The sequence below is a fragment of the Cucumis melo genome, chromosome 11, assembly GCF_025177605.1.
Source record: "Cucumis melo cultivar AY chromosome 11, USDA_Cmelo_AY_1.0, whole genome shotgun sequence".
In the NCBI taxonomy this organism is placed as follows: domain Eukaryota; kingdom Viridiplantae; phylum Streptophyta; class Magnoliopsida; order Cucurbitales; family Cucurbitaceae; genus Cucumis; species Cucumis melo.
This window is the reverse complement of record NC_066867.1, coordinates 1,791,694-1,861,615: the sequence shown is the minus strand read 5'-3', so window position 1 is coordinate 1,861,615 and position 69,922 is coordinate 1,791,694. Positions and strand designations below refer to the sequence as shown.

The window sequence follows — 69,922 nt, the reverse complement described above, 5'->3', positions numbered from 1 at the left end:
GAAATTATATGTTAAAAATGTATTCCTTTTCTTTTCTTTTCTTTTCTTTTCTTTTACTTTACAAATATAGGTATTAAATTTAAAAATAATTTAAATATAAAAGAGATGCTAGAAATATTTGGTTTGATTTGTTTAAATATAAAAATGGAGAGAGAAAAAGGAAAAAAAAAAAAAGATATGTTTGAATAAAGTGAAGTGCATGAATGGGAAATGAAATATGTCTGGAACAAAGTAACAAGTGATATAATTAATATCATTATATATATATATATATATATATATATATATATTATATTATTATTTTTGGGTTTGGATGTTTTTGCCTAGAAAATTTGGATCTCTCATGAGGAGAGAATTCCAAATGGGGAAACCCCACAATCACATGTAAAATGTCAGAATGAAAATTAAACTCTTCATTTTAAAAGGGAAGAAAAAGAAGAAAAAGAAGAAGAAGAAGAAGAAGAAGAAGAGGATGGGAATAATGCAAAGTTAAGCCATCCCCAACTACTAAGTCCCTCCACAGTGTCCTCACCATTTGTCTATTCAATGAATTTCAATTCTAAATTATAATAATTGTCCACCTCTCAAATTACGCGCTTCTCTCTTATCGTCAACCCTATTACTTTCTATCTCGGGTTAGTTATTACGAAGCATGTCGACTCTTGTTATTAAATGACTTGATGATCATTATTTAGGTTTCTTGGTTAATTATCGTTTGTTTTGTTGATGTATGCTTATTTTTTCTCTGTTTGTTAGCGTTATCTTATCTGTTGTTGCAAATCAATCGTTGTTTTATGTTTTAGTACACTCGTCAAAGTTACTAGGATTTTGTTGGTTTTCTCGTTGACTTGGATGTTCTTCAATAGTCTACTATTATATTTCATGTAATAATTATAGTATCATCCAGATTGCTCACAGTGATATATTTCACAAACGTACCAAATGCATAAAAAGTGATTATCAATTTGTGTATCGTCATCTTATGGGTGATGATGTTAACATATCTGTTAGTAATCAAAATCTTTTTTTGTATACAATAGTTTAAAATTCCAATGCGTAGAAGGCATCGCTTAAAATAATTAACATGGATTGTTATTTTTTAATTGGAAATGTAAACTTTTATATCTCATATTAAACTTATAAAAATATCGTAATAAAAAGCTAGCTTGATTTAATTAATGTATATTACCAATCAAGGGGTCGAGTTTGTAATATCTGGATCAGCCACCACTTCGTGAATTGTTGGAATGCAAAAAGAAGGTAGAAATATCTTTTTTATATATCTAAAATTTGGGTCTAATTTTTATATCGTCTTTTAAGTTTTAAAATGTTACCCTTCTTGTTTTTCGTAAGTTTTTTGAGTTTTGTTTCAATTTAGCCTATAGTTTTCACAAATGATACACTAACTAATCACTTTCGATCTTTAACATTATTTTTTTATTAATTGATTTAAAATAATCATGAAATGGATTTTAAAATTTTAAATATTTATGAAAAATAGTAACAAAACTTAATTAAGTATAATTCTTTTAAATTAATTAATAGAAATCTTAAAATTTAGAGATAGAGATTAAAACAAAACTCAATTATTTTATAAGTAAAATCGTAATTAACACTTTTGAAATACTGTGAAACCTAAAAATGTAATATTGTGAAACCTACGTATCAAATAAAAACTATTCTAAACCGACTAAAAGATATGTAAATCTATTTTTCGAACCATTTTTAAATATATCAAAATATTTATAGAATACAACAAAAATTAAAAAAAAAATCTATCAATAATTCTATCATGGACACAAACAATCGTCTATCTTATTTCATCTAATATTTCATAAATAGGTTTGTGATATTTTGTTTTTTTAGTTATAAGAAGTTGGTTTAAAATAAAAAGGAAATTAAGAAGAAAAAAGAAATAGAATAAAAATGGTGGAAAGTAAAAAAGGGTTTGAGAAAGATGTCGGCTTGGCTTGCTTTTTCTCCGGTAAAGCCGACGTCCGACCGACCATATATACAAAACACAATAAATAACAAAATAATAGAAGAGAACTATCAAAATCGACGGTTATTATTCATTCAATTTTTTCCCCCAAATTATGGGCAATACCCCCCCTTTTGGATGCTTCCTATTAATATCATTTTCAACATATAAATTCTCCAACAACATTTATTTCTACTTTTACTCGTTAAATATTTAGTGTCTAAGTGATAATAAGTATTATCAATATAGAATGCGTTCTCTAATCTTCTAGAAGCAAACGACTCCTTATATTTCTAATCAAATACAAAAGGTTATTTACCTTAGTGTTGTATTCACATTCAATTATGTTGATTTATTGGAACCAATTAGGTCAATTTTTTTTCTTCTTAAATTGCTCATTAGTTAATTTAATTGTTTTTATAATATATTTAGACATACATACAAATATCTATGGGTTAGTAATTGTTACTATCAACAGATTTACTCTCTTCAACTTTATCGTCGTTAACTTAGTGGTTATTCTGATTGTCAGCTCTTCTATAGTTTATTTTCCATATTTTTCTTTTAGCTCATTGTCAATATATTTTCTAGATCTGTCACTGATTGTTACACACAAGAATCAAACTAGTTCATTTAAATGAAATCTAAACCCTATTAAACGTGACATTTATTTGGTTTTCATATTTATACGGTTAACTTTAAAATGGTTTTAGCTCTAAGGTTTAGAAGAACGCCTAAACCTCAAGTACATAATAACTAATAACTAAGTTTTGAGTGACTTGTAGGAAGGTAAATGCAAACTCGAGATAACTGAATAAACAATTTTGAACTAGAGAGAGGAATGGCACACTATTTGAGAAGGATAGAGAGAGAGAGAGAGAGAGAGAGAGAGAGAGAGGTCTGACAAACTCTGAAGCAGAGAGTGAAGGTGATGATAAGTGGGCAAGTGGGGGTTTAATTTCTTTTCTGATGGATGGATTCTTCTTGTAAATTGCTAAACCGTTACTCTAATGCTCTAATGCCCCATTCTTTTTTAAATTCCATTTTCACTCTCACTACTCTCTTCCTTGCTTCCAACTCTCTATTATGTTTAATTGTTTCCCACAATCTTTATATATATATATATATATATATATATATATAGCTAATAGGAAGAATATGTCATTTTTGGTTTTGACAATCCCTTTAAAAGTGTATAGCTAACCTTATTTCGTGTAATGATATACTGTACTGTTCTGATATCTGATCTATATATCTCTTTCTTTTCATTTTGGCCTTTCTCTTTCAAACCCTATTTTCTTAGCATTTATTGCCACACTCATGCAACCTCTCTCTCTATTCAATGTCCCATATTGCACTAGAAGAAATCTGGTCTTTAATGTCGGGTGGAAAAAATGAAAAATAAGCTTTAATGTCGGTTTTCAAAAAGCGGATGTTTAATGTCGGTTTTAAACCGACATTAAAGCTTTATCTTTAATGTCGGTTTAAAACCGACATTAAACATCATGTTTTTTAGAACCGACATTAAAGGTTTTTTTTATTTTTTTAATTTTGTAAAAAGTTGAATTTTTCTCTCTCTTACTTTACTCTTTTCTCCTTTCTTCTCTACCAAACCCTAAACTTTACTCTTTTCTCCTTTCTTCTCTACCAAACCCTACGAAAGAAGGTTTTCTCTCAACATTTCTTCCCTTTCTTCCTTTCTCAATCTCATCACTTTCTAATCTCCCCTTGGCTTCCAGTCAAAACCTTCATATTCCCCACCTTCACCATCGCCGCCGTGAAATCCGCCTTCCAGAGGCTCCGACTACTCCGATACTGTCTCACCGTCGCTGCCGTCAATGGCTCCGACTACTCCGATACTGTCTCATCGTCAATGGGTCATCTTCCATCTCCATCACCGTCGCTGCCGATACTGTCTCGCCGATACTGTCTCACCGTCTCATAAAACTGGACATCAAGCACTAGTGTACGAGAGTTTAAAAGCTACAGAGTTTGATGACGGGGGGATTCTCTGCCAACAGAAAAACTCTCCAACGAAGAAGATAAGACTTTATTCCAAAACTCGTAGCTTCTTCATTCACTCTCTCTCACACGCTCCAATACATCTTCTGCGTGCCTTACACGCTCCTTCCAATACAATTTTCAGTACAATCACCAACCAAATTGATTCCAAAAACCAAAAAATGTCGGCTTAATTTTCTGGTTTCAGCTCAGCCCCCCCTTCCCCGGCCCCCTTCTTCTCTTCTTTCTTCTCTCTCAGCTTTCAATCAGGTACGCCTTGACAAAACTTCCTATTAATTTTTTGAACTTTTATTTTATTTTTCATGTCTTTCGTGTCGATTTCTATGTTTCTATCCCTTCGTTTGATTGTTTTGGATAATGGGTTGGCTTTAGATTTCCCTTTCAAGATCTGGGTTGTGGATCAATTTTGGGAATTTCTATAAATTTTTCATCTTTTGTGTGTGTTTGTGTGAATGACTTGCTCTTGCTTTGAACTTCCTCCTTTTCTATGTACCCTTTTGCTCAAATATTCTGGGAATCTCTCATTCTTTACTTTTTCTTCACTTTTCCCCAGTGTTCATATTCTATCCTTTTAACCACCTGCATTGTTCTTACTATAGAGACTTAGTTTTATAATGAATATATAACAGTTTACAATTGTATAAATTTATCTTATCCTAGAAGCAACACTTTTGGGATAAGCCTGCTAGTGATAAATTATAACTTTGGACCATTAATTATAATTATGGATGTCAGAGTCATCATATACCAAGTTGGAACATTTTGTTTGGGGGTAAAAGGTGTTAAAAAAAGTTTTATGAATATGAAGTGTAGAGGTAGTTGATATTTCAGTTTTCTCTAAACAAACTGGTGGAACTCCCCAGGTATTTTGCTCTAATTCAAGTTTTCAATATAGAAAGCTGTGTGAAACATGTACAATGGGGGCTATACTGCTGAAGTTACAAGTTTGTCACCTAAAGCCACAGAGAATGATGTTTATGACTTTTTCTCTCATTGTGGCACGGTCGAGCATGTAGAAATCCTCAGGTGAATTAAACATGAATCCCCTGGCTTAATCGTTTATTACAGTTTGTAAGCATATGTGTACCTATTACCATTATCTTGTTATACATAAATCAAAAGCTTTGAAACAATTTGACAAGGTATGCTAAAAACCTGTTTCAGTTTTATCAACTTCAACGAGATCTTACATAGGAACTTACTGGAGCTTCAATAATCAATTAATAAACTTGGAAAATATGAATTTCATATTTGTTATTGCTGTTGCTGTTGTGTCACACCGTGATTGTAAGTCAACTCGACAGCTGTTGTCTTTAACTCATCTGCATATACCATCAAGGCTATGGCGTACTGCAGAGTCAATTGGTTGTGCATTGAAATTTATAGCATTTTGTTAACCTTCAGTTTGCTAAGATGGATGGAAGTAGAAGTTTAAAGTTCACCTTCTGTTCAAGATTCTCAACCTTGGTAAGTATCCTCATTCCCAACGCTTGTATATGGAAACAAATTCTAAGTTAGGATCGAAAATTTCTTAGGTCTTATTCAATAATCATTTAGTTTCTTTTACAATTATAATTGTTGGTTTTTACCTAATGACTTTTTTTCACATGATTTCTAGATTTGAATTCTCAACCAAATTCGAATAACAAAAACAAGTTTGTAAAGACTATCAAAATATGTATGATTACGTTCTTGAATTATTTTTCTGGGCAGATGCAAGCATTGCAAAATATGTATGATTACGTTCTTGACGCGGAAGGTCAAATGGGAACAGATGAAGCTGGTGATGGAGCTGGCCCTGACACTGTGGAGAGTGGCCAAAGTGTACCTGTTGCTGCTGGTGCCGGAGATACCAACATTTGTGGTGGTATTGTTCAGTTGTATTGGGAAAGGATTCTGGGACGAAGCTTAGATTTAAATGGCCAAGTTCGTCAAGTTGCCCTCAAGGTAAAAAGTTCTGGATTATGATTCTACTAGAAAGCTGTCTGTGACAACCATCTTAACCTGGACGACTTTTTTGTGGATACTTTAATGTGTATGTATTTCCAGGCCATAGTAAGCTTGTGGGTTGGTGCTGTGATTAGTAGCTGGTGCAATTTCATAACTGTCTTGTATGTTGGTAAGTGTTTATAGATTTTGCTTCTCAAAACATTTACATCTTTAATTTCTTTGATGATATATATCATTTACCTATAACCACTAAAGAGATTTAGAGTGTTTTTGGTTGATTTAGATATTTGATATCATTTAGATATTTGTACAATAGTGTTCTTTGAGCGTTCCGATATTATATGTAGATAACAATTGTTTTTGTCGTGCTTGATTGAATGTAGATAACTGTATATTTTTCCAGGTCATTTTCTACTAGAGGACGATGATAAGTTTCTAGATAAGGTTTGAGCTACAGTTCAGGAAGAGGAATGTCAAGCCCTTGCTGCATTTGGTGCCTGTTTCCAATATTAATAATTGTTTGAAGAAGCATTTTCGAGACCTTTAAAATGTCGTGATTTTTGAATTTATATATAATTTTGTTTGGTTGCAGTTAATTTTACAAGCGTGTTTTCATTGTTGGTGGAATCAGACTTGAATAATATGAGATTTATGTGCTTTAAGATATGAATGGGATTTATTGTTGCTTTAAGATATGAATGGGATTTATGTGCAAGTGCTAATAGCATTTTCATTGTTGGTGGAATCAGACTTGAATAATATGGTTTCCTACGGAATGTGACTTGTAGTTTCAAGTTTGTAGTTAATTTCACTTGTTGGATTCAATGTTGGTTTATAAAAAATGGACAATAATACAACAATTAAATAAATATAAATTTCTAAAAATGGACAAAAAACAAGCCTTTGATGTCGGTTTTAAACTGACATTATTGGCCTCTTTAATGTCGGTTTTAAAACGACATCATAGCCCAATCGACATTAAAGGGCTTCAATAACACTATCAAAGATGTCGGTTTAAAACCGACATTAAAGCCAAACCGACATTAAAGGGCTTCAATAACACTATCAAAGATGTCGGTTGAAAACCGACATTAAAGGCCTTTAATGTCGTTTTTAAACCGACATTAAAGAGGCCTTTAATGTCGTTTTTAAACCGACATTAAAGTCCAACCGACATTAAAGGCCTTTAATAACGCTCGCAAAGATGTCGGTTGTCAAGTGACATTAAAGCCCTTTAATGTCGGTTTTAAACCGACATTAAAGGTCAAATTTCTTGTAGTGTTGTCTACCCTTTTTCACCTTTTTCTTTCTTTCTTTTTGCTGGATTGTTTTGAGTACTGTGATTTTAGATACTCTCTCGAATCTTACAAGAGGGGTTAGGAATTATCATTTCAAACTACATGGTTAGTATGTTTTAAAAATAAAATTTCGATTTTTATTTTATTTTTGTTTAGCGGAGAGATGAGAACACATTTTAAATATTTAGGTACAATATCACGGAAATCTCAACATGTTCCCTCAAAATGATCCGTTTCAATTTTATATTTTTTGACCGAATGTTCATTTATGTTTCATGGAATCTAACACTGTTGAATGACCAAATCTAGGGTCTTGTTGCCTTGTCAATGAGCCAAGATTTAGGAACAGTGCGCCTAACGGAGGTTCAAAGAAGTATATGTTATATAAACTCTTCAATCCTAAATGAACTGTCACAATTTTGTATTGTGTAACAATTTTTTTAATAAAATTATTCTTCATCTGCTCAATGAACATAGTTAATAGACTATTTGTGCCTCAATTCTCTTATTTTTACGTTTTCTGTATTTTTATTTGTGGAGAATTGGTAACTGTGGAGAGTTAAAAAGAAACAATATTTAGATGTAATGGTGATATTGGTTGAAGAAATGGGGAAGGGTGTCATCAGCTTTTGAAAATGCTCTTTGATATGCTTTATTGATAAGACAAGGAAGGTATGAAAGTATCTGTCCTTGTTAAATTGGTAAATGTTAATAGAAAAGGGCATCTTTTTCCATTTCCAAACATGTGGGCTGCAGTGTTAGGGCTTTGAGAAAAAGCTAAAGAAATGGTATTTTTGGTGATGACAAAAAGACAGAAAGTGCATTAATTCAATCCCACTTTCCTTTTAAACACAACTGAGATCTTGTTTGTAATGATTCCCTATTTTTACTTCCTTCTTCTTGGAAACCCATATATAGGCTACCTAGTGATGTTGCATTTAATTAGGATTGTCATACATCCCCCTATATTTATATATACATATTGGTAAATTTATTGTCCTTTTGCCTTCTCTATTCCCATTCTTTTTTTATTGAATGAAAGTACTTGTGTGTGTTACAATGATCACAAAAATGTTAAGATTCATTCATTAATGAGTTGATGCTCACCTATACGTAAGGCAATAATAGATATGACTTAATTGGTCCTCTAATTTTAAACAGGTTAAATTATAATACATCTTTGATCTTTTGATTAATTTTAATTACCGTTGTGTTTTATTTTGATATCGTTAAATACAATTGTTTAAGTTGAATGACACAAGTTGTGTGATCGCGCAACTTTAGATCGATTGGTTTTAAATGTAACAGGAGGGACATCCGTTCATGGCAAGGAGGAGAAAGTGTGAAGAGGGAGGGGGCGACGGTGTTATGTTGGAGAGGGAGAAAGGGGATTGAGGAAAAAAAGAGATTAGGGCTTTTTATTTTCAAAGAACTGGCGACGATCAATTAAAAGTCATCGACGTTGGTCCACTTAACCTGATGGTAATAATAAACCATCACGACATATGTCACCTTTGCCGACGGTACAAAAATAAGTCGCCGGCAAAGATCCATCTACTCCAATACTCTAATTCAAAATTTCTTGTAGTGAATATTAAAAAGTAAATTCAAAATTTAAAGAATAAAATTGTACTCCCAAAACCAAATGTGAAAAGTACATTAAAAATATGAGGGTAAAAATGTAGTTATTTAGGACCACCTCGAATTGTTGAGTTACGTTTAAGTTGAATTTTGGTTTAAATTCACCTCTGCCAACAACCACCACTAGCAACTATCATCGCCTTTCTTACTCGGAGACAAATCATCATCGACAAGATGCTAAAACGACCACCTTTTATAGCAAACACACCTATAGTGATCAACTAATCTAGCAACCACCTCTTCCCAAAACTCTTGCCCCTTCGGCCATTAACCTATCAATTTTAAGTCACATTTCATATCTCATAATTAGATAAATGCATTTCAATTTTGGACATAATATTTGTTAAATTTCCCCATGTCATCCTTAAATCTTGAATTGTTTTCGATTTTAGTTCCTTTACTTTCGACAATTCTTAATTTTAGTAAGGTAATTTTTATTGCAATTGATCAAATAATAATAATAATCCTAAGAATTATTTTCAAATATAACAAAATAAACCAAAATATTTATAAAATATAGCTAAGTATAACAGTTTATCTACGATAGATCATAATAGACTATTATATATGTGTCTATCTATATATATATTGATCAAATAGTAGTCTATAGTCATTGCCTCTATTATAAATAGATTGTGCAACATGTTAATATATCTTTTAATAGTTAAAAAAACTTGCAAAAAAACTAACAAATCTAGTCTCTTTAAAATAACATAAACTAAAAACCAACCTCTACTTAATTAAAGTTGACGAACTAGAACAAAGATGAAGCTTCTATATAAGCTTCTATATATACTTCGGTGTGCCTCCTTATCTTTCCTATTCCTTTGTATATTTGTTAAAAGAAAAACAACGAACATGTGAGTCCCAAAATCTCTATATACCAAATCGATGAACAGAAGAAATGGATAAGATGAAATTGCCCAAAGCAAAAAAGCACAAAAAGTTGATGGAAATAACATACAAAATCATCACTCACAAACAACAATAGAATTATTCCATTTCACATTATTTTATACCCAAAAAGAATCCATTATTGCCAAACCATCAAGCAAACCCTAATAATTCACCTTCTTAAACACACCAAAAAAAACACAACAGATATATATATAAACCTAATTAACTTTCTAGGTTGACAAAAAAAAGAAAAAAAAAGAAAAAGAAAAAAAAGAAAAATGAGTACATCCCATGATTTTTCAAACAATTATGTTGTGCTAGTTCCTCAAGAGATGAGTTTCTATAATCTCTTTAAAATGCTATGGAGCAATGGGATTGATAAAATGGGGTTTGTTCATAGCCAAAAGGATAGAGAAGACGATTATCTTCAAAACAGATTGATGGTTGTGTTTTTCTCTCTTCTCTTTCAAAAACTTCTTCTATTGTTTAGCAAACTACTTGCCAAACTTGGCTCAATTGTTGAGTTTTGCCTCAACTTGGTCTCTTCTAATGGTGGTCTTCTTATGCTTCAAGGTTTGACCTACTTTCTTTCTAATTTTCCTTTCCTATAATTACTTATACAGTTACGCTTTTTTTTTTTTTTTTTTTCGTTCGACAATTATTGTGTGAAAATTGACGTATCATCGACTTTTGAGATGAAAACGGGTGTGTTATGCATGTTTTTCTTTTAACCTAAATAATCTAACATAGAGAGGTTATTTGTGGAATTAGGGAGTTTAATTTGAAGACGTGCAATGACTTGCCTTTGTCAAGCTTTCACATATGCTTCATCTTGAATATAAATATTATATGCTCATTTAACTCTATCTCTCCATTGTGGTTTTGCAAAGAAAATGTGTGACAAATTAAGAATATTGTTAACAGTTTGGTAATTAATGAACTATTAGCTATATATAGAGTGCTTGAGATCAAACTTAATCAAACCAAATTCATATGAATTATTATTGTGTAAAGGGTGTTTTAAAATCACATGGGTTCAAGTAGTTTCACACAAAATTCAAACCATAGGAAAAACAAAAACCATGAGAGATTAAAAAAGGTGTGAGATAAGCCAGGATACAATTTAAAAAATAAAAATAAAAACAATAATCAAACCATCATATATTTTTCTACTAGAAAAAAGCTTACGAATTCAAATGTCTGAACTTTATAGTGTGTTGATTTTGTTTTTTGAATTATTGTGTTTGAATTAAGGGAAGATGGAAATCCCAAAAGCAGAATCAGAGAAGTTCATGTCATTCATTGGACAAATTGACAGAAGAGTGGAACTTGACAGCAGCATTAAGGCTGGAGATTATAGATATTTTTCTTCACTTACTGTTATGGCCTCAAAGCTTTCCTATGAGAATCATGCCTTTGTTAAAATCACTGTCCAAGATCATTGGAAGGTAAATTTCTAATAATTAACTTTTTAACACCAATCCCTAACCTCCCTTCCTTCCTCATTATCATTATCAAACAAGACTTTGGTAGAATGCTTAGCCAGAGTTTAAATAAGTTTTATAAAATATACTTGTAAAGTTATAAGTTAAGACAAAGGAAAAAGAAAGTTATTGGTCGTTTAAACAAAGCTTAAAGACCTTAAGACGAAGTGTTTTGGCGTTTTGACGTGCGTCAAGATACTCAAAGTCACACCGCTTCTTGCATGACAACAAGCACATCTACGGAGCAGGGTGTGTTAACTTAGATCCCTTTTTGTAACCATTATATTTCTTCTATCGGAAAATATATAGTGGCATTCCTTCCTTGCAATTTGTAAACTACCGATGGTCATGTTTCTTTTTTTTTTTTTATTATGCAGATGGAATTGATCGGATTCTATCATTTTTGGAATGGTAAGAATTAAATAATAAGCTATATATTTGAGTAATATCATTTCATAATTTGTCTTAAGCTCGAAAATATCTTAAAGCAAAATAATAAAGTTTATAATTGACGTGAAATTTCATTTCAAAATCAATTTATAATAAAACGAATATAGCTCATTCATACAGATTTTCAAGAAAAACACACGACAACTGCCTTTATTCTCCAAGATAAAACATCAAATCCAAACATTATCCTCGTTGTCTTTAGAGGAACAGAATTCTTTGATGCAAATGCATGGTGTACGGACGTTGACCTATCCTGGTACGAATTTGAGGAGATGGGTGCAATCCATGGTGGTTTTATCAAATCCCTTGGCTTGCAAAGGAAAACCGGTTGGCCCAAGGATGTAAAACTCGACCCGGACCGACGGGTGGCTTATTACTTCATAAGGCAGAAACTAAAGGAGTTGCTACAACTGAACCGGGGGGCCAAGTTCATCATCACCGGCCATAGCTTAGGCGGTGCTCTTGCTGCTCTGTTTCCTGCTGTTCTTGCTTTACATGAAGAAACATGGCTTTTAAACAGGTTCTACTTTTTTTCTTTTTAATTGCATTATTGTCTTGTTTTCCTTTTTTCTACTTTTTTTTAAGCTAAATTGCATTATCTTGATTAGTGTTTGAGATTTTTGTTAGTACGAGAATTACACGTGGGGTTCAACTTCCAACTTCTAACTAGGAATTGAAGTTATACTAATATTATACGTGATTACTTGAGAGATTGAATCTTCGACTTCTATATATTCAATCTTCATGTCAATATTAGTGAGTCGAATTTACTTCTAGGCTATTTTATTATAGTTTTTATTTCGGGATTTTGGATTAAGTTTATCACGTATGTTTTTTGAGATGAGTGGTTTTAAAATTGTAAAAAATGATCATTTGAAAAACCCTTACAATTATTTAAAATTATTTTTGTTCAAAATTTATAAATGTTTGAAAATTTAAAATATCGAAAAAAGAATGTTTGAGAATTAAAGATTTTTGTTTTATTGTGCATAGGAATGTTATCAAATTTTTGACATAAATAGATAATGCTTTTTCTTTACATTGTGTGATCTCTTTTTAACAATTTTATGTAATAATAAAGTATTAAAACTCAATCAAATTTAGTTTACGTAATTAATTTACTTTATTTAATCTTTAAAAAGAACTAGTTGTTAGTCAATTTGTTATTTTAAATAAATATTATAAAATAATTTTAGATAATATAATTTAATTTTCATTGGGAGAAAGAGAAATAACAAATGAAAAATATAATTTAATTTAATAACGTTCTCGTTCGTTTCTTGTTTATAATATTTCTCATTTTTAAGAAATAAAAATGTTTGATAACCATTCTTGTTTTCAAAATTTAAGGAACGTTTTTAAAAATTGGACAAAAATAGAGAAACTATGGAAAATAATTTCTTCTGGTTCTAGTCCCATTTTATTTGAAAGTATTTTTTTATGTTTTAAAATCTCTAATTGGCTCGTTGGTCGGGAAACATGCCTATATCCATTAAGTTTTACTATTATGGCATGAGCTAAGTTGTGCATGTGCATAAACTAAATATATATATACAACCCTAAAAAATTTGAATTTTAAAAGAACTTTTTACGGTAATTAAATCTAGAATCAACTTACTAATAAACAAGATCCACATAACTCGATTTCAAAACTCATATAAATTAGTTTGAAATCAACTAAATAACGTAAAAACTAAATTAATTTTGACGATCAAATTTCTAAAAGTAAAAAAGACGTGAGATCTACATAATTCACAAACAAGAAAAAAATAAGTTAAACTTGAATAGTTCTAAGCATACAACCTAGCTAGACTATATAAAATTGTAACAAAAAACTTAGTTATAGGCTAAAAGCTGAAACCTCAAACGTCATTGTCGTTGCATTTCCAAGAATATCAAAGATGTGTTTGGTCCCTTCTAAAGCATGAAGTCATCAATTCCACTCTTTATTTGGTTCAAAAAGTTAGTGGCTCTCACCACTAAAAAGTATCAATTTTATATCTTATAAACTTCTTACAATTATGGATCTAAACTTGATAACTCCTCCTTATACATCCAAATACCCCAAAATCTTAATTCTACCGAACAAATTAGACTATGCTATCTAGTTGCTACTCCAAAAGGTACATAAAATGTCATAACAACCACTAACTTCAAAGTATTCAAAATGAGATTCAAGTCCATAAGCTCCACCTAAACTATATTTTAAAGAGTGGCTGCTTCCTTGATTGATGCTTCACTTTATGTTTATTTAATGCAATTTAACTTTGAGTTTGTCATGTGATTATATATGCATCTTAAACAAAATGAAAAATCATCAATAAAATTAATATTTAATTAATTACATCTTATACCATTTGGTAACTACTAATGAAGGCTTCATGGGATCTACACTTATGGGCAACCTAGAGTTGGGAATGACAAGTTCAAAGAGTTCATGGAAAAGGTGCTACATAAACATGGTTGTAGATACTTCAGATTTGTTTATAGTAATGACATAGTCACAAGATTGCCCACAAATAATCCAAATTTCATGTTCCAACACTTTGGTACTTGCCTCTACTTTAATAGTTGCTACAAAGGAAAGGTAATAAAAACAATCTCCATTTTCAAATTATATCTTTTCTCCTTTCAAACTTTTTGTAGAGATGCTCACGGCTTCCATTATAATAATTTGGTATTTCCAACTATAAATATTATAATCTATAATTAACTATAATATCTATGGGTGTAAGAGTAACCCGATAACTCAAATAACCCAAACTACCCAATCCATATTATTATAAAAATTGAGTTGGGTTAGTTTAAAATTTGGGTTTGGTTGGGTCTCTAGTTGAAAATTTTGGTTTAACCGAACCCAACCTGAGTTAATGATATATATATTTATTTATATTATTAATTTATTATTATTATTAATTCAGTAAATGAAAAAAGAAGTAAGGTGACAGACTCATGCCTCATTCATCACTTCATTCAACTTCAATATTCACATCGTGCCTCATCTTTGACTCACACACTCTCCCTCTCGTCTCGGCGTTCACCATCTTTGACTCACACCGTTAAAATATGGGTTGGGTTGGAAATATTATTTGGGTTATTCAGATTGCCAACCCAACCAATCCAAAAATATGTATTGGGTTGAGAATGTCCTCCAACCGAATTCAACCCATTTACACCCCTAACAATTAATATTAGAGTATGTTTGGGGTGGAGTTTTAGGGGGGAAAATGATTAGGAAATTGGGCCAAACATGATAAATGAGGATTAGGGTTATCCTAATCTCTAAATAATCCTATCTTATCATCTCTTTTACTTTTTTACAACCCTACATTACCCTACCCAAATAATCCAATCCAAATTCTATTATTATCTTTTAAATTACTACAATCATAATCCTTCTCCCAAACACATATTATTTAACACCACTATTATAATCCCTTCCTCAAACACTATCTTTCATATTCTTTCCCCCAAATACATATTAGCATAACACTACCAATAATAACCTTTTCTCCGAACACATATTATCATAACACTAGTATTATCATAATTCTAGGATTATTATAATCTTTTTTTTGCATAACTCTTTTCCTCCCCCAAACGCACTCTGGTGTTTATTATTTTCTACTTATCTTGTTTTTCACACTTCATCGACCTCTACATCTAAAAGTGTATTGTCTTAATTTATAGTAATCAAGCCACAATCAAAGTTATAGTATCAATTTTCATAAAGTTTTCCAGAATTTCAGTGATATTTCTATAAAATTTGAACTTTGATATTTTCTATCAAATTCGAATCATCGAACCTCAAAGCTACTCACTTTTTTTTTTTAATCTATATACACATACAATGACAGGAAGTTGAAGAAGAGGCAGTTAAAAACTACTTTTCATTTAGTGGACTGATACAACATTCTTTTGTTGCATTATGGGAGCTAATAAGAAGCTTTTTGATTCCTTACATTGAAGGACCTGAGTACACAGAAACTTGGTTGTTGAAAGCAATTAGACTTATGAGTGTTGTATTCCCATTTATATTCCCAGGTTTAGTAGCTCACAATATGCAAGATTATGTCAATCTAACTAGGTTGGGATCTCAATCTCTCTTTATCAATCTTCAAGATAATGTTATTGTAGAAAGTTATTATTTGTCGGATGAAGATTCGTGTTACGATATCGAACTCGAACACGAAGAGGCAATCTTTTAAAGTTTTATTTATAACTTTGATGATGCATTCTTATAAGTTGTGTAAGATGTGTGTTTGACTACTTGTTGAAAAAGTAATCAAATATGTTTGAAACTATGTTAATTACAAGAAAAATTGTTTTAAATGACTAAATCGTTGAAAATGTTTATAAATATAGAAAAAAATTTACTTTTTATCAGCAGAAAAATGTGATAGACTAATCAGATAGACATCTTAGAATATCAACTAATATCATTCATCGAATCTCTAAATCAATATATGTCGAAAGAATTAGAGTTGGATTACCTTTTGATTAAGAACCAAGCCAGGAGATCATACGAAAACCTAGTTCCTTACCCTTGGACAAACTTAAGACTTGGAAGGTGGCGAATGGGTTCTATCATCCATCATTTCCCCCTTCCTAAAAGCCTACAATACCAATGGTTTTGAGGAGTGGACAAGTTTCCAATTTGGGCCTCCAAAATGTGGGTTAGGTGTGCAATTTTCTCATTCTGGAACACTACAACATACGATTATAGACAGACAGACACGTGGCAGAAATCGAATGCAGCACTACTATTGTTGGTGTAGTAGGGGATCGCATTGAACAACTTTTTCATTGCGCTGCCAAAGTCAAAACTGGAGGACCTTAAACATGGGCGAAGCCCGACGGCTTTAAAGCCCTTTCTGGCGCGAGAGATAGAGACGAGGAGAGAGAGAGAGAGATAGCGAGAGAGAGAGAGAGAGAGAGAGAGAGAGAGAGAGAGAGAGAGAGAGAGAGAGGAGATCTGCGTTTAGGGTTTTCTTGAAATCTCAGAAATTTTGATAAAAAGGTCAGTTGAGCGCGTTATCCACGAATATCTACTGTTTTTGTCTGTTTGATTTGTTATTTTGAGCTCTTTATTCGCAAAGAAGAATTTGAAACAGGGAAAAAAAAATGATGAATTTGGTGAGATTGCTCTGGTATTTAGCTATTGTGTGTGAGAAAGAGGTGTGCCTCTTCTTGTTATCATGTGCAGGGAGCGAGTGCGAGAGATTTGGGGAGAGTGAGCGTGGGTCTTTGAGCGAGCGAGCGAGCGAGGAAGAAGAGGAGGAGAGAGTGATATACTTTTTCACTTTTAGGGTTCAATTTCTCTGTCTTACCTGCGCCCATTCATCATGGATCGGAAGCTGGTGGTTAGTATTTTCTTCTCTTTTTCCCTATTTAGCTACGTCTTTGTGATTTTTCAGCTGTATAAGCTATTAAGTAATCTGGTTTACCCATTGGGTTTTTTTTATTACCGATTTGATTTGCTCTGTTTATTTCTTTAATGAAATTTAGGTTCTTGGTATTCCATGGGACGTCGATACAGAAGGGCTGAGAGAATACATGAGCAAATTTGGGGAGTTGGAGGATTGTATTGTTATGAAGGTTTGCCTTTTGCTATTCTTATTGTGGTACTACATTCATTTTTCCGTTCTTTCTATGGTTTTTAAAAAGCACGCTTTTGTCTTGAACCTAGTGTTATTAGAACTGTGACTGCTCACTCTACCGCAATGGTCCTCTGGGTTGAAGCCCGCCCAAGCCACAGAATTATAAATTACTTTAAATAATATTTTCTATACACGAAAATGAATAGTATTATGGCTATTAAGATAGTGAAATGTTGGCGAATGTATATGGTGTGCCTAAGAAATGAGTAAGCTAAGGAGTGAGTTCTTGAAGAATCAAATCACGAAACTTTATTTTCATTGAAAGTGTATTTAAACTCATGCGAGGAACCCTTTTCTATAGGGGACTAAACATAAATGAGGGTAAAAAGGATAAACCTTTGGATTTGCCAAAATTACCCTAATCCTACCTCCATCATTCTATCCCTCCCCAAAGAAACTTGTCTTCTGAGTTTTAAAAAGATGATATGACTCATGTAATGAAGCGCTATGAAACCAACTATCTACATCTGGTACAAAAAATTTTTGATCAAAGAAACACAGCCTAGGTACAAAAAGGCTTAGCATTGCAAGAATGAATTCATCCAATGCAACAAACCAAAAACCACCTGCAGAAGAATCGTTTGGTGAAGAAAACTCAGAAATTTTTTTAAGAAAATTTAATGTGTTTTGGGATGATGGATTGAGTCATTTGGGTATGGGTTGGGTCATAGGCTAGGAATTGGGACTGGCTGTGTGGGCCTAGGGTTTAAAAACCCAAAAAATTGTTCGAAGACGTGGATTGCAATATTTGACGCAAATCACATGGGTTTAGACTATCAGTGTTACAATTCTCAATTTGCTTGGGAATGGGTTCGGGTTAGGTTGATTGGTTATGAGGGTGTTGCGGAGAAACTCTTTGCAACCAAAATTTACTTCGTCACCTCCTCATTTTAATTTTTTGTTCTCAACAATCACGCTTGATTTCTCCATTGGATTGGGTCGTCCAAGCTCCGATTTGGAAAAAAATCTTGCCGACCTCATCATCTTTGCGCACGACAATGTCTAGGTTTCTCACCATATTTTGAATTGAGTCGCTCATGGTTGCTATCTTCTTCCTCTGCTTCAAGATCTTCAAATTCTCTTTCTTCTTCTTCTTTGTTTGATTACTTTACTTAAGTTCTTGTCTACTATTTCAAAACCTCCTCCCATGCTTGCGACTTGGTTTTTCGTGTTGATATTTGCAACTTCGGTGTTCATTCCTCGATTTGGCTTTGACTTTGGTTGCTCAAATTTCATTTTGACTTCGTGTGGCTTCTACAAGATCAAATCTTCATCCACACATTTGCTTTTTTCTTTCTTCTCTGAAAATTCCATATGGGTTTTTGCCCAAATTCATTCTCTTGATTGAATTCTTGATTTTGTTGAATTACTTCTGCATCATTCAAACAACACTGTTCCTTTATTTAATTCTTCTCGTTCTCTGAAATGTAATTCAAATTTTAAATCATTTTTCTCAAGTTATGCTGTATTTTGAACTCTTCTTCCATCATCTCCTCCATTGCTGTAGCCTGTAGGGTTGATGTGGGAATTGGGTGTTCTTGAATTGGCTTGTCTTTCATTACCAAGATAGTAATCTTTGTCCCTAAACATATTTGTTGTCTTGCAAAGGACGATTCTATGAAGCTCTTCTACCTTAAAAGGTTTCTCCTTGTAATTACACATTGCTGTTTACAACGAACATAGCTCATGATGATTATTGGCAAAAGTTTTTCGGTCTTCCACCAGTGGTAGTCAACATTGGCTCAAGTGATTTCTCTGATACCTAATTGATGTAACCTAGGAATGACTAAGGACGAAGGAGTGAATTCTCCAAGAATCCAACAACAATAACCTCATTATCGATCAAAGTGTATTCAATATTGGAGAGGGGCCCCTAATTATAAGGAAATAAACGCAAGTGAGGATAAAAAGGATTAACCTAGGGATTTACCAAAATTACTCTAATCTGTCCTCCATCAACCGAGCTTTTTATTAGAGATTGCGGAGATAAATGATTCCTCTTTATGAATACATTTTAGTTTCTTCATAAAACATTACTTAAAAGAAAAATTTGGCTTCAATCATCAAAGTGTGCATCCCTAGCTTTGTGAGTTTGCGACGCTTCGACTTCAAGCAAAGCCCTATGAAGGGCGCCTCACTTTTTCTGAAGCCACATGGCCATTGACCTAAGGCGTCTACTTCTAAGAAATTTTCCAAACCATTCATTTGGCCTTGTTCTCTAGAAATTTGAACTCTTTTAGAGTTTTCTCCTGGTGGCTCTTGTTGGGCTATGGATTTTGTGCGTGTTTTGTAACTTTTGCAGTTTCATTTATTTATTGTTAACGTTTACGTAATGGAAGTTGCTCTCTTGATGAAATAAGATTTTTATTGGCTTTGTTTTACTGGTGGATTCTACACATGAAGATAGTGAATGCTTTTTGAGACCAATTTTGTGTTGTTACGACCTTTTATTTTCTAGTTCTTTTATCTTTATAGCCATATGTTTTTTTTTTTTAAATTTCAGGAGAGGTCAACTGGTCGGTCTCGTGGTTTTGGATACGTGACATTTGCAACCGATGAAGATGCTAAGGTAGGAATATGTTAATCATTTTCTCTTTCAATGGACTTGATGTCTGTTTACTCCTAACATCTCTCTGTTGCAGAATGCACTGTCAAGTGAGCACTTTCTTGGCAACAGAATGATGGAAGTTAAAGTTGCCACACCTAAAGTTAGTCTGTCTCTCTCGCTCTCTCTTCTTTACTTGTCTGCACTCGCTTGCGCACATTTTCCTTATGCAGAGTGGTCTTTGTTTTATCTTCCTGTTTGTTTCTTTTTTCTTTTTAATAAATAAATCATAAGAAGTGTGAGTACTTTGTTTTGATGTGTATGCATTCAACTTAATTGGGCGTGGACTTCATATTTTTCTGTTGACAGGAGGAGATGAGAGCACCTCCTAAGAGAGTCACAAGGATTTTTGTAGCAAGAATCTCACAAACTGTGACCGAGGCTGCCTTTCGCAGGTAGTTTGTTGTGATTTTCTGCTATTCCTTCTTTTTCTTTTTATTTTTGACCTTTCGAAAATGAAAGATGAGGTTGTCACATTTGAAGTTGAAACATATGTTTTGACTTGAAATGCAACCCCTGGTAATGATCTTGATAGCTGTCTAAATGTTAAATCAACTAACTTGTTCATTTCTGGAACTGAAATGGAAGAATCTTATAGATTAGGGATGAATGGTTAATTTTAAGGAGGATTTATGATAAAAATCTGGCCCTTTCTTAAGCATATTTCCTTTTTTTTCGGGTCGCTCCATACTTGAAGTCTACAGAACGTGGACATTTTAGCTAGGATAATATTATTCTATCCTTCATGTGTTGAACAGTGTATCTAAAAAAAATAGTGATATTGGACAAAATAATATATTTTTCGGAGTAAAATTCAGCAGTATTTTCTATAGCATACAGATCCACAGGCTTACCAACTTCAGATTTCCTTACGTATAAAAACTATATATTTAGGACAATTTATATTCTAATTACTGTGTTCTTCGTATTGTTGTCTGTGTTTGGGCTCTTTTAGAAGAGAAACACATTTCATTTATGGTTTTTTAATATTTTCTTGCAGTCATTTTGAGAAATATGGAGAGATAACAGATCTTTACATGCCAAAGGTACGGATTCTTTTTTACTAAAGTGGGAAATTAGTTCTGTGGTTCTACTACCAAGTTACCAACTGTCTTGTGCTAGAGTAAATTAGGAAGGGATATTTTATTTTCACTTTCACTTATCAGGAGTTCATGTACTAAGCAAATTAGGAAATATTATTTTATATGATGATTTGATGACAACATATGGTTCACCCATGCTTATGTGCACAATCTATAGTGTATTACTGACATGATTTAATGTTTACTTGATTAATTATTCAGGACCAGGGATCAAAAACCCATCGTGGAATAGGTTTCATCACTTTTGCAAGTTCAGGTTGGATTATGTTTGTATATTGATATATGATTGTAGAGTTCAAGTTGCCAATTTTAGTCTCACTGGTAAGACAAGTCAACCTTTTTGTAGTGTGTCTTGCCTTGTTTCTTGAATTTAAAGTTTATAAAAAAAGAAAAAAAAATGATAACCATCATGGGTTAGCCTAATGGTGAATAAGGGAGCATCCCTTTGATAAAGGGCTAAGAGGTAATAGGTTCAATCCATGGTGGCCACCTACCTAGGATTTAATATTCTAAGAGGTTTTTTGACACTCAAATGTTGTAGGGTCAAGCGAGTTGTCCCATGAAATTAGTTGAGGTATGGGTAAGCTGACCCAGATACTCACAGACGGAGGAAGTTCGTTTTATCAATGATTTTGTCCTACTCCTATTAAGCTCAGTACACTTAAGTTTGAATAATGTGTGCACTGCTGGTGTCCAAGAGGCGTTGGACACTCCAATGCTTAGATATTTGTTAGCTTAATACACATGTATGGGACACTAGTTGCCCTTGGTACAAATGGACTACGAGTTGAGGAAATTTGATTGACATGCATTGAACATTTGTTAATCATAATAAATAGATAAGCAGTAACTTATGTCATAAACAATAAAGTTTGAGGTGAAATTGCACAAAAAATGCTTGATGTAAATTTTAATAACTTTAATATATACTTTTAAGACTGTAAATTGAAATAAGTGTATTATTAGATTTTAAAAATAAAATGTGACATCATATTTGTTTTTAGGATGGATTTTTCTTTTCTTTTCCTTTTTCTGGGGATTTTCTATGAAACATTTAGTTGAAGAGTATAAGCAGCTGAGTTTTAGTGAATTGAGAGTGCGTGGGATAGGATGTACCCACGTTAATGTTTCATAATCATTGCTTCATTGCTAAAACTGTTGCTCATAATGTTTTGTCAGCTGGTAGCTACTCTAAATAGTTCTCATTTGTGTCTTTGTGACTAACTTAAACTTTTTGTTTTTTATTTTTCTCTCTTTGGTTGTACTTCATCGTGCTTCATGAGAAAGCTCTCTAGGGTTTTTGCCCCTTTTTAGCATACCTTTTGCTTGATATTTCTATCTTCTAATTTTTTTCTTGAAAATCTGCATTGTTTTCACATTGACAAAAAGTTTCCTTTTCATGGTTGCCAATGGTTTCCACTTCAAGACACTGAAGGTTTTCTATCTTATCTTGCAGATTCTGTGGAAAATTTGATGGCTGATACTCATGAATTAGGAGGTTCTACTGTGGTTGTTGATAGAGCGACCCCCAAGGCAAGAATTTAACACCATGTTTACCTTCTGGATAATTTTCAGTCAGCATTAAATATGTACGTCTAATTAAAGGTTCCTATATTATGTTTCCAGGATGATGATTTCAGGCCCATAGGGAAAATGCCGCAGGGGGGTGGTGGGGGTGGATATGGTGCATACAATGCTTATATTTCTGCCGCAACTAGATATGCAGCACTTGGTGCTCCTACCTTATATGACCATCCAGGCTCAGTTTATGGGAGTACGTATCCCTGACAGGACCCTTGTTCATGTGATGTACCCTTGTTCATGTGATGCTTGGTCTAGGTAAACATTGTTATGATGATTTACCTTGTAATTGGATCAGGAAGGGAATTTCGAGGGATGGGAAAAAAGATTTTTGTTGGTAGGCTCCCACAAGAAGCATCTGCTGATGATCTTCGCCAGTACTTTGGTAGATTTGGCCGTATACTGGATGTCTATGTTCCAAAGGTAAAAACTAGATTTAGTTAATACTGACTTTGTGAGACCGGCTGATTAGAGATATAAGCCTAAAGATCCAGTTGTTAATGATTTATATAGGATCCTAAAAGATCTGGCCATCGAGGTTTTGGTTTTGTAACTTTTGCTGAAGATGGTGTAGCAGATCGTGTATCTCGAAGATCTCATGAGATTTGTGGACAACAGGTATATGTGTGTCACTTTGCTTACTAGAAGGAAGCATAATTGTCTGTTTGAACGTTGCTAGAACATTTAGAATAGAGTTTTTATTATTATAACCTAATTGATATATACATGCTTGTAGACATGGACATGAAACACTGGAATTCCATATATACACTACAAACATCCACACACTTTCTAAAGTGCAATTACATGCTCATTTTAAGTTCGAACTTTCTTGGGTGCGGATCCCTTTCTGTAATTTTCTTTTTTGTTTCCTCTGTTGAGGCTCTCTCAGTGGTGGGCTCGTTGATTCTTTTTACTTCAATCATGTATATAATCTTACCGTTGGATTCTGTAGGTTGCTATTGATTCAGCCACTCCTCTTGATGATGCTGGAGCTGGAGCTGGAGCATCTGGAGCCAGTGGAACTTTTATGATGAATAGCGCTGCTGACTCTTTTGGCGGCTATGTGGGGCCTATGAGGACTTATGGAAGGATGTACGGAAGCCTGGACTTCGATGATGTAAGTGCTTCTGTTTTGCTTCCTATTTGAATTATATTCAAGTTGCCTAAAGTTTAGGTGGTGGTTGGCTGGTTGTCCACCACATTTAGGTGATCTTTACATTTACTGGTAAATCCATTTTTCTAAAAAGTCCAAAAGACTCGCCATGTTGAGATTAATTTGGTACATTATCAATAAGTTACCTTAATTATATATCATGAGATGGACTATTCAGTTTAGAATCTTTAGAAGAAACTCCATAATAATAAAAGATAGTTCACCAATCTAGGATTTAATGTCTTACAAGCTTTCTTGACACTCAAATGTTGTACAGTTAAATGAGTTGCCACACGACACAAACGCTCACATATTTTTTTAAAAATAACAATAATAAAATAAAATAATTTTAATCTTTAACGGGCATTGATGTCGTGACATTGTTTGAAGATACCACTAGCAAGTATATATTAGAAAAAATACTTGAGAGTTCATTTAAATGTTTAGTTTAAAATTTTAGAAAGTGCCTTTTGGAGTAAACAATACAACACAAGTAAGAGTTTATGATAGTTACCTTTTGAGTGGTTTTGTTTGTTTGTTTTTAAGATTAGTTCGTTATTCTTGATACAGTGGGGCTATGGAATTGGTGGTGGAAGACCATCTAGAGCGGACTGGAGGTATCGGCCATACTAGAGAGAGCCACCACACCTTCATTCTTATAAATAAATCAACAGAAATGAATTCCTCGGCCCTATTTATGAGCAACATATTCTGAGTTTTGGCCTTTGTAGAGTAATCTTTGGATGTATGTTTATTGCATTCTTTCCTAACTGAAACATAACGTGTCGGATTCTAGGTCAGGGTTTGGAGGGTAGGTTGGCTGTTTGTACCCTTGGTTAGAAGTTATTAGTTAGTTGTATTCTTCTCTAACTCTTGCTTCAAGAAAACTCATTTTACGAATTTTTCTTTTTAGAATGGTTTGGTTTTCCACGGGCAATTAATTATATTCACGAGGCATCTAATGCCACAGAACAGTGACTACTAATTAATCACTTCTGCTTGTTCTACCCTTTATAATAAAAATTTCAAGCAATTAAAATTAAGCTATTTTGTAGGGCTCTGTTTTAAATAAAAACTGAAGTGCGATAAAAGATGTTATGTGTATTGCTAGAATACGACTATGGTCATTTGTTTTTTCACGTGAAGAAGTTTTGAGGAGAATGAAATGAATTAGTAGCCAAATATGATCATGGATCTTGAAGTTTGTCCTATGTCGATGTGTTAAATGGCAAGTAAATATGTCAATTATCACCAATTTGAAATTTAATCGTGATTTAAGGAGAATCTGAGAAGTAGTTTTGAAGAACTTTCCTTGGACTTTTTAATTCCTACATGAAGATCTAGATTATTACACTTAATTGATTACCTAATATAGTAGTGCCGCCTCTTAACATAACTTCTGCGAGTTGCAATAGCTCAATAAAACTAAAACTACTTTTGTAGACTGGTAACTCTTTTTTTTTTTAAAAAAAATGGTTATAACTCAATTTCGTTTCAACTCACATAGACAAAAAGGTTTCCTATGGCGTTCTCTTAGATGAAAATCTCTGATTTTCTTTGCTCTCTTTCCTTACAAGAATTAAGTTCTAATTAAGCACAGCAAACCTTACTTGAGAAAAAGCATTCTCCAATATCTCTCTTCATTCTAAATTTCTCGATTCCTTCCCTTTTATTGCCTCCAGCAGAACCATCACCAGGAAAAATAACAGATCAAGGCAATCCTTGTCTGACGAGACAATACCAAGTTGAAGCAAACCTACTTTGCTACATAATACATTGTACAACTATCTGTCCCATGATAAAACTTAAAAGAATTTTCTTAATGGGGTAGGGGCACTGATCATCACTGGCCCTACAACGAATAACTTATTTTCTATAAAAAGATAGTGATGGCAAAATTAATGGTGCCTCCAAGGCTTTTGATACGTACATTTGGAAGTGATAAATCATTGAAGGCTTGAGGGAAATTTTTTTTTACCACTCATTGGAATATCAAAGTATTACCATCAGATTCACTGTTGTTTAACACCGCGTTAATATCTCAGCTCCATCATTGGTTATTAAGATAGTGTGTTCAAACTGTGCTGACAGGCTCCCATCTTCAGTTACGACGGTCCAGTTATCATCCCACATGACAGGATTTTTGCTACCAATGGTTAGCATCGGCTCTGCACGAGAATTAAATAATGCGCACAAAAGAAATCAGCAATGGCGCAAGATGATGAAGGTATGAATTTTAATATGAATAAAATATTGTACAATGTAAATGCGAAAAGAATATTTTCCAATTTCCTACGAATTAATTTTCTTAGAGTTTTCTTGACATCCAAATGTTGTAGGGTCAGATGGGTTGTCCCATGAGATTAACCGAGGTGAACGTAAATTGGTCCGGATACTATGGGATATTGAAAAGAAAATGTACATGCAAAAGAGGTTTGAACTGTGTTAAACAAAAAGAAGTCTAATTTTGTAGTTGAAGAATATTGTAGGACCTTGCAAGTTTGAGTCTTGGAAATGGAAAATATTACACAGTCCCTAAATGAGAAACATCTTTTGCATGCTCAATCCTAGTTAAACCATGGACGATCAGTTTTCTAGAGCAAGGAGAGCATTGATCTGGTGAATCTAGAAGAAGAATAAGAAAAGTAGAAGAGCTGAATTTGTAGAATTAAAAGCTCAAATCGATCACACAATTGAAGTTACCATCGAGTTACTCAACAAAAGTTAGTGTTCTCATCATTAAAAGTCCAGTATTGAAAAGTTTATGGTGATTAGTTTTTCTCGCCTACATCCATAAGTTTTGAATGCCTAAAAACTAGACTTTATACCAAAATAAATGTAGACCATCATAATGCTACCAATTTAGTGCTGTGAGTTGATAAACCTAACCCCGCATTCCAACCTACCAAATTTAAGTAAAGTTTGACCTAGGCGTTCTCTATTTCATATAAAGAGCTCTCTTTTATCTAAAATCTTGACCACTGAGAGTTCTGACAGGTGATGAACATCAATGAGATGACAGCTGCCATATAAGAATTAGCATTAGTTCCCCCCTCAACAAAGCTTTTGAAGTTGCCAAAAAGTGACCCAAGTGGTAAGCCCATGATCCGCAGGGGCACGCCCTCTTATACAAGATTGTTCAAAGGTTGAGTTTAAAGCTGGAAGAATAAAGATGAATTGACTATGATTTTGCTGGGATGAAAAATATTTACGAAGTGCCAAGGAGCTCAAGGTGATGATAGCATGGCAAGGAACAGGTTGGCAGTTCCAAATTCAGAAATATTATCCAGCAGCATTCACTTCTTACTGGTCACGAGAACATGGTTGGCTTGAAGATTCCTGGTTAGCGCCTCTTTTCATAGCGTGACAGCGCCTTTAGCTTAAAGATGATGGAGACGTGCATTAATGTTTTGTGTATTAAAAAGTCGGCTAATGGAATTTAAGATTAGGATTCAGCTGAATCTTTAATGATTTGCTGAACCTAGACGGAGGGGACAAAGTAGGACTACCAGAGAGCTCTTTTTGCTTCTCTTGAAAGTCCTTACTATAAGCTTGTTATGGGTAGATCGTAGATGTAGCCTTAAATACCCCTTTTTGTGAGGTCCTTTAAAATGGTCATGATCCTAATTTTTCAATGATAGCGGTTCCCAGGGATATAACACTAGGCAAGGTCTTCCAGTTTTGAAAAGACAAATAATGTCTTGAGATTGGTAGAGTCAGAGATTCCTCTTGATGCTTCCTTTCCAAGTTATTTTCAAATTATTCGGTTCAAGATATTTGTCTTAATTGGAATGCTTTCATTCAAGTTATGTAATTTATTAGTGATATATAATTAAATTTGCCTTCAACCACTAACTTAAACTTTTGGATGAATTGGTGGTTTAATATGGTATTAGAGAAGGTGGTCCAAGGAGGTCCTGTGTTTTGACTCTACCAATCTCAAAACAGTAGAATAAGGTACCAAGTTGGTACCTTATGCTCCTTAAGGACCTTACAAAAATATGTCAATAACATTAGAGTAAGTTACCAAGTTGGGGAGATTATTATGGCATTAGTAAGGGGCATAAGGGTAATTAGATAGAGAATAAGTTAATATATCTTGATATAAAGAGGTAGTTGTTGAATGATCTAGGGCTTAGGTAGACATACTCTCAAGTGGGGTTGAAGAGGGGAGGTTCCAAGTGCCTTAGTACTCGATTATCTCGTGGTTCATCTTCTATATTTCAATATATTCCAATCTTATTCTAGTTAGGAGGTATACCAACAGCTTTCTTTGGTTGAACTAAAATATGGATGGAAATAAAATTTATCATAATGCTATCACTATGATTCAAATCATACTAGAAATATAATTGCAAATGCAATTTCATCCAACCACTTTATATATGAACTTTCCATCAATGACTTAATTTACTTATAGCGGACTTCATCTGCATGTTCCAAGTGCCATCCGAGAAAAATTATATATAAATACAATAAATAGGAAGGTTAAAACCAATAGAAATATAATACCAATTGTAAAGGTTTGATTCAACACCATGCGCCCACCATCATTGTTCCCTGAAAAGAATAAGAAATCTTGCTTGGTTAAAAAATTTCACAAAAATCCAAGCATCACACACTTCACAGTACAACAAAAAAGCATATAAACTGAAGCAGGAAATCTTTTCTTGAGCAAATTATAAAGAGAAAAATGCACCAAATAGATGGATGAGGTTCCACCATACCGTCCATACAAGTCATTTATTCACAATGTAAATAATTTTTCAACTTTTAGCATAAGCGATATAAAACATCTCTTTACAGAATATTCTTCACAGCTAAATAGTTTTCATTACGATCGAAAGAGAAGCTAACCATGCTTCATATGGATCTTATGACTTCATTACACTTCCATTGTGAAATTATTTGTTATTTTATAACCACGAGCATAAAGAACTTGTAAAGATCAAAACCATGTTCGATAAACCAGCATGACAATAAAAGCACACTGTGAATGCAAGCATCTTCAGTAATTGGCAAACACCTTTCCCTTGTTCTAGTTTATCCTTCTTAGTCAGTAATTGGCGATCCATACATCAGTATTTCTTTTGCTTGGGATCTTCCCCTTGTTCATATCAATGAATTGTTTCTTTTACCAAAAAAAGAAAAGCAAGCATCTAAAGAAGGGAGTAATTACTGAAGTGGAGAATAACAGGATCAGCATGAAACACACGTCCAACACCATGGCCAACAAACTGTCGAACGACACCATATCGATGCTTATCTGCATGGTCACTTGATTAAGGAAACAGAGAATTATGAGAAAGGAGATTTTCATAACTCTAATTTATGACAAGGTTTGAGAGATAGATATACAAGTGTGCAAAGATATTCTAAGTAAGGGAAAGTAAAAATACAATAAGGAAACATTACTAAAATTAACAATAATATAACCGTCAGGGAAAACAATCATCTTGGAGGCGATAATTGGAAAAAGGATTTGAAATGTAAAGAAGCCCACAAAAATGATGTGATATGTAAAAGAATACAAAAAGAATCGAAATAAAGAAAACTTATCTTGAAAAGATTTATCATTTCTTTTCAGCCAAATCTGCCACAAAAGAGCTCCCAAAGCACAATTACCTAAAATCCTAGTTTTTCCCGATGAATTCTAAGCACTTAGCGCTTCCACAGCCACCTGCCCCTCAAAGTTTTCTTCTTATCCGAGCAGAAGATAATCGTATCATCAATGTACTATAGATGCAACACATAGACCATAGGTTCCCTTACTTGAAAACCTTTTAAGATTCTATTCTCTTGACAAAATTATGTTCGGCTGAAAGCATCACTGATAATGAAAAGAGAAGGGGGATGGGATCGCCATGCCTCAAACTTCTTTCAGCTGAAATATTTTTCCTAGGCTTACTATTAATCAAAACAGAGAAGTTTTCTGTAAAAACGCACCCTCTTATCCATTATCTCTGCCAGATACCATAGCCTTTTAACTCCAGAACAAGATCAAGGAAAGTGCCAATTCACTTTATACTGGGGCTTTCAACGTCCAACTTCAAAACATACCCCAATTCTTACTTAACTTCCAAACCTTCAACTACTACAAAAGCTACAAAAAGAATCCTCTTTGAATTAAATCTCAGCTAATTCTTTAACCCTTCCCCTTCCCATTAGTTCTTAAAAAAGAGATTTTACTTCCCTATCTCTATCACATAACACGTTTCCAAATAAAAGCAGAGACAAAAACTGTCTTTTTTAAATTAGAACATGTTCATATTTGTGGTATTTTAACACAATCATGTCACACCTAAGGAACCAGAGTAGAAAATAAATCTAATCCTTTACCTTCTCTTTTGATAGGTAACAGAAAATATCATTGATATCTAAACCTTGAAACTACAATCATCAATGGTGTCATATGGTTCAGCAGTACAAAGTGGGTTTCCTTACTGAATTATTTTGCCAATTTTCTTGAACTCCACTCCTGGTGCGCATATGGATATTGCTTTATCCAAGCACTCTTTAGTAACCTAAAGCGAATTGAGGAAAAGAACAACAAAAGAAAGAAATATTACTAAAAATATAGACAAGTAGTTACGTGTTAAAAGACATGAACAACAACATGGCTATATCTAATTGTATAGCTACTCATTAACAAAAGAAGACAGAAAAAGCTACCTGGACAAGTTTTCTGGCTTCATCACCAACATCTCCACAGAAGAAAGTTGCTGAAGTATCACCATGGTATCCCTACGGATTACAATTTCAGATAACTAAAATAGTTTTAATAGCCACAAAATTTTATTTTATTAAACAACAGAAGAAAGAAAAAAGATTAATGCTTTGATTGCTTTCCCACCTTTCTAGATGAGATTTACATATCAACATCCATCTAATGAGTGATAACAAAGTGTATGAATATCAGCTTAAGAGACACTTTACAACAGCCACCCATTAAAAAAAACAATAATCATCATAAGGTATTGAACATCAAGATTGCTTTGAAATCCCAGCAGTAAGGTTACTTATTTAGATGCCCAAGCCCTACATATGACCTAGAATCTTAAAGAGTGCAAAAATGAAAGACAAGAGACAAGTTCATGGGCATGAATATGTTGGAGTGACTAGCTTAATGCGTTTCTAAACAATTGAATTCTTAAGGGTTTGTATCAGGACCTTTTTGTTAGGCTCATATGCATAGATAGTTCCTTCTACATCTCTATTCCTTTTAAGACTTCTTTCCTCTTTTTTTCCTTTTTTTTTTCTTTATTTGCTTTTCTTCTCCTTTTTCTCACTCCAATTACAATTAGTGTACAAGCTAGCCTACAAATACCTCACCCAATCTCATAAATAAGTGTCTAATCCTACAATTGTCAAACAACTTAGAGTTTTAATAGCCTACATATATAGGCACCATCAAGTTTGAAATCACTTTTTTATGGTCACTTTAGAGTGTATAAATTGGGTTGTAGTCCTTTTACTTTGTCAGAAAAAAAAAATTCACACCACAGGTACAGACTACATGGTAATGTATGGAAACTAATGAAATCTCACAAAAATTTCATCATTTGCATGTATGGAAACTAAGGAGTAGCTGTCACTCTCCTTGGCCCATTTAAACTAAGCCTTTTGCTTTCACCTAATAGTCTCACTTTTAATCACCTCTTCAAACTCAAGTTTCAGAAACAACATTTCCTCCCTCAGGCCTCAGGGAACCAACCTCTTCCAGTCTATCCAAGCAAAGCATGTTAATGCCAGTTAAAAAACTGTTTCTTGCAAAAACTTCACAATTCGAAATTTTAAGTGATTCCTTCAAACAACAAAGTTTATGCATAAAATGATAACCTTCCAATGTTCCTAGGACCCTCAGCACCCTGAGACAGATAAAGAGCTAAAAGACGGATGAGACAGCTACATATTTTCTAATCTAAAGAGGTTGAGCCACTTGTCTTTAAAAATATTATTGTTCTTCAACATATAATTTGCTCAATTTTCTATAATACCACGTTCTAAAAGGAGAGAACCTTCAAATTCACCCCAAGAGACATGCTGGGGTAAACAAAATAACAACAATAATAATAAATCAACACAAAATGTTTACCAGCATGAACATATCCTATATAGAGTCTTCAACAACTATAGACTTTGGAAGGTTAATTTTGAAGGTAGCTTTTAAAGGTTAATCTTAAGACCCATGGACATACGCATATGCATGTATGCAGCGTTCACCAATAGATTTTGAAACGTTAATTTTGAGATCCAAGGTAGCTTTTAAGGTTTCAATGAGAAATATTAGAATGGGGTTCCAATGAGAAAGATTAGGTTTCTGATCTTCAAGCCATCAAAAGAGGAGAATAAAAGGCTGTCATATGCACGAATTGAAGATGAGTTATGTGAATATTGTTGCTTCCACCCACGATGTTTTCAATAGTTGAAAGAAGTTTTAGAAAAAAAACAGAAAGATAAACTTATATGACTTCAGATTCTCATGCATAGTGCATAAAACGAAAGAAATAGGTACACAAGGTCAAATAAAGGCCAGTAATAAATATTTAAATCTTCAAATATGCATCTGTTGAAACAAATTAGGCTCAGAGTTGCAAATCCTTACATTTAGATAGACGGTAACATCTATATTGATAATATCACCATCCTGGAGAAAAAAAGATCTGGATGTCTCAATTCATTATCATAAAAACAAGCAATTGACTTGTAAATAAACTTTGTAGATGTTACAAAGTATCATAGAGAAGACCTCAAGAGCTCGGGAATCTGGTATTCCATGGCAAATGCATTCATTCACTGAAGTGCATACACTCTTTGGAAAGCCACCATAGCCCAGAGGTGAGGGATAGGCTCCGTTATCAATTATCATTTGATGAACAGCCTTGTCAATATCATCAGTCATAATACCTGGCTGCCAATAGATGCAAGAATCAAAATTTTGCAAAAAAATATAATGGTGATTCCCAAAGGGTGCCGCATAAACTGATAAACTATAAGTAGTTTAAACATAATAATAAAATGAATTGTTACATCTAAATTGTTTTTCCTTGGATAAGAACCATGTAAATGAAAAAAAAAAATGTAATCGAAATAGGCAGTACAGATAAATAATCAAACTTGATCAAAAGTTGAGAGATCATAAAAATAATCCCAATTTACCAATATAAACAGAGACATGAGTAAACGACAAGATTTCTTCATGGTTAGAAGCCCAATGAGAAGAATTAAGACATCTCACTTTAAAGCTCATCATTTCACCCATGGCATGTTCACAAACAATTCCATTCCCCGTTCTCAAAAGATCCCAGCAAAATAGCTTGTGTAGCATTCAACCTTATGTTCTTAGCCTCACTAACTGAAGGAAATCAAAGATATTTAAGCAAGGAGCTCCACCAACAGAGAATGCAGGAAGGAACTGGCAACACATGCACATTCAGTATATTATCAAAGTGTCAATGAACAAACAGATGATCTAAGTGCTCTCCTCCTTTTTGAGAAAGGGCACACCTAAAATGATTGAGATACATGGTGCATGGAGGATACCACTTCTGAAAATTTTCATCAGTATTGACTTCAAGTATCCAATTAATATATATATATATATATATATATATATATATATATATATATATATATATATATATATATATATATATATATATATATACATTCCACGTCAAAATTCAATAAAGCTAGAAGGAAGCACGCAGCTTCACTCCACTGTTCTATAGGGACATTTTTCTGGAGAAAAGTAAAAGATTGAGGATTGTTTGGGAATGATGTAATGTCAACTCTTTGTTAGGCCACTTGGCTGGAAAGGAGCAAGCATATTTCAAAATAATAAGTACAAAAACCAGAGGTTGGAATCTATTTGGGACAGATTTCACTATTTTACGCCAAAATATGTTCATTTGTCAGATTTCAACCCCCAATGTCAATGACTCATAGAGAGTCGAAGTATCAATTGAAAGTAGAATTGTAGAAGAAAGTAGAGCACATAGACACATGTAATTTACTCTGCAACCAGCCATAATAGGCAGAAAAATACCTTGACTAATGTCCCTGCATATTCTAGAACTTGGGCTGCAAGCCTCCCAGAAGCTCTCATACACTCTATACCCTTCTCATCATGCACCTCAGGTCCACTAGCAATTCCAGGTGGTTGTTTAGATTTCACATAAGGAGGCCTTGGTATATTGTCTGGAACAGGTAGACGAGGAGAAATTTTTCCAGGTCTTAGACGTTTACGTTTCGTATTTTGCATCTCGTCCAAATTTCTATCAATTTCAATGAAAATAGTTAACTTGACACCTTCTGAAAATCAACATATCCCAGTGTTTAAAATATGCTAAATAAAAGAAACAATAATGGATATAATTCTTAAGCATGCTCATTCAAAAGTTCCAACTCCATGTCAAATATCTAAATGTATCATAACCCCTTCCGAAACTGTATCACAAAGCAATCTAAATAGGATGTCTAACGAAACGGCTCTGTATTTACAAATATCATACGTAACTGCGTGAGGGTAGATGCTTGCGATTCACATTGTGTAAGTGTAAATGTGCAAAGCACATACAAAGACATCTAAAATGTTAATGAGAATCATCCTACTATCCTGTCAACTATATGATCGTCAACTGAGTTGGGGAACATAACTTATATAACTATCAAGAATCAACTACGATGAGCACCGCCACATTGTGAAATGTAACTTGAAATTTTCATCACAATATGTCATTCGAAGTCCACAAATCAGGAATGAATAAAATTTAATGTCATGTGAGTATCCATAAGAATTAAGGAACAATTTACATCCTGGGTAGTCTAAGTGCAAATTAACAATTCAAATAACCGTAAATTTCAAAAGGTGAGAGCGAAAAACTATTGAGCTTCGAACCTTCTACTGAAGAAGAGGTTGGTCAAACCAGAAAGCGCCTTGGGTAATTGCATGGAGACATGTTTGCCTCCTACAAAAGAATATAAGAAATACCTCCATGTTACCCAGATTTTGCATTCAAGAGAAAAACAGAAGCAACAAAAAAAAAAAAGCAAGTGATTTTATAACAACACATCAAACTAGAACGAATTAGCACAAGAAACCACTGTAATTAATGAGTAATTGGATGCTGAATTCAGATTGCAATGGCATAACAACAAATCATCACTAGAGAAGAACAGGAAACAGGGGATTTTAAAGAGTTGCTAAGTTGCTAACTAATTAAGCGAGAAGACAAGTTTTCAGAAAGAACAAAAGGAGCAATATAGAATGGAAATGGAGGAGGAAGGTTAAAAGAATACCTGGATTATTGGCAAAGAGTTGATGAACAGGCAGCCGAGAGCGAAGTAAATGGTTAGCACCAACTCCCAGAAAGGACGAGAAGAGTTTTGATTCTCCGTACACCAAAGCTCCGACCATTTTCGCTTTCTTTCACAATCCAAGCTCAGCCTGAAACACTACAGCATAATTTATCTTTTTGAATCATATATGTCAGGTGAGGAATTTAGGGAAATTTGTACGGATGCCTCCAAATGGAGGCCATTTGTCCCACAATTCAACTTCTGACCATGATGACGTCAACCACCTAATTTATCAAGATAATTCCATCTGTTCTCGTTCGTATTTCTCGCTTTAATTTCCGTGCCAGAATGAGAATACTATTTTTTAGTAACTTCTAGTTCTAGCTTCTCGTTCCTTTTTTTAATTCCTAATCAGAACAACTACAATAATTTCTTTTCTTTATTCAGATTCTTCTTTTTCTTTCTAGCATTTGCAAATCAAGAATATAGAGGGAGAAAAAAAGACACATGAGAGAAAAAGAAAATGGAAGAACAAGATGATGGCAAAGGAAAATGAAAAAAAAAAAAGAAAAACACCGCTGCAAAATGAGAATGGAAACAAGAATAAGAGTTAAAAGTGTAATTTCATGGAATCATGACACCAATGGAAGGTCAAATCTCAATTGTTTTTTAACTCAGGCTATTTTTCATTTTGATTCTTTAAAAAGGACCCTCCATACAATCATTCTAGAAATTTAACCTTCACTTCAACATCCACAAAGTTATCTTTTATCATATGTGTCTTACGAAACAATACTTTTTTAATTTAACAAATGGGATTGGGTAATTTAGACACAATAGTGGACCCATTTTTAGAACCAATCAAATGTAAAGAGTTTAGAAGGATCTAATTTAGCTATTTTCATTAATAAGATTTAGTAAATTGTTATGACGAACGTGATCTTATCATTAAATTAAAATAAAAGATTTATATAAAAACCATTATATTTATTTACCATAAATATTTTAGAGAGCATTTACTATGGATATTAAAATGAACATATATGAACTATTAACTATTTAGTATATTTTTTATATTTAATTTGTTTGATTGTATTTATGATTTAGTTAGGGTATATATGTTGTTATTAATTGAATTTAATTAACAAATATTTATTTACAATCCTTTTCAACAAACACTCCCACCATTCATTTCTTGTTTTCATTTCATTTTCTTTTTTTTTTTTTTCTTCTTCCCATCAAAACTTGCTTATTTTAAATGATTATTAATATGTATCTTTAGATTTTTCAATTGATTTTCTCTTACATTAGTTTATATTAATATGTATAAAGATTCTTCATTCCTTCATGTATTTCGGCAAGTTTATATTTTTTTCATGTTCTATATTCTACCCGATTACCCTCCTATGTATGTATTTTTTAAATGATTATTAATACGTATTTTTAGATTTTTCAATTGATTTTCTCTTATATGAGTAAAAATTAATTTTTGTTGAGGTTGAGAGGAATATATTTTCAAATTATAACGATTATGTTACATCCAATTTTCGACGTTGTTCATCTATTTAAAGATCATTTCATGATTTTTATATAAAGTTGGGATTCGTTTACATGTTTGTTCGTTATATACCAAGGATATTATGGATTAGTTTACATGTTTTTTTTTGTAATATACAAGGGGATATTATTGGATCAGATTAATTGGGTCTTAAGGATATACCTAGTTTTATATAGAACATTGTTACATGTGTTTGTTATATAATATGGGATATATATATGCAAAATAATTAAATATACATGAGAAAGTACATAAAATATATTTTACTATTACGTAACTTGCTAAAAATCTATAATTGTTATAATTATATTTGATATAAACATGATATTTATTTAAAATTAATAACTAAACCAAATAAGTGCACCGATATACAATTTTACAGTATATCATCTTATATATTTTTCAATATGTTTGTCCACACAAAAAATAAATGGGGTATTTTAAAAAACATAAAAAAAAATGGCAAAGTATTTACATTGTATAGAACAATTCCGAAAACGGAAAAAACTCATAGGCCCATCGTGTAAAATACAAAGGTATTCCCCGTCAACCATGCGCATAATATATTTGGTACACGATCGTTTAGATTTGACTATTGTTTGGTACACGATCGTTTAGATTTTTGTTTTTTCAATTCTATCGTTTAATTTGGTTACACGATCGTTTAACTAATTGGGCTAAATTTGACTAAACTAGTTTTTTTAAGATTCTTTATACACAATCTATTAGTTTTTGTTACCCTAATCTAAATGGTTAAACGATTTTAACACGTAAAAAAGAATCTAAACAAGCTAAAAAACAAAAGAAGAAAGACCATGTACACAGTGAATAAAAAAAAAAAAGAAAAAAAAAGCTAAAAAAAGAAAAACAAGAAAGATGATAGAAAGAATCAAATTTTGGGTACCAAATCTAAACGACGTACAAATAAGATTTAATAAATCGCTATAAAAAAAATGGAAGGACAAACATGAAATATTTAAAAAATGGCTAACTCTATGAACAGTAAATAGTTTGTTATATTTTAGGGTATATTTTTGAAAAACTATAGAGTTTGTAGAATAAAAAAAATAAAAATGGAAAAAAAACGTATATCTTTATACAAAACTCGAGTAACATAAAAACGAATGAATAAATAAAGAAAAAAATATCATGTAAAAAAACATATAATAATAACAATAAAAAATGAAAATAAATAGAATTTATATCGAAAATAAATAAAATATTTACAATTAAAAATAAAAAACATGTATTATCTTACATTAAATAAATTGAATTTAATCATACAATGAAAAAAAATATATGAAATATATACATATTATCTCACCTTAAATGCTATAAACCAGAAAGAATAATAAATACACGAACTTAAATTTGAAATTCAATGAGAAAACTATTTTTTATATTTTTCCATATATGTCATTACAAATTTCTTCCTAGTGTTGGTTATTTCAACCTTACTTTTGTATAAATTTGATGTTCAATGTGCGTTAATTTTAAGCTTCTTATATAATTAAGCCTATATATTTGGGTTAAAACCCATTTTTATAAACAACGGATTAAAACCGATGTTCGTTGAAGAATAAAACTGAACTATTGATCTTATTTGGTTACCATTTTTCTACCTTCTTTTCCTTCTAAATTTTTATTTGAGAAAATAAATTATGGAGTCTTACCATAGTACTTTCTAACTTATCAATTATCCCAAAAACTTTTTTAATTGTTGCAATTAACCCCTTTGCTTAAATTAGGGTTTTACTTGGACATCAATTGTGAAAAAGGGAGGGGCAAACTTGTCATATATGTAAAAAAAACTCGTCTCTTCCTTGTTCAACAATGGAGATGAAGGGAAGATGAAGGGCCAAATAATGGAAGACGATACAGAAGGGGCTCTAACAAATTGATGGAAAGCTTCATGTGAAGCCACCATAGAAGTAAGCATGGGCAAATTAAAAATCAAAATCAAAAATCAAAACTTAAAAACAATAGGAAAAAAGAAAAGTATCTACGTAAAAGCAAATCGATTGAAACCAAAACTGAACCAGCGTAAGTGAAATCCCAAAGCAAACAAGTACATGAGAACAGATTTAGATGGTACCTGGAGCTGGTATTGTCGTGGTTGTTGTGCACGAACGGGGCAGTGCGGCGGTGCAAACAGAGGAGGAGAAGAGCGCCGCGAGGAATTCTGCAGCAATTAAAGATGAATTGATGTGTATTTATGTATTGGAGGACAAGGATTCTAATTCTTTTTCATAGGTTTTTGGCAGCAAAGAACAGAAGAAATCTGATTTGAGAGCTGCAAAATAGTGAAGGTGCTTCTCTTACTTCTTAACGAGAAATTCAAAATGAAGTGTTATAGGTTTGTAGTTAAGCCTCTTTTCAAGAAGTTAACGGCAGCTGAAAGTATGGATAAGGAGTTTTCTAATGGCTTATGGAAGTCGGATTGTCCGAAAGGAACTAACATTCTTCTTAGTTGGCTAATGGTTTTTCGATACTTAAATTGATCTTCACTTCTTTAAAGAAGATTGTTATCTCATTGTCATTCCTCTATCTAATGAGGCTCTCTCAACTAATGTGTTCGATTGAGAGTCTAAATCTACGAGATATGTACAAATAATCTAAAGAAAATGGAAAGATGTGTAATGGATATGTAGATTCTTAATTTATTGTAATTGTATATCACTTTTTATGTTTTGTACGTGTACATATAATTATCATTTTCATTGTTTTGGTTATTAACATTATGTAGATTCCTAGCTAGAGTTTTAGTTCAAATGGAAGTTTGTTGGGTTTATGTCCGAAAACTCATAAATAGTAAATATAAATAATTGGTTGTAACATATAAAAAGTTATCATTGTTATTTCAATAATATATTAGTCTTGTCTTAATAATCATAAATTTAATAAACTAACATTTTAGGATGACTTATGACTTGTGAACAAAAGTCAATGTTCAATTACTCATAAGATACAACTTAAAGGGTTTATGGATATGAATGAGATTGATTACCTTATTCTTGTGACATTATGGATACAACTCACTTTGTACTTGATACAAACGCATTGATCCAATGCGTTTGAGAAGACATGCAAGTGGGGTATTCTATGTAATGTGTTTGCATATATAAGACGGACCACGAAATAGTAACCACTATATGCAACTCCGTTGACTAGTTAGGATACTTTTATTCAATAGGATGACCTAAGCAACTAATTAGCCTTTATTCTCTTTAATTATATTATGAACTCCTGTTCACGAGAGATTATCCTTTGATTTGTATGGATGATAGTGGCTAGTACATCGATTCAATATGCCTATAATTTTTTAGACAAGATCGAGTAGGGAGCTAAGAACATAATAATACAAGATGGGTTTTCACTCATTTCCAACATTAGGGTAAGTAACGAGTGTTCCCTTAAGTGATATCTCCTAGACTTAAACAAAGGGTTCTACCTTCTCACTAGTCTGCTACTTAATGGTTGGATCATAAACATGTTGTTCATTAAAATGAGCATTAATACTTAAGGATTTAGAGGTAACTCGAGGGTAAAACTGTAATTTGACCAACGGGTATTATGTACACTCGTGAAGAACTAACTTGTTGTTATTGGTCGATATCCATAGCCACAAATTTTTGCAGTGTGTGGTTAATAAGTTTAGCGAATTAATCTCATATATTTTTGGAATTTTTAATCTGTATGTTCATTAGATTCCCTTCTTATAGCTCATAAATGCTATAGCTAAATACTGGTGTCTCTTATTTCTAAGGCGAATGACCCTCTTATTTTTCTAAGCTCGTATATGGTCCCATATTTCTTTGTGACATTTAGTTTATATCTTAAACTTCTCAACATTAAGACTCCACAAGATGCTAAATCAAGTGATTAGTTAACTTATGAATATTTATCCATAAACTCAATAAAGGAAATGCAAAAGTCAAAGAGATATAAAAGACAAGCATTGTTCAAGCCATAAAACCTAAGGTATTTAGATAAATGAACCCCTCAGAGAATTTAGCTCATGATTAACAATAGTGACTAGATTTCATTAAATCAAAAATCATGATACAAGGTAAATGTTGATGAAAAGAAATTGAGATGGAAAATTGCAAACATAAACTATAAGATTTGTTAGAAATATAATAAGAATGACCTTGTGACGATCTTGTAAATGTCTTGAGTTTACAAAGTGCACCTTCTTTTTTGGTGACTAAATTATATAAACTCCAAAGTTAAACGTGCTTAGCTTGAAACAATCCTATGTTGGATGACCTAGGAATTTTCTTAGGACGAGGACAAAACATGCTGAAAGGACTCGTGTTGGTTTGTGAACTTTCTCTCTAATAAACTTTTAAGACAAGTAAACCTTTAAAACAAGTAAGGATGATATTGCATAGATGATGCAGGGGAATGTTAGAGATCTAAATTTCGAGGCCTGAGGCATTACAGATCTCATACTCGACCAATGTTTTCCTAGGATGATTTATCTCTTTCAAGGACGAACATCACTTCTTCACATGTTTCAACGGGGTAGAAGGTAACCTAGAACGTTCAAAGCCTCATAGAGACTTTCATTCTTGAAGCTTGTTGTTTGGAAGAATGAGATTTAACGATCAAGAGATGGTTCAACGATTCTTGAAATGTGAGACTTCTCCTAATTTTATAGGCAAAAAGTGATTGAATAATGACCTAAAATCGTGCTCTAGACATTTACCCATCATTTCAATTGTTGAATATAACAACTTTGACAGAGAAAATAACAACGAGAAGTGATTAAGCTCGTATCTTGATAATTAGGGCTTGATGTGGTTGCATTGAAATCCAAATCGATAAAATAGTAAAAAAATGTATGTAAAATCTCATATAATCAACTGATCAAATCACTAAAAACACACTTTAGACAATTCAAAGATGAGTGATTGTTCATTTTATCTAATTTGGAACATCCGAGGGGTTCTTCTTTTACTAAAGAAAAGTATTAAAAAACATAGTAAAAATATGCACTTGTTGACATGTATTAGCCACCCAAGTTTTATTGTTTTCTTTTTATTTGTTTTAGTTTGATTATATTTCTCTTTTTATCAAAGCAACTCTTAAGAAATTTCAATGTCAAATATTTTCAGCCCCATGTGTGTGCAAGTCGCATTCAATTCAAAGTTCATAAACTAATGCTTTCAACTTAGTTATATTGCTTTTCGGGTATTTACCTCCTCTCGCTCGTGCACTAACAATTGAGCATAAAAAAATTTAGTTTTTTTAGAACAAAAATATTTGAAATTTACAAAATAATATTTCAGGGAGACAAAATAATTTTCCTTTTTTTTTTTTCTAATAGGAAAATGATTTCCCTTTTAAACGAAGGATATAACAACAAAAATAACAAACATCTTGAATGGATAACAACCGCAACTCGGCAGACACCATATTTTCTTAGCTCACTTACATTTAAGAAAGATATGCTCGATTTGTTCTTCGTCTTTTCCACGACACACACCATTTAAAATCAATGATGTGTTTTTGGAAAAGATTGTAATTAAAAGGCAGTATATTGTTGAGCACTTTCCACCACTAGAACTAGGCAACATTTTGTCAATGAACAAATGATAGGCACTCTTAGTAGTAAAAATACCTTTGTCATAATAATGAGACCAAGATCCAATATATTGTGGTAAATTATTTCTCATCTCTTCCCTTTATCAAATTAATTCTTACATCAATATAATTTTCTAAAAATAAATCATACATAGTATAAAATTCACCGCAAAATTTCAAAATCAAAACTTCTTCTTAAAACTCAACAAAATAATGTTACATTAAATACAAAAAAGATTGACAAATGAATATCATCGAAACTAAATTTGAAGTAAAAAAAATCAACAGTCTTTTTCATTATAAATTTAGCGATACACATATTTTCTTTCTGTTTTCTCTTAATGAATTGTTCTTAAAATCAAGATTAAAATTCTCAACGTGTCTATCTTTTTGTATAGTAAGTTTAAATGATATATTAATGGAAGCGTACAACTACATTAAATCATAAGATTCGTTAGTTGGTTCTATTATTATCTCTTTTCTTGCTAGTTAGTACAATTTTTGTCTTTCAATTTTTCTACGATATAATAAAATTATCAATTCTCGTCCGGACGATATTAAACTTATTTAAATAGGAAAATATGTAGATGTGGATGAAATATAAGGAATAGATAGTGAAGAATATAAACTTGAAAGATGAATCCAACGCCAATAACTTACAACGACTTACCTAACAATAAGAAACAAGCTCCGTCAATCCAGCTCTTCCAACATGAGAATACACATTTCCGATTAACACATCAATGAAAATATATCAACAACAAAAGATTCATTTACTATTTTAAAGGTGGTGCGAGTTGATTTTCGTTAACCCAAATGGAGCATCAACCCAGGGGTCGAAATGCCATTTTATTGAAATCTTCAGCGGCGGCGACGGTGGCGGACGACGACGGAGATATGGCGCTTACCCTGTTGGCCAGAAGTCCGAGGCATAGGCTTGCTTCTTCCTCGGTCTGTATCTCTCTCTCTCTCTCTCTCGGAATGGATTCTAATCGCTGTTCTGAGATTTATATTTTTGGTTATGATTCTCTTTGTGTTCGCGATTAACAATAGGTCATGATCCGCATTGGTACTAGGGTAAAGCGCGGAATAAAATGGACGACAATCCGATGCTTCAGAAGGTTAAGAAGAGACTTGCGGATTGGAAAACTAGCCATGTGAGACTCGTTCTTTTGTTTTTTTTTTTTTCTTTTTCCTTCGTCTTTCATTTTTCTTCTTTATATGTATTAGGAGAGAGAAATTCCCTGTAAGATTCTTGTATGTATTAGTGGTGTGGTTGTCTTTTATTTGAAGAAACAGATTCCATATGCACTTTCTATGGATATGTTTGTTGTTATTTTCGAAGAAAAATGCTTTTAATAATTCAAAGTCAATTGTAATAGTATTATACTTTCCCTAAGAAATATAAAATTTTGAATTGATTTTGAGTGATTTTAAGCATTACAAAAAGTGGTTTAACCATTTCAAAATCACTTCATAACATGCACTAAATAGACAAGTTGAATTGATATTCTAAGACATGAATAGAGTTCTCAAGTAAAATACAATGATGATGATTACCATTTCACCTCCATATTTCAGAGTTGGGATTTGGTTTATTTCCAAGGGCAGGGTATTCTTGTAAAGAACTTTTAATATATAATGGAGCTACATTTTCTTTTTCACCAATTGTTAATCTTGATTATTACTGGTTTGTAAAATGGAATGTCCCATATCATATCATTCACTTGCATTTTTGACCATTTTCATTTGAACTTGTTTTCAAACCATTTTAACATCTTGGTTTTATTTCTTGCCATAGTGGATGAAATCCGGACTCCATTCATACCCTTTCCCCTTTACAGTGCCAAGATTTATTATAGGTAGTGTTGGACTTTTGGGAATTCTCTGATTCAAAATTCTTGTTGATTCTTTTGCAGGCTGTAACGGGTCCTGGAGGGAAGTTTATGAGGTAAGTGCATTATGGCCTGTGGTTTGTGTCAGTTGATGTGCAAAATTGTGCAGACGTATAACAGAACGTTTGTTTAACTATAAGCTAATCACAAAAATGTTTTTGCTTTTGAAGCTTTGAGCAAAATAAGGCAGCATTTGATGAGCAATGCTCTCCCGGGGAATTTAAATCATCTGCTGTGATGCGGGCACTTGAGGTTCGATCAAATTTGGAACAAGAATTTCCTAGCTTTGTGAAATCATTGGTCAGATCACATGTTGCAAGCTTATTTTGGATGGTAGGCCTTGCAAGAATACGTGATTTAAAGTTGAATTTATAATTGATTAACTGTTAGTATTTCCAATATATATATTTATCTTAATAAAATAACAGGGGCTTCCTGGGGCATTCTGTAAGTCATACTTGCCAGCAAGAGATAGTACAATGACTTTAGAAGATGAAGCTGGGAGACATTTTCAAGTAAAATATATTGCACATAAGACAGGGTTGAGTGCTGGATGGAGACAATTTTCTGCTGCACACAAGTTACTTGAGGGTGATGTTTTGGTCTTTCAACTAGTAGGGCCCACAAAATTTAAGGTAATATATTGAGTTGTTACAATTTATGTGTGTTTGATGATGTACATCTACTTTTTGAACTCTGAATATGATCATGACTGAGATGATATAACTGTAGCCCACATATCATCCGTTTTAATGCAAGATTTTTAAATCAGAGAGACAATATGACAAGTTGGGCTACAAAGTGAAGTCCATAATATAGAAAATTTTTAGGAACATATGAGATGGAGTGAACTGATGGTAGTTTCTTCGAGAATTTAGTTTAATCATTTTAATATGTCAGTTCACGTGTGTACTACATTTTGTTGGACAGTAAGCTATGTCAACGTTTTGAGCCTTTAGAATAAAAATTGAGATGATTAAACTAACAGTACAATATTTAATTTTAAAATCAATCATCTTCACCAGAAAAAACTTTTGGATGAAGTTTTAGCATTTCTTTTATTTACTTTTCTTGAAAGAAATGCTAAACATCCAATATCGTTTATGTGTACAAGGAAAAAGTGGGTAAGGGCCGTGGGGAAACTAAGGTGATAAATCCTATTATGAAGAAATGAGTGGCAGATGTACAAGTTACAGGAGGCTAGGGAGGATCTTCTTTAATGCAGACAGAAATGAAGTTCGTTAGAGTTGAAGCAGTTCAAGGCGTGAAGAATTCAGTTTATTTTCATTTGTATTGAAAGAGGGAAAAGAGCCAATAAATACGAATGAGTACATTAACAATTGACTAAAAGTAGGGAAAGTAAATAGAAATAGGTTATGACAGTAAATAAAAAACTAATGTGCTAGTGATATATAATTAAATTTGTCTTCAACGACTGGTTTAAGCTGGTGGGTAAATTGGTGATTTAAGATGGTCCCAGAGGAGGGGGTCCTGTGTTCTCAAGCCCCTGCACTGTTGTTTCCTCTCCAATTAAAATTGATTTCCACCTGTTGGGGCTTTCAAATATTTCAAACTCACAAGGAAGTGGGAGAGTGTTAGCGATATATAATTAAATTTGTCTTCAACCGCTGGATTGGTAATTTAAGATAATGTTCTCCCAAAAGCACATAAGAGTGGAGAAGTCATGAATTTTCCACGATGAAGTAAGGTCTTGGAAGAGAAGCTTTAGTGAACAAATCAACCACTTGATCTTTGAAGGAGACAAAACAAACAATAATATATTTGTGAACAACCTTCTTGAACAAAGTGAGTCAATTTCAATGTGCTTTGTTCAAGCATGGAATCTGGGATTGCTTGCCAAACATGTAGCATGTGCATTGCCACATCACAAAATAAAGGTGCCTTTTCGGTAAACATTTTTATCATAGAGTAATTGGCAAAGCCAGTGGAAATTGGTTTTAGTGGTAGCAAGTGACTGATTCGACTCCAGTAGAACAAGAGGCAATTTGCTACTTCTTGGCAAACTGAAACAAGAGTGGCCCCAAAGGAGACAAGTCAGATGTGAATCAACAATCAAAGGAATCACCAACCAATTAGCATCATAAAAATCGGTGAGAGATAAATCACTAGGTCAAAGAAGAATTCCAAGATCTTTTTGTACAGCACTAATAGCGAAGAATATGTTTGACTATTGTGAATGAACAACAATGGGAGGTTGCATGAGCTTACTCATATGATTCACGACAAAGATAATATCAGATCGGGTGGATATGAAATATTGAAGAGAGCTGACAAGCTACAAGTTAACAATGAAGGTTGCATCATGGTAGGCAGGAGCAGTACCATGAAGATCAGTGGTAGTAGACATGGGAGTGAGGCACAATTTGGCTGAACCCATTCCGGAAGAAGGAGATTAATCAAGTATTTTGATTGATTGAATAAAAGACCACTGGTCAAAGGTTGAATCTCCAAATGTAAAAATATTGTAGTGGCCAAGATCAGAAATTTGAAACTCACATGCTAGTAGCTGTTTTAATGTGGAGATACATGTAGAAGATAATTTAAGGAAGAACCAATGTAGTGTACAAAAAAAAAAAAAAAAAGGAAGAGGAATTAGCATTGGAGGCAGCAAAACCAATGGTCAATATTTAGAAGGTAAAATGCTCCATTCAGGCATGTGGGGCTGCTTGAGACCATAGAGACTTTTGTCCAAGAAGCACACATGAACTGGATATGATGTATCAATTAAACCATCCAGATGAGTTATGAGTCGTAAATACTATTTCTTTTAATGTGTAATGTCATGGAGAAAGGCATTTTTGACACCCCACTAATGTAGAGTTCACCGGATAACCAACGAGAGCCAAAATAACATGAACAGTAGCCTTCTTGATAGTGGTGCTAAAGGTTTTATTGAAATCAATACCTTCAATTTAATGGTAACATTTTGCAACAAGATGGGCCTCAAGAATTATACATGGTTTGAATTAGCCATCAATAGCCAACCAAATTCGTGGCAGAGTCACAAGGAACCAATAACCATGTGCCTTATTCTTGGAGGGGAATGAACTCTTCAGCCATGGCTTATCACCATGCTGGATGATCAAGATAAGAGCAGAGGATATAGCAAGATGTAGAACATACACGATCCCAGATTTGGCTTGTGTTTAAATAGGATGGACATTATGTGGGATGTCCACTGAAGTGGAGCTTGCACAAGGTATAACAGCTGAAGGTAAATCAGCAGGCAAATTTATTAAGACAGACGTAGAAGAAAAAAGTAATAGAGTTCGGATATTTTCGTAGTACCTATAATGGTTATGATACAACCCACTCCTTGAGGACAAGGTTTGTTTTGAATGGCCATGTAATGTGAGAGTACTGTTTGGGGGGGTTACATGGTAGGAATTAAAATTACTATAATATTAGTAAGGGAATTGTGGTAATTAGCTAGAGGTGTCTTGGTTATAAATAGAGGGTATTAGAATCTTAGAGGTAGTGGATCTTTTTGGTGAGAGTTTCCATTGTGGCCACTTTATATTACTATCTATGTATTTCTGGTGGTAGGTTCTATTATAAAGGTAGGGAGAATATTTTGTAATGGAGTCTGCTAGAGTGGAAAGTAGAAAGGAGAAGGCATTCAGTTACTTAGCAGTAAAGACTAAAGAGTTTTAACGTACCACCTTTTTCATTTTTAATCAATGAGCCGTAATTTATTTGGTCCTTCCCAATAATTTACTTTCTACTGTAGGTTTATGTCACAAGGGCAAGCGATCTGACCGAAGTGGATGGTGCCCTTGGCCTTCTAAATTTGGAGTCTCGTACAAGGCACAGCGATGCAGGCAATTCTATTCACTGATACTCTGTTAATAATATCTATCTATTTGCTAACTTTTGTGTGTTAATGAATCCAAGTCCTCTTGAATGTTGACGTACAGGAAAAGATACAGACTACAAGGGTGACATGGCTAACGACATTTCAAACAAGAGACGTGTAAGGTCTGCTCTGCTCGATACGGCTGAAAAACAGAAAAAGCCAATCCCGTTGAAGTCGGTTTCAAGGAACCAGGTAGCAGAACAATATGTAAATACTAGTGAAGAGGTTGTTTCAGCAATAGTGGAGGCTTACGACATCTATCCAGCAGTTCCATTTAAGCAAATCAAGAGCTTTGAGGACTTCAACATTGTAATTGATGGACTATCAATAAATTCTGAACTGCCAAGAGACCTAAGGAAAAGATATTATAAACTTTGCTGTAGTCAGAATATGTTTCTCCATGAAAATCTCATCCAAGGCATGAATCGCAAGTTAGTTATCGGTGTTATTTCCGAAACAATTACTATAGCCGATGCAATTAAAGCCAGCGATCTATCTACTTCACGAGACGAGTTTTCTGCATGGGACAAAACTCTCCGAGCCTTTCAGCTCTTCGGTATGAATGTTGGATTTTTACGTAATCGTCTCCATAGGCTTGCAAACCTTGCATATGAATCAGAAATTGCCTTGGATCTCAGAGCATTGGTAGATGCCAATAATGACCAAGTGCATGTGCGTGATGAAATCAGAAATATCGAGACAAAGCTTGTTGAATTGAAGGAAGCTTGTGATAGATTTGGAGCTGCCATTGATGGCTTAGATTCTAAAGCTGAAATTTATAAGTCCAAATTCCAGGAAGAAGTTTCTGCTCCATGGTAATCATATGTACTCTATTGTTTTTGTATATTCATTTTTTTATTCTTCATTTTTTTTAGTACAATGCTTTGTACTCCTTTTTATCTAATCTTGCAAAATGAATATTTACAAATAAAAGAATACGTAACTAAACAAAACACTTGTAAGATGAGGATTGGATCGGTGGAAATGACTTGCTCAACTATGTGAAGTAGGCCAAATATGTTCATTGGTGAACTTATTAGTTGATTAAAAATTCACTTTTTCCCTTGTACACATTTGTTCAACCTTGTGAAAATAATAAAAAGTTTTGTAAGAAAACAAATGTATGATTGCTCTCGATTAATTCTTGGGTATGTAAAGTAATAAATAATCCTAATCCAAATGACTCAAAACTATTCTAACGATAATGTGAATTTGGTTTAATGGTATTAATATGATCTCCATTGTGTCTCTAAAACTCTATCTTTTATAAATAAGTTTCTTGAAGTTAAAATTGTTCTTACATAGTTTAATCATATTTCTCAAAGGAATATTTTCAAAGTTTTACGTAAGATCCTCATGCATCGATAAAAAAATATGTGTTTTGACTACACTTAAATTTGTTTTTTAATATATTTTATATTATTTATGTCTTTTGCATATCTTATAGTTTGAACACAAATATATATAAATATACATACATGTACCTAGGGCTGGATCCTGCCACAATTTTTATTGACCTTTATAATTCATAAAAATAATCTGAAAAAGATAAAAAAGAGTGGGACGTAAACATAGGTCTAGAAGAGACTAAAAGACTAATTTGCCACTAAACCAAACAATAATGTTGATATAATGTTAGTTATAGGTACGAGTATAAAGTTGCTACACTAAATCCACCAATCAACCAGTGTATGTCAATATACGTACATGCATTAGATTACATATATATCTACATACATATATACATATACACACATTTACTAGCTTAATATGTGATATATTATCTATAGCTTTTTCATATAGTGACAATATTGAATTAAATCAAGCACACACAAGGTTTGTAGTTCAAGTTTTTAAAAATTGTATATTCGCACGCTTGACCTTTGAATAATGTTTTGCATTTTATATAAGGCATTTATGTGCATGTATGTACATATATTTATGTGTATGTGTACACGTATGTGTAAAGGTTTTTATGTGCATGTATGTGTACATTTTATGTCATACATATATGTTTATGTGTATGTATGTGTACATGTAAGTATGTACATATATCCACATATACATAAACAAATAAAAATATAAAAACACAAAGATTATTAGTAACTTAGTTGCTCTACCCTACGAAGAGTTTAGAAATTACAATGAAAAGTAATTATATGATAATTAAACTCAGTTTTCAGCATCACACGACACATATACCTTCTTTTTTAGTTTCAGCTTAGACTCTCCCAAAGTTTAAGCTTCTCTCACTTCCACAATAAACAGTTTTCAAACTTTGTATGAAATCCCCTTAATACAACATACTTAAGCTCCCCTAATTGTGATATCCTCTCATCTTCATATAAGCAAGCTTTTCTCCAACTTTGGTAGAGCTTTCCTCAATACATAAAAAAAAAAAAAAAAAAAAAAAAAACTCATGATCTCGAGTTCTATCGAACATACAGTTATTTTCTTCCCAATTAATATTAATTTTCATTCATTGAGCCTTTCACATATTTCAAGTTCACAAATGAGGAAAAGTGTTAGATGATAATTAAATATAGCTTCTCCCACTAAAATTTAGGTTTGACCCAAGCACACATTTTTTTAATAAGGAAGCTAATCCTAAAAAAAGTACAAAACCACAATAAATACACACATTTATATAGCTTTTGAGAAAATTTTCAAGGAAAGAACTACATAGAAAAAGCAATACGCCACAAAATTTACAAAATCTCTCACAGATAGATAAGAAAAAAAATATTATGCAGAATCTACTACTTATCACGTAACAATGTTGCTGACACAATTCAAGATATGTTGTAAAATATGTTGGCTCAAGTTTTACATGTAACAAAATCAATCAATCATAATACAATAACAAGTTTAAAATGGTCTGAAAGTCCCACATTAACTAAACAAAAAGATGTATAGTCATGAGATTACAACTATCTTTCCTGATATGCAAAGTCTTGAGAACACATACACCTAAGTGGACGATGTAATTTCAAACTTAGGAAGCATGAATATTAAAGAGAGGGAGAGAGAGAGGGAGAGAAATAAATGCATAGATAGTGGAAATGAAGTGGCAATGTCCTTTGTGTTTGATATGTTGGTCTGATCTGAGCCATTTTTCAGAGTTCAGAGACACCCATTGCCATTACACCTTTGTATTTGGAAACAATTGTTAGGTATATGCTTTTAAAGATTTTTACACTTCCTTTCCAACTCCCAATTTTCCATTATTAATTATCATTTCTTACTTACTTTTTTCTTTTTTTTTTCTTTTTAAATAGATCTATCTTGAAATTGTGTGTTTTCTTTTTTCTCCATTTTTATTTTAATGATATATGAACAATCGTGGCTTAGCTGTCTGCATTAATATTGTGAAATTTTGCATTGAAACTCTCATATTCACTCTCATTTTAATCAAATAATTAATTATCTCTCTTTTGACTTCTTTGTGTGTTTTAATTAATACAATTTTGTTAACTTAATTATAAGAAAATTTATGAGAAAAATGCTGATTGGTGAAGAACAACTATGCTTTTTTTTTTTTTAATCCATTAGTTTACAACTATTTTCTCATTACTTTACTTCATTGGTTTTCGTTAATTTTTAGTATTTGTTTCAAAAGAAGTGCTTTTTTTTGTACTTTTAGAATAAACACTTCTTTAGAGACCGTTCTTATTATTATCATTATTATCATCATAATTTGTTATTAATTTGTCTCATTTTGTTTTTTTTTTAATCTTTACCACTCTTAAGGATATTGTTTTATCTTTTTATTTATATATATATATATTTTAAAAGACTAAGTTGTATTGATTTTTTTAGAGAACAACTAAAATTAAATAACGAGAGAAAGAAAATTAATAGGTAGAAGTAGTGGTTAGAAACTTAATTTAAAAAAAATCGACTAAACAATGTTCTCGATAACTATTTAGTTTTTAAAAAATTGTGCTTAGTTAACTAAGATTTCTTATACCCATAGTTCTCACACTTCATAATTAAAACATTTGAAATTTTAGATATTTTTCAAAAACAAAACCAAATCTTTTGAAAACTACTTATTTTGGGTATTCAAATTTTGGCTTTGATTTTTAAAAACAGTCATAACGTACAAAAAAAAAAACACAAAATATAGAAATTAATAGATAAAATGATGTTTAGAGGCTTAATTTTAAGAACAAAAAACTAGAATCAAATAGTTTTGAAACGAGTTATAGTTTTGGTTTCTAAAAAATTAAGTTTACAAGCACTACGTTTTCTAAGTTACTACTCTTCGGTGTTATGAACATTGTACGAAGTGTTTTTCAAAAACCAAGCATGCTAACTTCTTAAAACTAAAAAAGTATATTAGAATCCAAATAGTTGTTTGAAGTAAGGTAAGAAGCATGGAGAGAAATATGAATATTAAAATGAAATTGCTCTCCAAAGAGCCAAAAATGTTATGATTGTCAAAGAGATCTAATATTTCATTTTGAAGTACTAAAGTACTCGAAAGTCATTTCAAATGGTACTTCTTTTTTTTTAATATTCTCACGTTTAAAAAGAAAAATCTACCAACCAAACAATTGGAGATCACTTATGAGAAACCCTCTATTAAATACAATTTAAAGTTAATAAACAGAGGAAGAGATGATAAAACTAAAGGAAATGAATTAATTATATCTCTTGTTGGTCCAACAGAAACCTTTTGAAAAACTCTCAAATGCATGGGATCTCCAATCTTTCTAAAAGCCAAAGTATGAAGAAAAAAAAAATATAGATTTTAAAAGATATATATGGTAAAAACAGCCAATTTTATCAAACAAGAATGCATAGACACATTAGCTCAAATGACACAGCTCGTTAATTATATCTTACAAACTAAAAGGTTTGTGATTGTCTTCTCTATTGTACTTCAAAAAAATAAAAACTAAATTTTTGAAGGAAGAAGAACTTGAGAACTTAAAGAGTTATAGCTACAAATCTGAAAAAACAAAGAACATTAGCATTGATCATACAACACAAAAATCTAAATGGTTAATTTAACAATTTGAAAAAGAGAAAGAAAGAAAGAAAGAAAGAAAGAAAGAAAGAAAAAGAACCGAATGAACAAGAAGGCTCTCTACATTCCTTTTTCAACTTTTAACTAAAACTTGGCTTCTCCCTTTCTCTAGAAATCAATCTCCACATCTTTGCAACTCGATCCTCCTTCATTTTGTACCTGAAAAATAATACCAATCCAGAATTACCCCATTGATAATTTTGGGAGGAAATCACATTAATGAATAATTTTTCGTTGTTGGTCGTTTTCTTTTTACCTGTTGGGAAGAGTTTGCCCTCGTACTAGACGAAGAGGACGACCAACCGAACGGCCTTTTGCCACCGCTGACATCACGGCTGCCGCTAGAGCCATCGTTTCTGCACCCTTTCTTGGAAGCATTATTATTGTGAGACTTTTTCAAGCCAAGAAAGCCCTTCCATCGGCCCGGCCTAGACGTAGGGCGTTGTGAAGCGTCGTCATTATCGTCTTCGTCGTCTCCCTCCTCTTCCTCAACGAGAAGTTCTTCTCTAAGAGTAGTAACCGTTCTATTGGAGTCCTTATAAGGGAGAAGACGACCCTCGAAGAAAAGCTCATCGGCCGTCATCATATTGTAGTTGGAGACGGAGAATTCGAAATCAGAGGAGGACGAGACGGGAGGAGCTGCGGAGCGTTGCTCTTGGTATTTGAGGGACTGTTGGATGTCAACGAAGTCACTCGAGAAAGAGATTCTAGGGCTGGTAGCCGGAGCACGGCGGTGGAGGGACTTATGGTCGGAGTTGTACATGTCTAAGCATGCCATTAGAGACCTCAAATCAACATGGAGGGCGAAGGAAAAGTAACAAAACTATATATATATATATATATAGTATAATATAGAATATATATATATATATATATATATATGAGTATGAACAAACAATGTTTACTTAACAAACCTACCTATTTATATGTGTTATCTTTTCTTTTGACGGCTCTATCCTTTCTTTTTTTTATTTTTTCATTTACCTCTCTCTCTTATATGATATTATAAATCAAGATTTGAATCCATAACATCATATATATAATTATAACCTATGTTTTAATACTCGATTCTTCGTAACTTTATTATATTTATAAATTTGCTGATAAATCTTCTTTACTTTTATTTCTATTATATTAGAGTTAGTGTTAATGTATAAAATATCATCCTATACTATTGAATAAAATATGATATAAATTATGGTTGAACTAAACTCGTTTTGACATACCTAGCATATTAATAAAAATGTTAAAAAGGTTATTTTTCATGAAAACATATATATATATATAAAAATGGGTGGAATTATATATATATAGAAAGAGAGAGAGAGAGACACATAGATGCATGGCATTCCATGATGTGATGTTTTGTCATGACATTTTTGAACTTATATTCAATTATGACCAATCTTTGACTCTGCAGTCCTAAAGTCTATTGTTTTTCTCTTTGTGCTCATTTTTCTTTTTTTTTTTTTTTTTTTCCCTTCTCCTTTTTGTGAACCTCATTTAATTCTTTTTCCTTTTCCTTTTCCTTTTCTCATTTAATTAATTGTTTTGCTAAATAAACCATCATATTCATACTCCAATTTGTCAAGGTTCTTTAATGATTTCAATTTAAAAAAAAAAAAGAATTATAAAGATATTTTTTATAACCAATTTGATAATTAACCAAAATGGTACTTCTATCCAATTTTTTTTATTAATTAAAAAAATTAACTTTAAAATCTGATTAAAAATTTAATGTTCGTAAATAAAAATTAACTCGTGGGTATTTAAAAAATAGTAAAATATTAAAATTATTTAAAAAATATAATTTTTTTTATTAAACTCTCTCTAATCCCGTTTAAATTTTTGCTTTGTTTTAACTCATTTTAGTATGAGAGTAAAACAATTATTTCTATTTTCGTTGTTTACTAGTATGTTTGTTATATATATATATGTTTAATAAACAAGGATAATTTATTTATTAAATAAAATAACATATTTAAATAATAATAATAATAATAATAATTTTCCTCGATATTGGGAAATATCTTTTCTTTACTTAATACAAAGCAACAGTATTTTGACTAAAGAAGACTCCAAGAAGTTTCCTTTTAGAATATAAAAAAGCATTAAAGGAATTTTTAAATAATATATATATCAAAAAATATTTGTGTTGCCAGCTGGTATAATATATAGTATATACATAGATTTTGGTAAAATATTATAATACACAAAAGAAAGTCAAACATAAAAGATTCCAATCAATATCTTACACAAAATATATAGAGAGAAATGCTGCTTGCAAAAAGAAATTTCATTTTTCTTTTCTAATTATGTTTAATTCTTTTTTAGAATCCATAAATAATAAATAAACAGTCTTCTTCTTTCTTTCTTTTTTCCTCAAAAGAAAAAAAAAAAAGAGAGAGAGAGAATGTATGTGAATGTAGCAATGCTTCATATATATAGAAAATGGTATGTAAGAAAAAGACTCTAGATTTCGAAGAAAGAGGTTAAGTCGATAATTTCGCATTATGATGCACAAGTAAAAGACTAAAATTAATTGGTTTTGAAATTTGGTGTTAATTTTCATTTGGATTCCTATACCTATACGACTGTTTCCACTATAATCTCTTCTATCATCTTTTTTTCTCTTCTCTTATTGTCTCTTTTTTCTTTTTTAGTGTTGATATTAGATTCGTTCTATAAAGTTTGCATAAGTGAGCTTTGGATGTAAAGAAGGTTATTAAATACGTAGTTGTTATTCCATTTCAAACCATGTTGCAAATTCAACAAGTCTAACCTCGGTTGCCACTAGGTTTTGAATAAGAGGAGTGCTTATGATAAGTATAACGAGTACTCAAGAGTGTTGAGATATATCAAAATTGTAATCCTTGGGAACTATTTGAACCTATTTATGCTAAACATTAAAAAAAGTTGATCTTATATTTGCGATTTGAAAATTGTGTATGTTATGACAAAAACGAAATAGACAAGTAAGAAATATGTAAACAATAAAAAATGACACAAAAATTTGTACGATCTTCTAATAATGTGTTAGCTACATCCACATACGAAGAAAAAGAGCAATTTTATTATTTGAGGAAAAATACAAAAAAATAAATACATAAATAGTTAGATACTAGTGGAATTAGATGGTCTATATAAACATGTTAAGCCAACAAGATGGTGTACGAATATGCCATGGATGTAAGGCAGAGAGTTTTTGCTAAGGGTTTTACCGGTAATTCGGTTCATTGGATTAGGTATATACAAAATTTTGAGTTTAGATATATATAAAATTGATTGAAGCCGTTTGTTCAATTCAAATCGAATCAAACTACAATATTTCATTCCTTTCGATTTGATTCGATTTTTAATTTTCTATATAAATATATAAGCATGGTATAGAATTATAATGTTAGTAATGAATTTTTAGGACAGAAAATTTAATAAATTCCTTTAAAGAAAAATTAACGAAGAGCTAAAAGAAAATTTAAAAATAATGGCACACAATATATTTCATACACCAAAAGAAGTTTTGGAAAACAAGGTTGAGAAGGCCACATTAAGGTTAAAAAGTAAATGACAGACCAATGAGTAATAATTAGCTCATTTTTACTCCATAATAACTCATTTACCTAAAAGACTATACTATTTATCTAATTATCTAACAGGAATGCAAATAAAATTTTACTTTAGTTCGTTAAGAAAATGATCATGAATATATAAATGAAGACAATTATCTAAAACAAAAAACAGTAGATAATATCATACAGCCGTTGTAGAGATATGTGGAGGTTCGTTGTTCTTATCACACATATTTACATGATTCACTAACAATATGTCAGATTCACGGGAGGAGAAAGATTAGTTTTTATTTGAGAGAAAGATCCAGATTACATATAAAGAGGTGTAAAGAGTTTATCTAGTGTATTATATTCTTCTAAACTTTTAAAGGGAAAAAAATCACAAATAACCGAAATACAACTTAGGTTTTGGGGTGTGTTGCTCTCAAAGCCGCCTCCACTAGTAATGTGTTGGCCCTAGATTCCAACTCGTTGACCAAGCAGTATGATCTTCAATCATACTTAGCTTGATGATTCAAAACGTCACGTAACATATTCAAAAGATTCCAACATGACGGGAAAAAAAAGTGAGAATGTTTTAGGGGAAAAAAGGACAAATAATGAAAAGTAGAAGAAAGTGGGTCCTAATGGGAGAAGAAGAGGACACTAAATAAATGATGGAATTAAATGAAAGCTTTTGAGATGAATGGAGGGATGTCAAGGGAACCACTTCTTCACTGCCACTCTTTACAGTTTTCCATTACTCATCTCATTGAAAATCACCACTCTCCTTCAATTGCCTTTTGGGAACTCCCATTTTTAATATACATATTTTTAACTTTTATTTCAGGGATATATTAATTTACAGACATAAATTTTGTATTTGTATGGATTATAATTTCTAAGTTTCTAATAACAACTAAATCTTTAAACTTACAAAAGAGTTAAAATTAAAGTCTCGAGCTAATCCTCATATTTATACGGTTAATATAATTTGTAAGTTTGAGAAGAGCGAATGGAAAGTTTTGAAGCTTAAAAAGGGTATAATTTTAGAGTTTGAAGAAGTGGTTTTTGCAAAATGGGGGTAAAAACAACAATAATTGAGAAAGAAGTAGAGATAGAGGAGGGGGGGAAGGGGGCAGGAAATGCAAGTGGGGAATTGGATTGGGAATGGCATGCATTAGGGTCAGTTTGACCAATCTTTGACCTGCATTTTAGTAAATTAGCTGCCCATTCATGAGGGACCACCCCCACCCCCTTCCACCAAAGTACTTTTACCTTTCATTTTAATTTTTAACAATAATTTTACGATAGAACCACGTGTCAATGGTTGATAGTTGTGTTGTTGTATCGTGGGAGACGGTCTGTCGCTTTAAAAGTAAAATTCGATGTGACCTAAATCGCACGTGTTGATTGTTCTTCAAAGTTAACACAACAGAGGGAATCAAATGTCTGGAAAAGGAGGAGAACCATACAAACCAAATTTTTTCTTCTTCTTAAATTTATTGAAAAGAAAAAACATATCTAAATTTAATTTAAGATTTGTAATCGTCAATATATTAAAAACATAACATTATTATAACAATGAAACGGATTTAATATTTGTAATCATCAAAATTATTATTATTACTATCACTCTCAATCTTTCATAGATTAAAAAGTTTTTTCATTTAAAATAATTATGCTTATAAATGTTATCTTTCATACGAATCTAATTAATTTCTAAATAGTTAGTTAACAAAAGTTTAAAATTATTAATACGCGTGTTTAATAAGCTTTTATATGTCTATATCAATCTAATAATTAATTGTTTAGATTTTTTAGAATCAAATTTAAAATTTAGCCTAATTTCATTTTTTTTCTCTTCTATATTTATAACACTAAATATGTTTTATTTTTTAATTTTTTTCATATAGTTCTTTTTTAAGAAACTAGTTTTGCAGACCAATTATTTAGTTCTGAAAATTGAAAAATATTTCACTTAGTAAATGAAAAAAAAATAAAGAAATTATTTGTATACAAACTAAGTATATGCATGGAAAAATGATAATGAAACAAAAGATAATACAAAATAGCAAATATGGTGTGATATGTACATATCTATCCCTATATTCTCTCATATATAAAATAAAAGTGTTAATTTTGTATATTGTTAACGAATACATACTCACAACAATCAAAATACAATGAACTATATTTATCGACAAAACTTATACGCTGACGAAGTTGTGTTTTATTGGCAAAACTTATACGTTAACGCAACAATATACGTCGAAATTGAGAACTTCTCCCAACACAAATACGACAACGTTTCTGTCGACGCAAAAAAATGTGTCGGTGTAACTTAGAACGATGTTTTTTGGACTTTGACCGACGTTTTTTTCGTCCGTAAAAATGAAAATTCTTATAATGAATTAGGGTTAAACTTGAAGAATAAGTATCTCACATGAAGAAGTCAAATAATATATATATTATTGATCCTATCATTTTAATGATTCAGTACTTACCAAAAGGACAGAAAAAAGCCAAAGAAGATTGTTTTTTGTTTTTTTATTATTGTTATTTAAAAAGATATATATGTAAAAGTAGGAAAAAAGAAAAATATTAAATTACAAATTGAATCTAAAAAATTTGCACATAATTGGAGTTTTAGTCCTAGAATTTAGTCTCATAAACAGGCTTTATAATTTAATAAAATAACATAAAAAAGTTCATATCAAAACTCTATAAATATTGAATTTTAATTATAAATTATAGAAACCAAATTTAAATGGAAGTATTAATCACTAAAGGAGAATGGTTTTGAATTGTAATGAAAATTTGCCACTGTCAGTTCTCCAACTTTACTGTCTTTTCCATTCACATTTTTGCAACTTTCTTATCCTCTCCTTTATTATTATATATCTCTTTTTTCTTCGTTTTTCTCTCTTCAATTTTTAAAATAAAGATAACCCTAATAATTATTTTTTGTAAAATCATGGGTTCATTTTCATGAATCTTCTTTAAATTATAATATACCAAAATAATTTTTATATTATAAAATAATTTATTTATATATATATATACATTAAAAGGTTGGTTTGATTGGATGTTAGATGTTCCTTTTGCTTGTAATTCATTTTATTTTTCGTTTCATTTTGAATTTAGTTTAAGAAATAGGCTTTAAATCTATTGAATCTACATCGACTAAATTTAAATATATTTGAAAGTATATAAACTAAAAGAAATTTGTTAAATTACAGTTCAAAAACTTAAGCTCGTAAATCACTCTAAAAATAACAGTACAATAGTCAACAAAATTAAAGACATGGTACTTTGATATATTAAATTATCAATCTAACTTAAAAGTTATCGAATTTATTAACTATATCAATAATTCAACCCAAGAACTAAGTACACATACTCACCTTAACACTATATATATTTTTTTTCAAGAAGGCCAAACATATTTATTAATAACATCTTCACTTCATATTATTCTTTTCAACCACTTGAAATGTTTTTAACATTAAATTTGGAAGTAAATAGAAAAAAAAACACATATTTAAAATTAAAAATGAGCTTCGTATATAGTAGTATTGGCATGTACCCCATCCTAAAAGTCGTTGAATGTTAAATCCTCCACCTTATGAAATCTAATTAAGATTACTGAAAATTAAAAGTATGTTCAAAAGTAAGAATAATAGAAGACGGAACGAAAATAAGATCGTAATGTGTTTTATACGACGAAAATGAAACGAATACACGAGATTACAATTAAGTGGCAAGGAAGGAAAGGAAAGAGTTGAGGAGAGATTGAAGAGAAGAGGGATGGTGTAAGGGAGGACACGTGGAGAAGGCTGTCCAGTCACGTGCAAATAAAAGAAGGTTGACGAATGGGGGATAGACACGTGGTGAATAGTGGATTGGGTGGAAGACCAGTCAAAGGGAAAAGAAAAGCATATTTGAATTTTGATTGAGGGAATGAATGAGAGGATGGTGAGCTGTAGGGCTACAAAGAAATGTGGTGTTGTACTATTCAAATCACAACAGTTGTTCTAAGTATTTTGTTTGCCTTTTTTGTCCCATGGTTATTGTCTATAGGCTAAATGCTTTCTTACACTTCTCTCTCCTCTTCACTCACTTTTTTCCCCATCTTTTTCTTTTAAAAACTTGAATTAAAAAAATTTATTAAAATAACAAGTTTAACATTTTGTTCTAAATATTTGTTCGTCTTTTTGCACCCTCGAGTCTATTATCGAGAGAGAAACAAAATTTGTCAGAATTCTTGGGATTTTACGTAAAATTACGTTATTATAAAAAATGAGATTGTAAAGCATAAAAACAAGAAAAAAGAGGATTTGACTGAAAATTATATGGACGGAATAAGTTTTCTAAAGGTTGAGGCTTAGACTATCTCTAAGCTCTCAAAACGTTCAAGTACAGGCTTTATTAATGAGGCAACTAACCCTAGCTAAAATGAATTAGAACACCATATAAATATGACTTGTTTTGGAAATATATTTTAGGAATGATAAATATTAAGTGCACGAGAATAAAGGAAGGAATATATGACTGAAGAGATAAGATCCATAAAATATGCAAATCAATCTTTTATATATGGAAAGAATATTTGCAGAGGCTCTAACGTTTGTCGCTGACATGTTGTCCAACATGTTGTTATATTAAAAAAATTCTAAAGAAGAGGGACCAAAACATTAAGAATAAGAGAAACAAGGGTAGAGAAGGCCAAAGTTTGCAACCTATAACTCTACCATTTGGGTCTCCTTGAGGTGAAGCTCAACCTCATCTTTAAAATCAAAAACATGTTTTTAGCACAATAGGGCACCTCACAAACTCGTTACGGTTGCTATTCAAGCACAACTTCTTATAGAGCTCAACTTGAGTGACATAGACAACTATTATTTTTCTCTTGCATCCTTTTATGCTGAGCTTACTAGTAAGGTGATAATGTAAACCATGCCTTGCAATTTAGCTTGAATTTTCTACTCATTCTAGAGATAATTAAGTTGAAGTCTGAGGAATTCCTACTTAGATTGGAATCAGTCCTGTCGATACTAAAGAGAATTTTTAGTAAATTCAGAAACTAAATCTTCTAATGTTCATACATTGGCTTAAAGTTTGAGAATATGAGATTTGTTGCTCATCTTGACCTCCATAGCTCAAGTAAGATTGATCCTCTCAATTAGGATAAACAATTCAATGCAGGGAAGTGTTAGAGCAACTTCCTTGCAGTTTATGCATCATTCAAGAAGGTATAACATGGCCGTGTGGGCATGTACCGGTGATTTTATAACTTACAATAAACCTATTCTGAATGAGTTTTACCTAAAATTGTTTAAGAGCTAATTGATCAACAATAGAGTTTAACTTAGAAATTTTGACTCCTAAGTCCAAAACCCAAGATCACCTACGTGATGTGATAAATATAAGAATATGCTATTAATCATCACAAACACAATCAAACTTATTCGCTACTCAAGCAAAGCGTGCATTCACTACAATTGCAAATAACCAAAGAATGAATAGGATAAATGAGTAACCTATGATATAAGCAACTAATGAGTCACATCAACCATACATATATTGAAGATAGATTCAAACAATGAGTAAGAACAATAAAGCTAAAAATCAAATAAAAGTCGATAGAAAATCTCACAAAATCCATGAAAAACCCAAATGACCTTTAAGTCAGTGTTTTAAGCCCGAACATCGACATTCCAATCTCTGTCGCCAAAATGTCAATTGCAAAACTTCCAAGGGTAAAACTAACAAAAGAAAAAAGCTCCGAATTTGATAAGTACAAAAATGGGAAATTGTTAAAAATGAAAAATTTGACAAAATATTTATAAATTTTACGATAAACATTAATAAGCACTGATATATTTCTATCAACATGATTGATAGACAACAATACAAGTTTAATCCAAAATTTTACTTACTAAATATTTTAGTTTATTTTACTATATTTAAAAAATTTTTATTTTCTAAAACAAAGTAATTTAGAAAAATAGATAATAGAAGAAGTAGAAGAAAAAGAAAAAGAAAAGGAAAAGGAAAAGAGTAAAAAAAAAAAAAAGAGGAAAGAAGGCGGTCCAATGCGAACACTAGTTGATTAAGTTAGACGTTTCAATGGGAACCAATTGTTCTAACATTCAAAGCTTTCGACGTTTGTGTTAGACGTTCGAGCTTTCTCAGGATTTCTTTATCGTGCTGCGACATCGTCTACCATGGTACGTTGTTTGAAATTCATTTGAAGAATTTCTCAATTTGTTGTTCGATCTTTGTCCTAATCTTGGATTTGATTGGATTTTTGCAACCATGAGGTCGTTTTTGGTTATTCTAGTCTTCTTATTATGTTGAATTTTCTGCTAGTTTAGGTGAATTGTATGAGTTTTTGATATTTAGAACTTGGGTAGCAGCTGCCTTTGATTTTCATACGAAATGATAATATTCAATAAACAGCTAGAAATTGGATTGCTTCTTTTGCCAATTCCTTTGTTTTCAGGTGAAAATTGGGTTTTGATTATTATTGGTTGTTTTGTTGGAATTTGCAATCATCTTTGTAGGCAAGCTTATACAGAGGTGTTTCCAGGAAGGAAAAGCCTAAAGGACGTCATGGCTTAACTCCCCAAAAGAAGCAGGAGATTAAGGAGGCTTTTGAATTATTTGACACTGATGGCTCTGGTGTGCAAATTGTTATTGTTTGTTTTATGCTTGTTACTGGTTTTTTATGTGTATGGATGGGGTACTCAGTTGTTAGTCTGTTTTACTTTTGGTCAGGGACTATCGATGCCAAAGAACTTAATGTTGCAATGAGGTATGAATATTTCCCAAATGCATCGTGGAAATGGAAGCTAAAAGATCGTAAATTTGAACTTTTATAACTCATTTATTTTTGTGGCAGGGCTCTTGGTTTTGAGATGACCGAGGAGGTAACTCTATGCCATTAGGCCGATTAATGTTGTAAAGTTTTTTTTTTTTGGCATTTATGCATGCACCATTTCGATGGAAAAGCCGTATGGAATTCTAGCATGCATGAATACCATTAGATAAGATCGTCAGAAAACATCAGTTTATTCCTGTTTTGCACCCACGTTTTTTCAACGTCTTAGGCTAATCTTTTCTTCATTGTTACAATGTGATCAACGTGGCTAATTCCTATTCCCCCATTATTGTGAATGCAAATAGTAAGGGTATAACTTATAAGGATAGTGGTATCTTCTTCAGGGTGAATTGCCTGTTTATTGTGGAGTGAGGGCCTTGACTATCTTCTTTTCAACTATGCACGAGTGTTTTGAAAAACCCTCTCAGGCATGCTCCTAGGCTCAAGGCTTAGGTATGGTGCCTCGCCTTGAAAAGGCAAGGCTAAAAGATAAGGCAAGGCATGCATGCCATGGGGGTTTTACATTATTTTTAAAAATAGTAATGATTAAGGTTTTTTTCCTTCGTTATGAACTAGAAAAATTAAATTTAGTAAGTCAAAACAAAATTTCTAGTGTTAAGAGGGCCTTTTTCTTTTCCTTCCATATTTCCACTTCAATTATGCTTTCTCTCCTTATTGAAGTACTTTTATGTATAGTGCTTCTCACAAGAAAGGCCTTTGCTTTTTTGCCTTGCGCTTAAGCCCTAGAAGACTATTGTGGTTTATTGTGCCTTGACCTTTAAAGAACACTGTCTGCAGCTTCGAAAGGCAGACTTTTCTTTTATGGAGAAGGGTACTGTTAGAAATTTTTTTGTTGACCAAGTGATTGTAATTTTTAGCAAGTTTTAAGTTTCCTTTTCATGCCTTTTCAGGGTTTATGTGCTTGTAGGTTTTGGTATCCTTCACATAATACCCTGTAGTTGGAAGATACGGTTATACAAATTAACAATCAAATGCTGTAGCTTGTTTGAAAATGAATGATCTAATTACCTTGGATTGAATCCTGACTTTAAGATTTTTTCATGTGATAATTATATCACTGATTGACATTTGACTGATCTCTTGTCGCTTATTCCAGCAAATCAGACAAATGATTGCAGATGTGGACAAAGATGGAAGTGGTGCCATTGATTATGATGAATTTGAATACATGATGACAGCAAAAATTGGAGAGAGAGACACTAAGGAGGAGCTTACGAAAGCATTTGATATTATTGACTATGATAAAAATGTAAGGTTATGATCTTTAATCTTTTAGACGATCAGGATCCAGATGGCTATGTTTTCTAAAATATCTGACTGGGAAATTTATTTATTCCTTGTTTTAATGTAAAGGCTGTAACTGAGAACAAAAATAGTTGGACCAAAATATATTTATGGAATTTATCAAAATTCAATTTCACATTTAAAGTTTTCTTACAGAACTTTGAAAAAGCTCATTTGCTAAACATTTTGTTTTTATAATTGAATTGGCATTACATTTTCATATTCTTTTTCCTGAATTTAGGGGAAGATATCTGGCAACGACATCAAGCGCATAGCAAAGGAGCTGGGCGAGGTCTTCACTGACAAAGACATTCAAGAGATGATTGATGAGGCAGATCGAGATCGTGAGTCACTTTTACTCTAGTTTTTAATCAGGTTTTCTTTTGTGGGGTTAGTTTCATGTTTTATCCATTTCTTGTTTGCACCAAGCAAATTTGTTTCTTGATGGTATGTATCTGCATTTGTGATATTTAATTTGATGAAGTGGTCATTACATCCATGATCCATTCTTTTGTCTTTAACTATTTAGGTACTGACAATCCTTTTACTTAATCTCATTTCAGTAATGATCTTACTCGAACAAGATCTGTTCTATATAGGTTGTTCAACTGTGTCCTTGAATTATGAGAAAAACCCTGATTTCTGTATGTAGTGCTGTACCCTAGGAAAATCTACCGTTTCCATATATTTTTTTTAATTTTCGATAATTGAATGTTGGGTTCCCACCCCTCTTATGTCAGGATATGGATCGAATAATAAATATTCCTTCTTAGGTGGTCTACGAGCTGCTGTTCAATTAATTAGTTATGAAATACCATTAACTCTGTGTATTATCAATATCTCTATGTGTGATTCATTGAGACATAAACTTCTCCCACTTTTTTTTGAGAAAAGGGTTGAAATGCATTGAATTGATATGTTCATTTTTATATTCATTATTCGGATTAATGAACTAAATCAGATAGTTTTATGAGTGAAAGAACACAGCTTATATAAATAAAAATTTAGCAGTCAAAATATTGAGTCTCATTTTCTATGTATAAGAATTAAGCAGAAAACAATAAAGGTGCAAGAGAGCCTCCTCCCATTATGCTCATGGGACACTGCTCGCAGTTGGGTAGGGTGATGGGAGTCAACAAGAGTTTCTGTTTTATGTCATTGGGAATTTTCCATTTTACCCTACATCAGTTGTCGCCATAAAGCATTTTTTTTTCATGACAGTATAGCTCCAAACTCACTTAACTAAGGATGCTTTAGTCTTATCTGTTAAAGGTTGTAAGCCAATACCTACATGATTAGTAGATCTTGTGACCATATCCTATTTAACAAGTTTAGGTCCAGAGTTAGTTGAGCTACCTTTCCAAGGGAAATTTTGGTATAATATTTCAATAAGCAATGTTCTCTTTGAAAATATTTTTGGAGAGGGATGGATAGTACAGGGGAAGGTTCGATAACTTGACTTGTATATGTATGCATGCATGCATGTGTTTGTGGTGCGTGTATATATTTTCAACGCCAGCAACTTCCATCAATAGAAGTTGAAAAAAATATGAGGTCATACAAAACAACAGACCCACAAAAAGGGATCCAACTAGAGCAAGAGTCTCCATCTATACAAAATAATGCCTATAGAGTAAATACTAAAGGTCTTTAAATTTGAAGCATATAGGCAAACATGAAATCTAATAAGGGACCAAAATCACTGGGATCCCTCTCCAATTCTCTAGACACCCGGTTGTTCTCCTTATCCCAAAGATCTCACAATGTAGTATTGTTGTCTAGAGGAGAATAACTGAGTGAAAATCTATTAAGGGAAAATTGGCTAAGGTCGAAACACCAAAACCATTTGGCTAACAAAGCTTTGCTATGAATCCTTAAATTCCCAATTTCTGACCCCCCAAGGAAACCAATCTCTCAAAGACCTCCCATTCGACCAAGTGTGAAAATTTTCTTCCTTCCACCTCTTCCCGAAGGAAATTATGCATTATGCTTTGAGCTTCTCAATATTCTTACAAACATTAGTTATAACTCTAAAAAGGAGAATAGTTAATAGGGATACCACTCAAAACAAAATGAATCAAATCAACTCTTCTAGCTATGGGAATAGCCTTTTTTTTCAAAGAGGTCAACCTTGTCCTAACTTTGTCCACCACTAAAAAAAATCGCTTTTTTGATACTTCCAAGAGGGAGCTAAGTTAAGAAGAGGGAAAGAAACCAACTTCACATCCCACTGCCTGTCTCCTAAGCTTCTTGTCATCACAATTGAGTCCCATAACCTGACATTTATTTACTCGTGTTAATTTCCAGCTTAGACATATGTGAGACCTATCCTTCCCATGTATGATTCTCTTTGTGGTTTTTCTGAATGTAATTCAATTGGGCTCGTTGTTCCTGTCGTTATGGTCTTCCTTGTTTGTTTTTCATTTGAAATTTACAAATGTATAGCTGGTATGGAAGAAAAGCAGTTAACTTGGATTTGTAAATGCAGGTGATGGCGAAGTAAACGTTGATGATTTCTTTAGAATGATGAGGAGGACAACATATGGATCCTAGAGGTCGAAGCAGAATGCGTATCATCCACGCAATGTATGACCATGGTAAGTAAAGTTGTGAAAATAAGAGACATGCCAAAGTATTATGTTTAGGATGTTTTCATAGTGTAACTCATTTCTGTTTGTAAGATAATATTTTTTAAATTTCAGAGAGTTCGAATATATAATTTTTATTACTAGTTTGAATTGTGTAATGCTAGTGATTGACGTAGTGCACGAATTTATTGAGAAAAGCCATTGAAATAAGAGAGAGCTGGTAAATATGTACAAAACCATTTTGAGGAAAGCACTGGAAGAGGGGGCGCGAGAGAAGTTTTGTATGATGTGATAAAATCGATTTGGGGAAACTAATAGAGAGAGATGGACATATGATAGACGGGGAAGAGGCTGGCCTATAGAATCACTAAGGGAAGGAGCAGAAGGGAGCATAGAGTAGAACCTAATTATAGGGAGACCGACCTCGATCTTAAAAGTTGCTTATTTAAAAGTTAAGACTGTCACTTGGTGTGTCTACATTGCTGGGGATGCAGGCAATGTTGGAGGCAATAAGTGTTGAATTTGAATTCTAAATCTCGGACTTACAAGTCCTCTCCTTATACTAAAGGAGAAAGAATAAAGAGGGAGTGCAACTTCCACCTTTTGGTTTCTTTGTTTTAAACTCAAAACACAAAATTGTACAACCTACCTAATAACTTCTCTTCTTATTTGTTATATACGTCTTGTTCGGCAATTATTTGGTTTTCGAAAAATGTATTTTTTTTTCTCCAATTTCTTTAGATGACTTTGATCATTCATAAAATAAAAGAGTTGAATTTTTAACCAAACTTAAAAAACAAAGCTAGAATTTTTGAATATTTATTTTTAATTTTCAAAATTTATCTTGATTTTTAGAATATGGGTTAAAAAAAAAAACAAGAAATAACAATCTTTTTAGATTTATTTACACGTACGATAATATATAGGCAAACTAACATAATTTTGAAAAAGTTTGGGTGGAATTGAAATATAAACTAACTTAACTTAATTTTGTTTATTGATTTATTTTTTAATTTAACTCTTTTTTGCCACATAATCAAAATATGAATTTTAGTCACAAATTTCATTTTCTTATTTGAGAGAAATTTGATTTAAATCATATTAGCATTAATGAAGTACCCTTGAAATTAAATGATGTTTTATTAATTTAAAATTTGCTCACATTTGATCTGAAATTGCATTAGGATTGCACCAAATTTCTTTTATTAGGAATAAAATTTAGACGTGATAATATTTGGAATATTCTAAAATTTGAAGGTGAAAATTAAAGACAAAATGATGAAATGATAATGATGAAATGAATTAGGGGATAAAGTCCAAGAGATTACCATACCAGTCTAGGGATGGTTGAGCACTTAATGATTTTTCTTCACTGATTTAACGACGATATTGTAATCGCAATTACTCATCGGAGATTGATATAACTATATATGTCAATCAAAATTTCTTAATTCAATTATTTAGAAATAGACATCATAATTAACTCTAAACTCACCAACCGACTTAAGACGAGTTTAACGGTGAATGATTATTATCATTTTTATAAATTTGGAAAAATGTTATATAACCCACAACATTCATTTGAAGAAAACATAAACTAAGAAATCAATTAACACTTAGTTCACCAAAAAGTTTTAGTCCAAACACTAAAGGTCGATTATAAAGCTTAACATCAGAAAACACAAGAGACCAAACTAAATCATCTTGTAACTCCTACACTCATGACCCAAGCCAAAAATAGTGCTTTTGTAGAACACATATGACAGTAGTGCTGGCCTCTTGTATGCCACAACATCGAACAGCCTGCACCAACTTCATAGTGTCATGATGCTATAGGACAACATTGTATCGTCTTTGGAGTGTCATCTTGAGCATTATTTTAAATGTCGATAGCACATTATGCACGTATGTTAAAAGTAATTAACTCCATGATTCATATAATACTCGGTCATGGTCATGTGGCTATTTAGATCTATTGATCAGAGTTGTCTTGTATTGTTCATTATGTTAAATAGTGTCTAATAGGGAGGATTGATTATTGCATGAATCCTCACTTTAGTGTGTTTTGAATGGCTAGCACCATTTATTGTGTTACAAATGTCATAAGGTGCCTTTGGCATTAGACTTTTGTGGTTTGGAGAGAGCATCCCCAAGACAATATAACTCATATAGTGTTGACCAGATAGGATATATTTTATATACTAAGGTTGAACTTCATCACTAAATCTTAATCCTAATAATTTGTCTTTTATATAATCGAACTTTGATTTAAAGACCTATTAAAAACAAAATTGAAAGATACATAATTCATCTAACACAAAATTAAAAGTTGAGAGATCCGATTTAAAAACCTATTGAATACAACTTTATTGAAGTGTTGATAAATTAAATGAATAAACTTTACCTTTGTTTTTTCAAATAATTTTATGAAATACTATTTTTTTTTGTACACAATAGATTTCTCTCAAACACATGTTCGCATATCCATGCTTCTTCTAACCTCCCTTCACTA

General features: G+C 32.2%; 7 protein-coding genes and 2 long non-coding RNA genes across 16 annotated transcripts in view; 6 read left to right on the top strand and 3 right to left on the bottom strand.

The window, feature by feature from the left end:
- The first annotated feature begins 3,537 nt into the window (after positions 1-3,537).
- On the top strand, positions 3,538-6,648 carry LOC127144036 (sister chromatid cohesion protein SCC2-like). 5 transcript variants are annotated; one of them, XM_051079521.1, is made up of 7 exons: positions 3,541-4,252; positions 4,899-5,029; positions 5,168-5,290; positions 5,408-5,470; positions 5,717-5,950; positions 6,053-6,122; positions 6,357-6,648. In XM_051079521.1, the coding sequence occupies exons 4-7, from the start codon at positions 5,417-5,419 to the stop codon at positions 6,401-6,403; spliced, it is 405 nt and encodes a 134-aa protein (XP_050935478.1). In that variant the 5' UTR covers positions 3,541-4,252; positions 4,899-5,029; positions 5,168-5,290; positions 5,408-5,416; the 3' UTR covers positions 6,404-6,648. The 5 variants fall into 5 exon arrangements, with proteins under 5 accessions (XP_050935475.1, XP_050935476.1, XP_050935479.1 ...); XM_051079520.1 differs by having other exon boundaries at positions 4,867-5,029; XM_051079518.1 differs by lacking the exon at positions 5,168-5,290 and having other exon boundaries at positions 3,538-4,252.
- A 3,400-nt stretch (positions 6,649-10,048) lies between these two features.
- On the top strand, positions 10,049-16,101 carry LOC103497416 (triacylglycerol lipase OBL1-like). Its single transcript, XM_008459602.3, has 6 exons — positions 10,049-10,362; positions 11,044-11,237; positions 11,651-11,684; positions 11,844-12,243; positions 14,100-14,310; positions 15,581-16,101. Exons 1-6 carry the CDS (start codon positions 10,068-10,070, stop codon positions 15,929-15,931), a joined length of 1,485 nt encoding a protein of 494 aa, XP_008457824.2. The 5' UTR covers positions 10,049-10,067; the 3' UTR covers positions 15,932-16,101.
- Positions 16,102-16,531: 430 nt separating this feature from the next.
- LOC103497417 (uncharacterized) lies at positions 16,532-24,743 on the top strand. Of its 2 annotated transcripts, XM_008459605.3 has the most exons (14): positions 16,532-16,743; positions 16,930-17,086; positions 17,232-17,321; positions 19,887-19,952; positions 20,026-20,091; positions 20,298-20,383; positions 20,989-21,034; positions 21,293-21,347; positions 22,548-22,624; positions 22,718-22,865; positions 22,971-23,095; positions 23,186-23,290; positions 23,628-23,792; positions 24,399-24,743. In XM_008459605.3, the coding sequence occupies exons 2-14, from the start codon at positions 17,069-17,071 to the stop codon at positions 24,459-24,461; spliced, it is 1,110 nt and encodes a 369-aa protein (XP_008457827.1). In that variant the 5' UTR covers positions 16,532-16,743; positions 16,930-17,068; the 3' UTR covers positions 24,462-24,743. The 2 variants fall into 2 exon arrangements, with proteins under 2 accessions (XP_008457827.1, XP_008457826.1); XM_008459604.3 differs by having other exon boundaries at positions 16,546-17,086.
- A 724-nt stretch (positions 24,744-25,467) lies between these two features.
- On the bottom strand, positions 25,468-39,196 carry LOC103497418 (methionine aminopeptidase 1D, chloroplastic/mitochondrial). Of its 2 annotated transcripts, none has more exons than XM_008459607.3 (11): positions 38,783-39,196; positions 35,130-35,277; positions 34,729-34,798; positions 33,877-34,105; positions 32,578-32,739; positions 32,434-32,475; positions 30,501-30,572; positions 30,273-30,352; positions 29,008-29,105; positions 28,341-28,388; positions 25,468-25,996 (listed from the first exon to the last, which is right to left on the bottom strand). In XM_008459607.3, the coding sequence occupies exons 2-11, from the start codon at positions 35,245-35,247 to the stop codon at positions 25,851-25,853; spliced, it is 1,065 nt and encodes a 354-aa protein (XP_008457829.1). In that variant the 5' UTR covers positions 35,248-35,277; positions 38,783-39,196; the 3' UTR covers positions 25,468-25,850. The 2 variants fall into 2 exon arrangements, with proteins under 2 accessions (XP_008457829.1, XP_008457830.1); XM_008459608.3 differs by having other exon boundaries at positions 35,130-35,285; positions 38,783-39,165.
- Positions 25,920-27,463, top strand: LOC107991570 (uncharacterized). The gene is made up of 2 exons (XR_001763752.2): positions 25,920-26,055; positions 26,826-27,463. It is a non-coding gene; the product is annotated as an uncharacterized LOC107991570 (long non-coding RNA).
- A 3,707-nt stretch (positions 39,197-42,903) lies between the features above and the next one.
- Positions 42,904-49,168, top strand: LOC103497419 (B3 domain-containing protein Os01g0234100-like). Of its 2 annotated transcripts, none has more exons than XM_008459609.3 (7): positions 42,904-43,227; positions 43,353-43,433; positions 44,196-44,227; positions 44,342-44,504; positions 44,600-44,806; positions 47,923-48,013; positions 48,110-49,168. In XM_008459609.3, exons 1-7 carry the CDS (start codon positions 43,093-43,095, stop codon positions 48,865-48,867), a joined length of 1,467 nt encoding a protein of 488 aa, XP_008457831.2. In that variant the 5' UTR covers positions 42,904-43,092; the 3' UTR covers positions 48,868-49,168. The 2 variants fall into 2 exon arrangements, with proteins under 2 accessions (XP_008457831.2, XP_008457832.2); XM_008459610.3 differs by having other exon boundaries at positions 43,184-43,227; positions 43,330-43,433.
- Positions 49,169-53,009: 3,841 nt separating this feature from the next.
- On the bottom strand, positions 53,010-53,933 carry LOC103497420 (uncharacterized). Its single transcript, XM_008459611.3, has 2 exons — positions 53,340-53,933; positions 53,010-53,242 (listed from the first exon to the last, which is right to left on the bottom strand). The coding sequence occupies exons 1-2, from the start codon at positions 53,859-53,861 to the stop codon at positions 53,192-53,194; spliced, it is 573 nt and encodes a 190-aa protein (XP_008457833.1). The 5' UTR covers positions 53,862-53,933; the 3' UTR covers positions 53,010-53,191.
- Positions 53,934-62,643: 8,710 nt separating this feature from the next.
- LOC103497421 (probable calcium-binding protein CML20) lies at positions 62,644-67,553 on the top strand. The gene is made up of 7 exons (XM_008459612.3): positions 62,644-62,864; positions 63,201-63,318; positions 63,415-63,451; positions 63,539-63,566; positions 64,635-64,787; positions 65,064-65,166; positions 67,311-67,553. The coding sequence occupies exons 1-7, from the start codon at positions 62,862-62,864 to the stop codon at positions 67,373-67,375; spliced, it is 507 nt and encodes a 168-aa protein (XP_008457834.1). The 5' UTR covers positions 62,644-62,861; the 3' UTR covers positions 67,376-67,553.
- A 1,370-nt stretch (positions 67,554-68,923) lies between these two features.
- Positions 68,924-69,922, bottom strand: part of LOC107991559 (uncharacterized) — a 1,999-nt gene continuing 1,000 nt past the window's right edge. Inside the window, exon 2 of the long non-coding RNA XR_007815624.1 lies at positions 68,924-69,213. This is a non-coding gene — a long non-coding RNA (uncharacterized LOC107991559). The remainder of the gene's footprint in view (positions 69,214-69,922) is intronic.

Bases quoted from the DNA above. Each gene is read 5' to 3' on its own strand.
- LOC127144036 (XM_051079519.1), top strand. From the start codon at position 5,417: ATGGATGGAAGTAGAAGTTTAAAGTTCACCTTCTGTTCAAGATTCTCA. The intron at 5,471-5,716 runs GTAAGTATCCTC...TTTTCTGGGCAG, and splicing joins GTTCAAGATTCTCAACCTTG to ATGCAAGCATTGCAAAATAT. The intron at 6,123-6,356 runs GTAAGTGTTTAT...ATATTTTTCCAG, and splicing joins CATAACTGTCTTGTATGTTG to GTCATTTTCTACTAGAGGAC.
- LOC103497416 (XM_008459602.3), top strand. From the start codon at position 10,068: ATGAGTACATCCCATGATTTTTCAAACAATTATGTTGTGCTAGTTCCT. The intron at 10,363-11,043 runs GTTTGACCTACT...GTTTGAATTAAG, and splicing joins TGGTCTTCTTATGCTTCAAG to GGAAGATGGAAATCCCAAAA. The intron at 14,311-15,580 runs GTAATAAAAACA...ATACAATGACAG, and splicing joins ATAGTTGCTACAAAGGAAAG to GAAGTTGAAGAAGAGGCAGT.
- LOC103497417 (XM_008459605.3), top strand. The intron at 17,322-19,886 runs GTTTGCCTTTTG...TTTAAATTTCAG, and splicing joins AGGATTGTATTGTTATGAAG to GAGAGGTCAACTGGTCGGTC. The intron at 23,793-24,398 runs GTAAGTGCTTCT...TTCTTGATACAG, and splicing joins GAAGCCTGGACTTCGATGAT to TGGGGCTATGGAATTGGTGG.
- LOC103497418 (XM_008459607.3), bottom strand. From the start codon at position 35,247: ATGGTCGGAGCTTTGGTGTACGGAGAATCAAAACTCTTCTCGTCCTTT. The intron at 34,799-35,129 runs GTATTCTTTTAA...ATTCTTTTGTAG, and splicing joins ACTCTTTGCCAATAATCCAG to GAGGCAAACATGTCTCCATG. The intron at 25,997-28,340 runs GTATTATATTTC...ATTCTCGTGCAG, and splicing joins GAATCAAACCTTTACAATTG to AGCCGATGCTAACCATTGGT.
- LOC103497419 (XM_008459609.3), top strand. From the start codon at position 43,093: ATGGAGCATCAACCCAGGGGTCGAAATGCCATTTTATTGAAATCTTCA. The intron at 43,228-43,352 runs GTCTGTATCTCT...CATTGGTACTAG, and splicing joins ATAGGCTTGCTTCTTCCTCG to GGTAAAGCGCGGAATAAAAT. The intron at 44,228-44,341 runs GTAAGTGCATTA...TTGCTTTTGAAG, and splicing joins CCTGGAGGGAAGTTTATGAG to CTTTGAGCAAAATAAGGCAG.
- LOC103497420 (XM_008459611.3), bottom strand. From the start codon at position 53,861: ATGGCATGCTTAGACATGTACAACTCCGACCATAAGTCCCTCCACCGC. The intron at 53,243-53,339 runs GTAAAAAGAAAA...ATTATTTTTCAG, and splicing joins GGGCAAACTCTTCCCAACAG to GTACAAAATGAAGGAGGATC.
- LOC103497421 (XM_008459612.3), top strand. The intron at 63,319-63,414 runs GTGTGCAAATTG...ACTTTTGGTCAG, and splicing joins ATTTGACACTGATGGCTCTG to GGACTATCGATGCCAAAGAA. The intron at 64,788-65,063 runs GTAAGGTTATGA...TCCTGAATTTAG, and splicing joins TTATTGACTATGATAAAAAT to GGGAAGATATCTGGCAACGA.